The 62,379-nt window shown below is 45.7% G+C and overlaps 2 protein-coding genes and 1 non-coding gene across 4 annotated transcripts; 1 reads left to right on the plus strand and 2 right to left on the minus strand.

Annotated features, from left to right (window-relative positions):
• The first annotated feature begins 32,839 nt into the window (after window positions 1-32,839).
• On the plus strand, window positions 32,840-36,483 carry LOC129581080 (uncharacterized). 2 transcript variants are annotated; one of them, XR_008689442.1, is made up of 4 exons: window positions 32,840-33,575; window positions 33,745-34,500; window positions 34,762-34,993; window positions 36,354-36,483. XR_008689442.1 is itself a non-coding variant. In XM_055471963.1 (3 exons), exons 1-3 carry the CDS (start codon window positions 32,940-32,942, stop codon window positions 34,933-34,935), a joined length of 1,566 nt encoding a protein of 521 aa, XP_055327938.1. In that variant the 5' UTR covers window positions 32,840-32,939; the 3' UTR covers window positions 34,936-35,049. The 2 variants fall into 2 exon arrangements, 1 of the variants encoding a protein (XP_055327938.1); XM_055471963.1 differs by lacking the exon at window positions 36,354-36,483 and having other exon boundaries at window positions 34,762-35,049.
• Window positions 36,484-48,040: 11,557 nt separating this feature from the next.
• Window positions 48,041-48,151, minus strand: LOC129581828 (U5 spliceosomal RNA). Its single transcript, XR_008689546.1, has one exon. It is a non-coding gene; the product is annotated as a U5 spliceosomal RNA (small nuclear RNA).
• A 544-nt stretch (window positions 48,152-48,695) lies between these two features.
• On the minus strand, window positions 48,696-49,730 carry LOC129590128 (proteinase-activated receptor 3-like). The gene has a single exon (XM_055485197.1). The coding sequence runs from the start codon at window positions 49,728-49,730 to the stop codon at window positions 48,696-48,698; it is 1,035 nt and encodes a 344-aa protein (XP_055341172.1).
• Window positions 49,731-62,379: the final 12,649 nt, after the last annotated feature.

Below are 62,379 nucleotides of genomic sequence, written 5' to 3' on the forward strand. Positions count from 1 at the left end.
CCGCAGACATTTTGCCGCGAGGATATGTCGCCGCGCGACATTTCGTCGCGGGACATTTAGCCGGCAGGACATTACTCCGCGAGACATTTCGTCGCAAGTCCGTTTCGACGCTGAGACAATTCGCCGCGAGACTGTCTCGACGAAAACTCCTTTTTACCATACAAAGTTTCCTTAGGATCATTGAAACTGTCAGGAACACATGAGAAAAACTTCAGGAACACACAAGAAACAAAGAAAAAATTTGGTAAACCATAAAAGAACGAATCCTACGAACCACAAGAACAACCTAAGAAACCTAAGAAACCTAAGATAACCTAAGAAAATCTTCTTAGAAACCTGGGAAAACCGCGAAAATTTAGCATGTCGAATTCTTTTGCGGCGAATTGTCCGCGACCAGACGTCTTGCGTCAAAATGTCGCAAAGTCATAATGTCTCAATGCAAATTGTCCCAAACCGAGTTATCCCAGCGTCCAAATGTCCCGCGGCGGAATGTCTTTGCGGCGAGAAGTCGTGCGTCGAATTTAATTGCGGCGAAATGTCACACTCCCAAATGTCCGGGTGCGAATGCGATAATGTGATTAGACCGTAAAGCGGAATCCTTACTAACGTCCCTGCTCTGAGTGGTATTGATGGCGGAAGATGTGTTGTCAGTACCAGATATTGCGCTGTCTGCAGAAAACATTTCATATAGGGGGCAAAACTAAGCGTGTTCCACGGTTCCCCTGTATTGCTGCCGTCACCCGGCTGGAGTGTGACGTTACGGCAATACATATGGTTAAATCTGGCGCGGTACATAAGCGCCATGTTTAGCCACAACGTAAAACTCCAGGCGGGTGACGGCAGCAATACAGGGGAACCGTGGAACACGTTTAGTTTTGCCCCTTATATTCATAAGACTATAAACTGATTTGTCCTGGACCGCACATTTATGCTGATAATTAGGTACTGCATCAGATTCTGGCAAGCTGGCACGGCGAGTCATACTGTCTTCATTAACGCAATATTACGTATATCCGAATGGCACTTCTGAGATCTAACAATGTTGCATGTTTTTTCCCGCAAGTAATAAACGATGACGCTCGATTCCGGCATCGCTGCTCTTAAGTATTAACGATGTATTAACCCTAGAACTAATTACGAGCCGCTCAGGTCGGCCGGACCGGATGCTGCCCCCGGGCGCGAGATAGCGTAATTCGGACACAAAAACAGCCAGGAAACCGGCAACCTCCGCAACCACTCATTCCCACTTTATGGTTCCATCATCAAACACGATTCCGCCTCCATTCGCGGGTCGCATAACAGTATATAGGGCGCTGGCGCTCGTCAATGAAACATTCCCGTTGCATACCGGCGTATTCTGACGGAGCACTTTCAGATTCACACGATACATGGGCAGTGTTTTCAGTACGAGTTTTCCATCCCTAAAGCCTATTCTGCTGTCCTGCTTCGCCTTTAGAGAGGCTTGCCAAATCGGAGCTGGTGCTGGAATGGGATCCCATGTTGCAGTTGCAACCATCGCGCGTGTAGCCGGCAGGAAGGGGGACGGGTGGATGGTGGATCTTCAATGAAAGTCATCCACCTTTCTGCAAAGGTCATCCACCTTTCTCATCCACCTTTTTGTAAAGGTCATCCACCTTTCTCATCCACCTTTTTGTAAAGGTTATCCACAGTCAGAGGCTGCCATAAAGACGGCTGTCCGTGGGTATCTCAGCGAAGGGAGGGCGGTCAGATGAGTCCGAAAGAATTTCCTGTTGAGGAAATTCTGAAAAATGGCGACGGAGCGGAATCGAACCGCTGGCTACCGAGTGTGTGATCCACGTAGCACAGCCACTGTGCCATCGCCGTTGTTGGCTGAGATCAAGATATTTGTGCTTGAGCTTGAGCCAACCAGGTAGACGGGCGGATGGGGCGGCTGTCCTGAGTGCAGAGCCCTCTGCTCTGACACCACCTTTCTGCAAAGTCATCCGCCTTTCTGTCGATTGTCGAACTTATCTACATTTTTTCAGCTTATTCAGTACAACAATTTTTTAGTAATTGCTACACTTTTTGGTAAACAACTCTCGTATCAATATGATTAAATTATTCTAGCAGTCGTACACACCATTTCTGCCAAGCTGTTTCTGGTAGTCACTAATCTACCGTCGGCGTCCTGGTGTGTCTAAGAAGATATGAAATTTGGAATACCATTTCCGGTCACAATGCGTGCGCAGACTGGCCGTGGCCATAGTGTATGGTCTGTCTTGTACCATGTGCTGAGCTGCACCTATCAGGAAAATGGCAAATGCATCTCATTGCGCATTGGCAGAACGGAGCGTAGCTCTTCGAGATGAAGGCGAAAATACAGCAAAGTCCTCGTACTGGTTGCCGTGTTCGCGCGATTACGTATAGCAAAGGTTTTTGCAAACTTTTTTTGCACAGGACTCATTGCATCGCGAACAATTCAATTCTGGACCACGGACAGCAAGGCAAACTAAAGTGGGGACACTGCAGCACTTTAAGTGAGTGTTGACAACACTCACTTAAAGTGCTGCAGTATCCACCTTTCTATAAAGGTCATACACCTTTCTGCTAAGGTTGCTAAGGTCATCCACCTTTCTCTAAAGGTCATCATTATTTCTGTCTTGGGTTATTTACGTTCGAAGCAGTTGCATCCAGTTTTATCTTCGACCATATATCGGTAAATGTGGAGAAATGCTTGTAATGCAATCATGAAACGCTTTTGTAAGCCATTCATTTACTGATGACAGAAGATCTGATATTCGTTAATAACGGCGCCAAATATTTTGAAAAATGTCTGTTAATTTCGCAAGACTGAAGTGCTCTGTACAGGAAGTCCAGCAGGACTTGTTCGCGGTGGAAAGCTACATGCAAGCTTTGCAAAGCTGAAAAATAATGATACTCTCCTAAGTGATTTTGCTGTTCGAAGTGACTGATGATTGTCAATTCCGTTTTCTTTGTGCCTGCTCTTTCTTCTGTGACCTCTGTAACCATTTTTCTAGTATAGAAAAAGTTTCGGTGCCATTTTAACGAATATGCCTGGTTCAGTGCAGAGTCTAATAATTTTTAAAAAATAATCAGTATCTTGTTCTGGATTTCGTCAATTATTGAACGACTTTCAACAGCGTTAGATGACTCCAACATCCATTTTTCTGTACATGTATCGGTTGCTGAACGAAAGGAAAAGTAAATACAGTTTTATCGAACAAAAATAACCTTAGACAGAAAGGTTGATGACCTTTACAGAAAGGTGGATGACCTTTGCAGAAAGGTGGATGACCTTTGCAGAAAGGTGGATGAACTTTGCAGAATGGTGAATGAACTCTGAAGAAAGGATCATTAGCATGACAACACTTGGTGTTAGTTGCTCAACTTCCGCACATGAGTCTGCTTTGCTGTTTGTGCTCCAGAACCGCACTGTTCGTGATACTAGTAGAATCAATCCTAGTGCACAAAAAGTAGCAAAACTGTTACTGACAAACTGTATAAGCTGCGCGAACACGGCAATCCAAACGAAGAAGTTGCCGTTTTTTCACCTTCAACTCGAAAAGCTGCGCTCCGTTTTTCTAGTGCTCAATTACGTGCATGTTCTTGATGGTTGGAACAGCAATAATAGCATATGGTAACTACAATATAAGTCACACCCTACAGTATGGCTACGGCTGCTCCCAGCATATTATGGCGGGAACTGGTATTGATATGGCAGAATAAGTCCAAATACACACCATGAAGCCGACTTTGGATAAGTCAATAGCGGATTCCATTAACCGCTTGGCAGAAAAGGTGTATACGAGCGATAGAAAGATTAAATCATATTGGTACGAGAGTTACAAGTATTTACCACATTAGGTGGAAATGACTGAAAAATCAATTGCGCTAATTAATCTTTATACAGAATATAAGAAAGTTAAAATAGTCGACTAACAGGTGGGTTACCTTCGGCAGAACGGTAATGACTTTGCAGAAAGGTGGATAACCTTTGCAAAAAGGTGGATGACCTTTAAAAAAGGTGGACGAGAAAGGTGGATGACCTTTGCAGAAAGGTGGATGACCTTTAAAAAAGGTGGACGAGAAAGGTGGATGACCTTCATTGAAGATCCACCATCCACCCGTCCACCTTCCTGCCCGCTACACGCGCGCACCCAAACACGCTGGCTGCTGAGGACGTCCTCCAAGCTGCGCACTTTTACATCGGCCCGATCAGTCGGAATAAATCGAAAATTAAACCGAAAACGGCCCATTTTACCAAGAAGCTCTGTAGGGACAACGCGGCAGGCTCCATTCTGTGGTATATTGCTGACATAAAACTAACGGGACAAACATCAACGTTTTGCGTTTGTATACAGCGGCTAATTGAACGCATCTGGCCTATTTAGGATTGAAATTCTGATTACCTTAAGGTTAATAACAGCGCGTATGTGTCGGTAATAGTCCAAAATCTAATAGCACATAGCATAATGGTGCGGTTCCCTGACCAAGCATAAACGTGATGTTATAACTTAAACTGCGCTTCAAGGGTTTTGTGGTGGCTGTTGTTGATCAATTATAATATAATATTTGAGTTCCGCAACTGCACGCCAAGTATTAAATCCAATTCTGGCAGGCTGGCAGGACGAGTCATGCTGTCGTCTGACTCGTTACCAACGGCTGTTTTCATCAGGACTACAATCAACATATTTCCGTATCGAGCTTCTTAGAATGCTTAGAGAACTGGCGTGATTTGCACCGCAAGCAAAACACAGTCACCGCCGATTCCGGCACTGCTGCAGTTAACGTTAAGTTGACTGTAATTGATTACGAGCACATACAGTGATCTGGATGATGGCGCCTATGTGTCAGTAGTATTCGCAAATTTAGTTCCGCATCCTGCTTGCTATGCACAATTGTAGGATATGAAGGTATTGTACTGTAGCGTATGATATGGACTCGTATCGTAGCACCCGTATCGTATAACGCGGGGCCGTATGGGCGCCACGCGTATCCTCGACAGCGAACAGCGGAGAACCCGGATGAGGCTTTATTGCCGAATCTAATGCGCACCGTGGCGCAGCAACACCAGACTAACAAGGAAGGATTCTGCAGCCAGTGCAACTGTGCTGCAGATCCGTCAAAACTGCGCAGCAATGTGCGGGGTGGAAATCCCCAGAAACAGCGAATAGCCACTCAGGAGGGCGGAGCGTCCCTCCGTTACATTGCTATGCACAATTGTAGGATATGAAGGTATTGTACTGTAGCGTATGATATGGACTCGTATCGTAGCACTTTAATGTGTATCGCAACTGAGCAGAGAACTGACTGACTGACATGGGAAGAACCGTAACCAGAGAACAGAAGAAGCACAGAAAGTTGCTAGGACGAAGGACAGAGAACAGAAATATAGAAAGTTCAAGAAGGTCAAGAAACACGCGAATCTAGATACATCACAACAATCGTGATACAGTATTACTAGTATGTAATAACATGCTTCAGGGGTTGTGCGGCGGTCGTTGCTGATTGATAATATGTATACAGAATTTTAGCTCCGCAGCCGCACGTTTCTGCTAGATATGGAATCCGATTCTTGCAAGCCTGGAGGACGAGTCATGCTGTCGTTGCCAGCGGCTATTTGCACCAGCACAAATATCAACATCTATCTCTATGGCACTTCTCAAAATGTCTGACGAGCTTGCTCGTTTTTCACCGCACTCAAAAAGCAGTCAAATCCATCTCCGGCATTGTTGTTGTTTACAATGCATTTATCGTAATTAATTGCGAGAACTTCCTGAAGAGGTAGTCAGAAAGGACGGTGTCCGCTCACTGGTAGACAGGCGAATGCTGGCCCAACTGTATGCCGACCCAACACTTCGCCAAGCGTCACAAGCTTCGACCCCACAACATTGACCGTCACGGGAACGACGACTATTGAAGATTAAGACACCTAAGAAGTCTACGACAACAAAAGATTTTTCAACAAAATCGCTAGCTCGGATTCGGAACGGGGCGACATCATGTCTGGTCAGCGAATTTGCGTCGACGAAATGGCGCGTCACCGATATGCTTCGTATATCGGTGACGCGCTAGCACGTCACCGATATGCGCTTCCTTTGATTGATTACCGCATTTTCACTGTTTTCTTGACCCGAGGGAAGGTCGATGAGGTGCACATTGAGAAACGTGGAAGCCTCATCTGCAATGCAAAACGCCGTCTTTGGTTGGCGCATTGCTGGGTCTTCGGATGATACCTTTTAACATACAAGTCTATGAGAGAAAATTTTTGTTTTGAGCAAACTGCTAACGCTAACCGTTCCAGTCTGGACATCACTGGATCCGCAAAAAAGTTGTACTAGCAAAAATAAAAATAAACAACGCCTGTATCGACCTGAAATGAGTGATCAAAGCGGCTATCTGAGTGAATAAAAAATATATACTGTACAGCACTTGGTGATGTTCAAGACGATCCAAGTGCAGCTGCCGTGAGTGAATTCTAAACTTCTATCATTGCCGTTTTTTTTTGGTAAGGAAAAAATACTCGCTAATCTTAGTTGTTTCCGTATTTCCCTCAGATTTTTTCTTCCATACGATTGGCAGTGTTACCGAATACATGAATAAATGAACTTATATCTTGGACTTTTGCTTCTTAGCGAGTAAATACTACTGACAAAGATGCACCTGTACGAAAATGATGAACGATCGATGTACGCGTGGAACGCCGTGCATGTGAAGATTAACGGTCAACTGCAGCACGGGCATGTCATCGGCCTGGAAGAGAACGACAACGCTCCGTCGCACCTGATCGTGGATTTCGGGTGCCCGTCACAGCAAGCGGTGCGGGTGCCATACGGAACGATCTGGGATTGCTCCATCGACCGTTCTGGCAGAGTCAGCGTGGGGGACACCGTGAAGGTGCTGGTGTACGACGGAGCGGATGGTACCTGGAAGTGGTATCGTGGGAAAATGCTGATCGCCAGCTTTAAGAACTTGAAGGATATGGCGCTAGTGAAGGTGACGATGGGCAACTCGGTTCGTCGCGAACTGCTTCCCCGCAGACAAATTCGCAGCTTGGTCAAATCACAACTGCTAACAGCGGGACACTTTGTCGTGTGGACCTGTAGCGTGCCTAACGGTTACTGGGCTTTACAACCGTCGGTCGCGGCGTTGCTGCTCCGACAAGTTGGGAAACGATTGAAGATGCGATTTATCACGGTGCTCGGTCAGACGATGCTGTACGTGACACAGAGCCACATGACAAGTTCAAGCGACGAAAGCGGACTGATTGTAAGTCTCGCTGTTTACTGACGTCTTTTTTTAGGAAAGTATTGTGATGGGTTGCATGTTCTTACTACAGGGAATTATTTTTGAGAGAGAAAGAGTTGCGCGTGCCTTTAGTCAACAACCATGCGAGAGACACGAGAGTAAGCCAACACTTCTGAAGTATATGAGCAATTCATGTTTACCCCGCAAGCTTTTTCATTTATCAAAACTGATTGCAGTCTCCGATTGCGAGGATTGTAAACCGAAGGAGAAAAAGCCTCTGAGTGTCGGTGAGCGTGGTTTGGTGTTGCCTGTGGAAGTGTTGAAGGAAATCTGCCTGTCACTGGACACCTTCGAGCGGCAGCGCTGCCGACGTACTTGTTCGCTGTGGGAAGCCATTCTCACCTCGCCGGAGTTGGTCCAAGAGGTGCGTGTGTCCCGTCAGCTTCCCAGCCCTTCACTCCGCTGCAAGTGGGAGGATAACTACGCCATGTACGCTTGCATCTTTAAACGGCTACCGATCACTTCGGCCGTTTTCATTTCGGCCGCGCTCATTTCGGCCAAAGTTTTTCGGCCGCCATTCATTTCGGCCGAGACTCACTTCGGCCTGCGGTCAAATCGGCCGCCATTCAATTCGGCCGCCGCTTACTTCGGCCGCAATACTTTTCTGGATTGTTTCTGCCAGTACAATCTTTTAATAAACAAATTGCTAACAGTGAAGTTGTTTGGAAACCAAATCTATCATGAGGAAACATTTGCAGCTTGAACGATAATCAGAAACAAAATACCTAACAAACACGTTCTGGTGGCTTACGAGATCACCTTACACGAGTAAAAATACAGTCAGGCGAAAGGAAAAAAATAGAAACAGTTATGCTTCCGAATTACTACATTCACCACCAGTTCACAGCATCATCTACTCAGTAACTTCCACATGTTTTGGCTTTTGAATATCGGCACGTTTCTTCAGCAAAATTTCCAGATTTTTTGCAATCGATTCTAGGTATTCCATACTCGTCATATTTTCGTAGTTTCCTGCCACGTTCTTCAGTCGTTTCGTCACCTCAACATATTTTTTGCGTGGTTTTGGGACTGACTCCCCTGCCATACGGTTGGAAATCTCAGTTTCTTGGTGCGATTTTTCTCGGCATAAAAGATTAAAAAATCCATAGATCTCCGGGTGGTCCTTGTCCACTGTATCCGCAAACGTTTTATGCCATCCTTCTAATCGGTTAGTTGTTCGGTGAACATCTTGCAAGAGCCGCTCGTAACAATTCCACATTCCAATCGGGTATAACGGTGCTTTATTAACGCACCCAGCCGCGGTAAGCACAGTTTTGCCGACATATGACGTTCGAATGTATTGGACGAATAAATCCGTAGGATGGAATGGAAAACCCGGCTTCTGCAGTAGCTCATTAAATACACGTTCCATATCGCTTGGCGGCACAAACGCAAGAGCCAGCACCATCCGGCAGGTTCAGGCTGAATTCTGCATCGTTTGCGTAAGCCAGTTTGTGACCAAGGTCAACTAATTTCCGATGTACCGTATGCTCTGACCCAAGTGGAAGTTGCACCCTTAGAAAAAGTATAAACTTAAGAACACCAATGAGAAAATTATGAAATCATTAAAAAGCACAAGAAACCTAAAAACCTCAGAAAAATAAGAAACCTAAAAAAAGAAACGTCAGAAATCTGAGAAAACAAAGAAATAAAAAAACTAAGAAAACTAAGAAACCTAAGAAACCTAAGAAACCTAAGAAACCTAAGAGACCCAAGAAAACTAAGAAACCTAAGAAAACTAAGAAACCTAAGTAACCTAAGGAACCTAGAAAACTAAGAAAACTGAGAAAAACTAGAAAAACTAAGTAGCCTAAAGAAATCAAGAAAACTAAGAAAACATGCGAAAACATATGAAAAAACCAGAAAATCCGTAATTTCAAGAGAAAACGTACAACAGCCTAAATGATAGAAAATTTAATATTGAATATTTACCGCCAATTGCTGATTCCGGAAAAACAGTTCGAAACGCTTTAATTGCGCTTTGTTCAAAGTCCATAATCATATACTTCGACCGACGTTGCCCTGTCTGGCTACTCGAACGATAGCGTCGTGGACAATGTGGAACAACCGTGTGTAGAACATTTCGCATTTTCCTGGGAGCAAGGCACATATTAGCGGCGTCGTGCCACCATACACGTCACCATGTATCGTATATAACTGCCGGAACACTGGAGGACTAACGCTGAAGGTTCCATCGCTTAACCAAACAGGTGACCGCATTAAATGTTTAATGTTCGCTTCAGTGGCAAACACAATGATTCAGTTTTGATCATGCGCGCCTGTATCTTCCAAAAACACATTATTGCCGCGAGCGTTGCCGTTCTTGAAAAACTGCACATCAATGTCCGCTAGGTCACGCACTCGTGTCGCTGGAACACCCGCCTCTTTTCGCTCCCGTCGAACAACCTGAGCAAGTGCTCCGTAACTGGACATCTGCGCGGTGGTAGTTAGTGAAACTGTATTCCTCACTTCCTCAATAAGTTGACGGGGTCTCTCCACAGTTGCCTTTGCACGAGCCTTTAATTCCTGTCTTACAACATTTCCAGTAGCTTTAGCGATATCCGGTGCATGAGAGTGATGACCGCGTTCCGCTGGTTTGCCTCCAACATAATGCAGACGCGCTTTGCAATAATCTTTCTCTCGGCACCGCCACTGTTCACAAGCTTCGGTTTTCGCTTCTCCTCTTTCTCGAGCCTCGATGTATTCGTAACCATTGAAAATCAAAACTTTGCCTTTGCGATTTGTACAAGAAAACGTCACTTCAGACATTGTGAAACTGATCAGCGTAACTTCATTAGCATAGAAAACTGAATGACCTTTGCTACGTCATAGCTTTCCATTGAAGGCGATAAAGATGATCACAGAAATATAACTTATCATGGACGATAAAATCTGAACTTTAATTTAAAGAATGAAAACGAAACTGCAAACTCGGACGTTAACTTATTTTCCGTAGTTCAAACGTGCATCTTATCGTCTGGCTATGACATCTTTGCCGCAGTATAGCAATAGGGGCGTTAACAGCTCTAAAGCCATTTCCCGCTCAGTTTGACGAAAACAACAAGTCCACCATTTTGCATATACAAGCGATGACATTCTATTGGCCATCTGCATTCACAGTGCCCTAAGAAGCTGGCTGTTACTTGAAAATAGGGTGCGGCTAAATAACCCACATGCCCTTTGACCAACGCGAATGCCGCAAAATGGCCGACAAGGCGTTTCTGCTAATTTTGTTGCGAAAACTGCGGCGAAACAGCAATTTCAGATAACTTGTCTTAGCCGTAATGCAGGCAACAAAATCAATAAGATTAGCATTTAAACAATGGTCTTTTGAAGCCCATTTAATGTTTTTATTTGTTTCAGTTTGGTGACACGGCGTATACGCAGGTCTTTCATTTGAATTAATAACATCTTGCTCTCACTACATGGCAAATAAACAAAAATTTAACAACGCGCAGAAAAATCTAAGAAATCCTAAGAAACTTAACTTATCCCTAAAACTTCCTGAGTAAAACTAAGAAATTATGAAAAATCTAGATAATCTAAACAAAAAAATGTAATTATAAAAATTTGCATTTCGCACGGAACACTGCAATGCCACAACAATATTATGGCCGAAATGAACGGCGGCCGAATTGAGCACTGGCCGAAGTGAGCCTCGGCCGAAGTGAGCGGCGGCTGATGTGAGCGCGTGCGGCCGAAATGTAACGCGGCCGAAGTGATCGGACGCGAAGAAACTTAACAAATCCCTAAAACCTCCTAAGTAAATCTAAGAAATTATGAAAAATCTAGATAATCTAAACAAAAAAATGTAATTATAAAAATTTGCATTTCGCACGGAACACGGCAATGCCACAACAATATTATGGCCGAAATGAACGGCGGCCGAATTGAGCACTGGCCGAAGTGAGCCTCGACCGAAGTGAGCAGCAGCCCAAGTGAGCGGCGGCCGAAGTGAGCGCGTGCGGCCGAAACGTAACGCGGCCGAAGTGATCGGACGCGGCTTTGAGCTGCATCGTTTTTTTTGATTTTATTATAACTGGTAAGCCTGTCTCGTGGTTTCGCTGTTTAGACTGCGTCGCTGTCTTATCCAGTTTTGTTCAATTTCCGGCATTTTTCGTGTGGTTCATGATGAACGTTTATTCCCAGTTATTTCGTCGTAGCGTAATAAACAATGTAATCGTAAGGCACGTCCTTCTTATAGAATCCGCCTTTGCATTACGTGGACGACACTCCAGCTCCGATTAGATTGTCAACTTTCATCCAATGGTTCCGTTAACTGTTGATGAAGACGGAGTTGGCGCGAAACGAATGCGCTATCGAATCACTGGTCCTGGTGCTTCGCGACGGATAGCGGGATTACGAAATTGCAAAACTGCGAAATCGCAGTTATTAACTCCACCTTTGGACGGTCAATGGCTCATTAACGTTTACGATATGCGGTAACTGTAACCAAGCTGTTCAGCCCAAAGAAAGCGGGATTCGTATTACGCCAGTTATGCCAGCATCTTCAAGCACATCATGCCTGTTATGCGAACGATTAGCATTTACGATATCCGAACTCCCTATCGTTTCTGACGTTTGGTGATAAACCGTTGAACCTTGTTACGAAGACGCCGAACGAAGCCGGAATCCGCATCGAGCGTTTGATCGTGTGCCGGCAAGCCAGAAGGTTCTACAAGGGAGTGGATGTTGAGCGCCATGTCCGCCTCGGTGTCCACCGAGGTGTCCAAACTGTTGCCTTGCTGCAATTGTGTAATTTGGAAGGGTTGTTTCCTCGGGCCCGTGAAAGAAGCCTTCCGGGTCGGCCAAGATTACCTTTGCCTCCCCTTTGCCTTTGCCTTTTCACTTTGCCTTTTTCAACTTAACCTTTACCTTTGCCTTTGCCGCCGCGAACACCTTACCGTCCGAATTAGCCTTCCCAAAAAACCGTTCTAAATGACCTTTACCGTTGGCTCTAGCCTTTGCATAACAGACTAGCGTCAGACAAATTACCGTTTTTTTTAATAATTGACATCAAGCAACAAAATAATGTAAACATAACTGGACCGGCGACTAACGTTTTAGATCAGATCCTGTTCGATTATTAACAGTGGCGTCGACGCACACTGTGGTAGTCATAAAGTAGAAGCCGACTTAATAAGAGATAGGCTAGGATACATTCAGGATATCTCTGACCGACTGCTGACATTCAAGCGGATAGATGCTTATATGGAACTCATATTTGAAGATGGATTCAGATTGTTTTAGTATAAACAGTAAAAGACGCTTGCCTTATTAAGTATTAAAAATTCTACAAAACCCTTAAAATACTGATACTGTATCGGCAAAATTTATCTAATCGAAGGCTAAGTGAGTAAAATTTACCGTTCTGCGCTATCAGCGACAGCAAATAATGAGTGCTCACAAAGTCACAATGTAGGTAACCCATTGAAAGCTAAGATCGAATCTAGCGTGGGAATTTAAACCTGGCTATTATGCGGTGAAAAGGCGATAAGACGTACAGTATGTACTATCAACTATGTACAATAAAAAATGTACAATAAAAAGATCAGTTTATTTCTCAATATGTACAAAAGCGAACCTCGCCTTTGTACATATTGCGAAATAAACTGATCACAATAATAAAAAAAATATAAATAAAAAATGGTTACGATGGTATAATTTAATACGAGTATACTGTATAAAGCAAAAATTTCATAATTTTCCATGTCGAAGATACCACGGCGCTAAAAAATTTCGGAAATGGTAAAGTGTTTGACGGCATTCTGTCATGCATCGGCTAAAGCCAACGGTAAAGGTAATTTAGGACGGTTTTTTGGAAAGGCTAACTCCGACGGTAAGGTGTTCGCGGCGGCAAAGGCAAAGGTAAAGGTAAAGTTGAAAAAGGCAAAGTGAAAAGGTAAAGGTAAAGTTGAAAAAGGCAAAGTGAAAAGGCAAAGGCAAAGGGGAGGCAAAGGTAATCTTGGCCGACCCAAGCCTTCCACATGCCGTTTGCCCTGTTCACGCCCGGAAATGTTCGTGCGGATCCATCACCTGGCCACGAATCAGGTGCCGTAAAACCTCCCTGGCCACGTATCAGGGAGCAGCTATTCACCTGGCCACGCATCAGGTGTCCCACTCCACGCATACGCTCCTTCCGGTGGTCGAGCATGTTCTGACGTTTCCACGAGACTCCGCGGCCGAGCTGAGGCTGGCCACATGCCCCAACACAATCGCCGGCGTTTCTCTTATTATGTCGTTAATGGAAGTTTGCGCCGGGGCGCTAACTTTGTTTAACGCGGTAAGAGAAACGCCGGCCAGCCTGATTTCTCGTTAAAGCAGGGCATTGATGGACAATTGCTTGGACTTCGCACGGACCTGATGACTGCCTCCTCTCTATCTCCGTGGAATGCGGAATCGTCCTGTTTACCAGCGGATCGTCTGCCTGCCCTTTGTCGTTGCAGTGGATCCCGCGCTCGCCTGTCCATCGCCAGTTATGCCTGTCCAGTCCTCTGATTGCCTCTCCGTCCCTTTCACTGGCAGCGGGAGTTAACTTATTTACCTGATAGCATTTCGCGAAAAGATTGTTCATGTGCGTTGGGTGATGGCTGTCATTTCATTCGGTTTGCACGCGTGTCGGATTGAATAATTTCTGCAACAGTTAGCGCTTGAATGTGACCTTTCAACTACTTGGAGTTAAACTACTGGAAGTTATCTCATCCATTGCGTGGGATTGATCGCGAGTTCATCTGATATTCAACATCACAATGTCGGGAAGACGGGGCAGAAGAACCAACGCCAACGCTCCCCAACCACCGGCAAAGCGACCAGCAAGGGGACGTCCACGGGCGCAGATGATCCTCAACTCTGGCGAATTTCCTGCTAACAGCAACGCCACGGTAAGCACGGGAAGCACAGTCAGCATCGATGCCCAGGTTACCGCGGCCAGACAGCATTTGGAGTCACTGCTGGCACAGAGGAACCCGGAGGTACAGCTTTTACCGGGTACTCCCACGCCTCCAACGGCCGTCCAGTCCCAGCCAACGGAAACCGCCATGCTTATTCAGTTGATGCTCTCCCAGCAGAATCATCTCACCCAGCTAACACAAAAGGTCAACGATCTCTCCCCATCGACGTCCGCGGGCACAAGCGCAGGAGCCACAAACAGTAAGAAACCACCACCGTTGCCGGCTGGGTTTCCTCTTGTTAGTGATAAATGTCTGGAAGAACTGTATGACCTTACGGTTAATGTCGATTTAGACAAGCTGCTGCGGGCGAATAGCATTATGTCACCAATCCAGGGCGAAGCTAAGATCGAGATTAGAGATAGTAATTTCGTACTATCTGATTCTAAACCGCGAAAGGTCACGATTACATCATTTACATTGTGGTGCGAAGCGTTCATTGTTTTTCGTCGTGTACGTAGTCATTATCATCCTGAGCTTAGAGATCCGTTAGATTCATACCAGGCTACCATCACCGACCTGGCGGGCACGTACACGGCTGCGGTGTGGCTAGAGTACGATAAAACCTTCCGTGCCGGCCGCACCCGCGACACAAGCCATGACGACTGGTACCGGCTTGACCGAAACCTACTGGACCGCTGCGTCGCTCGCCTCCCACATCGCGCACATCTCCAGCTATGCCGCGAGTGCGTGATCGCGGACCATACCGAGCAGGACTGTGCCAAGAAGCTCCAATTCCCAGCACAAGGTCGACAGGACATCAAGGCGGATCGGCCCTTTCGACACATCCCGCCAGACCTGTAGAAGCTGGAATAACGGGAGATGCACCAGAGGAGCTAACTGTCTCTACAGCCACAAGTGCGCAGTATGCCGCGCCACCGACCACCCCGTCGCCGAACACGATGCAGCTCAGCATAAGCATGGCAACGGTCACAATGCCAAACCCGGAAGTGACCACACCGGTCTCCGTCGAGAGACTCGCTGAGTTATTGGTACACAATACTGATCGCGAAACTGTTTGTTTCCTCTTGCAGGGCTTTAGGTTTGGTTTCGCGGTCGGCTACTTGGGCCCGCAGTTTCGCCGTTTTACTAGCAATGCCCGTTCAGCATTAGATGATCCGCAGGCTATAGCGTCGATGATTGCCAAAGAAGTGCAGGCAAACCATGCGAGAGGCCCGTTTCCTACTGAGCCCTTTCTGCAATTTGTGACCAACCCACTAGGACTGCGCCCGAAGCGGCCTTTAGGACACCGCGTCATTATGGATCTGTCACAACCGTTTGGATGCAGTGTCAACGACTACATCCAAAAAGATAAGTACTCATTAAAATATGTGGGTGTAGACGATGCGGTAGAACTGGTAATGCGGCAGGCAAGGGGATCGCTTATGGCAAAAATCGACGTTGAAAGTGCCTTCAGAATTTTACCGGTTAGGCAAGAGGATTGGTATTTGCTAGGATATCAGTGGGAGGGGAAGTTTTACTACGATATAGTCATTTCATTCGGTCTTCGGTCGGGTCCATACCTTTTCGATAAATTTGCTGGTGTACTTGAGTGGATTTTTAAGACGTGTACAGGCAGTGATGCGTTCCTACATTTCCTCGATGATTTTTTCATGTGTGGGAAACCAGCAAGCACAGCGTGCGAGCGGATGGTAAAGCAAGTGCAAGCAGTCTGTACGTATCTAGGTGTGCCGATAAACGATAAAAAGTTAGTTGGACCGGCTACGGTGGTTGAGTTTCTTGGCATAATCATCGACAGTAACAACTTTACATTGTCAGTATCGCATGACAGGCTGCAAGAGTTAACAGCACTCCTCAATAACTTTGCAGCTTGTAAGCAGTGCACAAAGCGGGAACTTTTGAGTCTGATTGGAAAGCTGTCGTTTGTTACAAAGTGTATTCCAGCAAGCCGGATATTTCTGAGGCGCATGATTGAGCTAAGTTGCAAAGTTGATCGGCTGCACTATAAAATCACATTAACAGACGGGTTCCGACGTGACATTGCATGGTGGAGAGAATTCCTGCCCGTATGGAATGGTACCGCTGGGTTTGTACAGCCGCAACGGGAGCCGGCAAGTACACTGCATTTGTATACCGACGCAGCGGGTTCGATTGGTTATGGGGGAGTTTTGGAAAATGAGTGGTTTCAGGGACTTTGGCCAGCTTGGGTGACTGAATTAAAACTCTCGATAACATTCCTTGAGATGTATCCTATATATATTGCTTGTGCCATATGGGGTCATCAGTTGTACGGTAAACGCATATTAATTCACAGTGTCAATAGCGGCACGGTGCAAGCATGGTCAGCAAGTAAATGTCGAAACCCAGCCGTAATGGAAATTTTGCGCAGAATTCATTTTATTACAGCTCAGTGCAATTTTGTCATCAAAGTCACGCATATCGCCGGTGTTAATAACAACATTGCAGATGCGTTGTCTCGGTTTCAGACACAACGTTTTCGGGAGCTGCAACCGACAGCCAACAGAAATGGCATAACACCACCGGATCTGCTTACCCGATTGCGGCCGTTTCTAACGGGGCAAGAACCGCCCATACCGCTGTCAGTGCCGGTGACCTCTTCGCAGCCGGAGTGGCACCTTCTACCCGAAGAGCTTACGCTAATGGAGAGCACAGTTTCGAGCAGTTCTGCAGAATGACCAGGAAAGATCCATGGCCAGCCACCCCCCAGACAGTAGAAGAATATGTAGCGCACCTGTTCAACCGGAAGTGTTCACCATCAACAATCACAGTGTACCTGTCAGCAGTAGCAAGGCGTCACCTGTCGCAGCAGCTAACCGATCCAACTACCAATCCCAGGCTGAAGCATATCGTGGAGGGTGCCCGTCGCTTGAGCAGCAGAAAGTCAGATCAACGGTTGCCGGTAACGCCTGACCTCCTGCAACGCTTATCCACTCGACTGCATTTAGCTGCCCTACCTGCTACGATCAACACATGGTTTGGGCCGCTTTTACGATGGCGCAGCATTTCCTCCTCCGTGCTTCGGAACTGACATCACCATCGCCAACCACATTCGAAGCATCCGCTACACTCCTTCTGCAGGATGTGCGTTGGGACACGATCACACTACAGCTGACGATTAAGCGGTCCAAAACGGATCAGCACCAAAACGGGATCACCTTGTCTCTGACGTCCAACGCCGCGCCGGCAGTACACAGCGCCTGCGTCACTTACGGGCGACAGCGCCAGCAGCAGCGGCCGCCTAATCTACCGTTCTTCATTTTCGGCAGCGGCCGATATTTGACCCGGACAGACCTGTCACAAGCGCTTAAGAGAACTCTCCCGGAAGGAGAGGACCCTCGGCGCTATTCATCGCACAGTTTCCGCATCGGCGGAGCTACAGCAGCCGCCACCGGCGGCTGTTCGCCGGAAGCCATACGCGAACTTGGACGATGGAAATCGTCCGCGTTCAAGCGTTACATCCGCCCGCAAAGTCTGCGCGTACCATCATGTTTGGGGCACTTCCTCACTCGCGCAGCTCTCTCGCAATGGTACGCACAGAACCGCACCGGAAGGTGCACTCATACATCGTGACCACGAATCAGGATCCATCACCTGGCCACGAATCAGGTGCCGTAAAACCTCCCTGGCCACGTATCAGGGAGCAGCTATTCACCTGGCCACGCATCAGGTGTCCCACTCCACGCATACGCTCCTTCCGGTGGTCGAGCATGTTCTGACGTTTCCACGAGACTCCGCGGCCGAGCTGAGGCTGGCCACATGCCCCAACACAATCGCCGGCGTTTCTCTTATTATGTCGTTAATGGAAGTTTGCGCCGGGGCGCTAACTTTGTTTAACGCGGTAAGAGAAACGCCGGCCAGCCTGATTTCTCGTTAAAGCAGGGCATTGATGGACAATTGCTTGGACTTCGCACGGACCTGATGACTGCCTCCTCTCTATCTCCGTGGAATGCGGAATCGTCCTGTTTACCAGCGGATCGTCTGCCTGCCCTTTGTCGTTGCAGTGGATCCCGCGCTCGCCTGTCCATCGCCAGTTATGCCTGTCCAGTCCTCTGATTGCCTCTCCGTCCCTTTCACTGGCAGCGGGAGTTAACCTATTTAGCTGATAGCATTTCGCGAAAAGATTGTTCATGTGCGTTGGGTGATGGCTGTCATTTCATTCGGTTTGCACGCGTGTCGGATTGAATAATTTCTGCAACAGTTAGCGCTTGAATGTGACCTTTCAACTACTTGGAGTTACCCGCCTTCCCACCCTTTTTTAGCATCATGGTTCTACTGTTTAAACTTTCGCATTGGTACTTTGTAAAATTTTGAATAAAGGCCAGTTCTCACTTCCTCACTCGCGCAGCTCTCTCGCAATGGTACGCACAGAACCGCACCGGAAGGTGCACTCATACATCCTGACCACGAATCAGGATCCATCACCTGGCCACGAATAAGGTGCCGTAAAACCTCCCTGGCCACGTATCAGGGAGCAGCTATTCACCTGGCCACGCATCAGGTGTCCCACTCCACGCATACGCTCCTTCCGGTGGTCGAGCATGTTCTGACGTTTCCACGAGACTCCGCGGCCGAGCTGAGGCTGGCCACATGCCCCAACACAATCGCCGGCGTTTCTCTTATTATGTCGTTAATGTTTCAACAGGAAGCAGTGATTGAAATTAAAATTCGGTGCGTGAAAAAACGCCACCATTGTGGGTCGATCTATTTTAAACTGTGACACAGAAGAACACGGAAGTGTAAGGAAAGTACCGTACTGTTTCATATCCAACTCGATCTCCATCCTTCCTGCAATCGTACTGTAGAACGAATGTTTCCTGATTCATAATTATTCTGTGTTACTTGCTGTTTACATTTGCAATTCTCCGGGACTATCAATCTTGCGATCCGCGTTCCTCGGCGGATTATCGAAATCAAAAGTGGACGCTGGACGGTTTATCAAAAGTGGACGTGAGCAAACTGAACCGATTCTGCCTGCGGGCCATGTCGCACCACATGCATGCCTCTTCCGCCGACTTACAGATATATCGACTTTTAAGCTGAGTGAGCCAGTGAATCCATTTGTGGATCACTGGAACACAACAGTTATCAGCTCTCGGAAGACGGATTATGAACTTCTGCGGACTTGGCAACTTTTTAATGCAAAATTGCATCGAGATTTTGTTTTTCTTTCTTGGTTTTGTTTCTTAGTTTTTGCTTTTCTTCTCAGTTTCTGTTTTTTTTCTTGGTTTCTCGTCAAAGTTTTCTTAAAATACAAAGACCTTTCTGCTTGATATACCGCTTACAGTTTACCGACGCCACTCTGTATGGGCTGAAGCCAAATAGAAGTTGATCGTAAGGTGAGAATAGCTAAACGTGGTGCGCGAAATATTTTTTTAAAATGTGGTGTGAGTAGCCAAAACGTGTGAAAGGTGATATTAGACTGTCATGATGGCCGCTCCCTAATAAACTAATCTTGAACTGTTGATAGCTTCTGACTAAATCGGGTTACGCAAGTGTAGCATAGAAACCAGAGAGAGTACAGCTCCCCGACGCGACTACTGCTCAGTAATCACAGCGGCAGTTTAATGGGATGAATGATTTATCCGGATAAAAAAAGTTCAGTAGTTGGCGAGGATGGTGACTGGTCGCTAAAATTGTTTAAATTCATTAGTAGAAATGACCGGCTGCTCAGGACTGCTGAAGTGCAGATGAATTGGTTATCCGAATACTTTTACATAGCAAAAGGAGTTGCGAGTGCTTTTTAGCGAATTTTTCTCAAAACGAGCAGACTTTCTTCTCCGGCATCGGTTGGCAGCGTTACCTATTAGTGACTCAGGTTTACAGACAACAATGCACCTGTACGAAAATGCTGAACGATCGGTGTACGCGTGGAACGCTGTGGATGTGGAGACTAACGGGCAGCTGTATCACGGGCACGTCATCGGCATGGAAGAGAACGGCAGCGCTCCGTCGCGCCCGATCGTGGATTTTGGATGCCCGTCACATCAAGCGGTGACGGTGCCATACGTAACGACTTGGGACTGCTCCGTCGATCGTTCTAACAGCGTTCGCGTGGGGGACACAGTGCAGGTGCTGCTATGCGACGGAGCAGCTGGCACTTGGAAATGGCATTCCGGGAAAATGCTGATTGACTCCTTCAAACACCTGAAGGATATGGCGCTGGTGGAGGTGACGGAAGGAGAGCTGTCTCGGCGCGAACTGGTTCCTCGCCGACAGATTCGCATAACCTTCAAGTCACGACGGTTGACAGTGGGAGATTTTGTCATGCGGACTTGCAGTGTGCCTAACGGTTACTGGGCTTTACAACCGTCGCTCGCGTCATTGCTGCTTCGACAAGTTGAGAAGAATTTGCAGCTGCGATTTGTCACGGTGCTCAGCCAGACGATGAAGTATGTGTCACGGAGTCCCAGCTCAAGTTCGCGCGATGAAAACGCACAAATTGTAAGTAGCGGTTAGAGACGGCTGTTGGTTCGACGCCTTTTGAAAAATGTTTTGATGAATTTAGGCTTTTTTATGATAGGGGATTGTGTTCGAGAGGGAAAGAGTTGTGTGTGAACGTGGCGATTATCGTGGGCATGGGCTTGGTAAGCATATTAACAAGTTATGTTTGCTTCTCAATGTTTCTTACTTTCTTTATTTGCCAAAACTGGTTGCAGTTTCGAATGTCCACAATTGTGACCTGAAGCGGAAAAAGCTGTTGGGTGTCGGTGAGCGCGGTTTGGCGTTGCCCGTGGACGTGTTGAAGGAGATCTTCCGGTCCCTGGACACCATCGGTCGCCAGCGCTGCCGACGCACTTGTTCGCTGTGGGAAGCCGTTTTCACTTCGCCGGAGTTGTGCCAAGACCTGTGTGAATCGCGCCAGCAGCCCAGTCCTTCATCTCGCGTCAAGTGGGAGTTTAATTACGCCATATACGCCTGCATCTTCAAGCACCTCACGCCCGCCACCCGCACTATCTGCATTCGCGACCCCAAAGCTGCCAACCTGTGGGACTGTAGCATCCAGCCAGATACCGAGGAAGCTCTCGACCTTATGAAGAAGCACCTAAACCAACCCAGCCTCCGCATCCACAGTTTCATCCTCCATCAACGATCAATCAGGCTTTCTGAACGGAATTTAAGCATTCTTGCTACCCAGATCGTCGCACAGCTGTCAAAGTCGCTCTCGTACTGCGATCATATGATCTGGAAGGATTGCGAGCTTAAACTGGTAGACAACCACAACTGGACTTTAATGCAGTTCTGCATTCCCGTTGCCGTGTTTACCCGAGGACAGCTCGATGCAGCGCACATTGTGGACCTGTTGGAAAGCCACATCCGCTGGGATGGGCAGCCGTTGGATCAACAGCGCATTGTCCAGTTCATGGCTGACCCGATCGAGAACAAAAAATGGGCCAAGAAAGTGCAAAAGGTACACGGCACATGATTTAGAAGCTTAGTTTTATTGTTTGTTTAGTTTAGTAGTTTACTTTGTTTGTGCTGACACATGCTTTGTGGAACTGATTTTACTTTTTCAGCTCAATCACAACCGTAGTGTGTGCCATTCCTTGCAGTAGTTTTTGCAGTAGGCAACGATAGTCCTAATCAGAGTTTAACTTAGCCATCATTTCCGCAGGATCTTGGTTTAAACTCTACTTGTATCCTGAAGCAGTAATGTGTCTAACGTTCTGGATAATTTTGCAGATTCTTCATGACTATCAATCTTGCGATCCGCGCCCGTCCCATTATCGGGATCATCAGTGGACGCTGAACAATCTGGCCAGTGTGGATGTGGGCAAGCTGAACCGTTGTGTTTGTACGCCTTATGGAGCCACATCAACGACTGGCCAGAATCCGCGGATGACAGCGCCGCTGATGAGCCATCCAGCAGCGACGCCAGCGATTCCGAGTTCGACGACGGTGGATTTGAGGATGTGGAGAAGTGAAGAGCGTAAACTGTAGTGTTTTACGAGCTTAGCGTTTCGAGAATACTTTTTTTCGACAGATCGGTGTGTGCACTGTTTTTAGTTCGCACTTCGTCCTTCATGATGGACCGCGTTTAACAGCATCATTCCTGATAATTTTGTAACTATTGAGCCTATCTAGCGGCTTCAGTGTTTAGGCTGCTTCGCTGTCCTATCTAGTTTGATCGAGTTTCCGGTATTTTCGTGTGGTAAATGATGAACGTTTATTCCCAGTTATTTCGTCGTTGCGCAACAAACTGAGTAATCGTAAGGCACAGCCTTCTTCTAGAATCCGCTTGCATTATGCGGAAGATACATTAGCTTCGATTATATTGTCAACTTCCAACCTGTGTGTGGACTTCCGCAAGGAGGGAGTTCTTGCGTCTGTGGACAAATTAGAGAACAAAACTTCGGAGATAAGACCTAAGTAGTACTATATACAGTACCCGTACTTCGTCGCCGAAGGCGATTTTCAAGCTCTTTCCGGCCGTGTTCTAACTTGGCTGTCATTAACTGATGTGGCTAAAGCATTCGTGCTAAATGTAACTCAGGCTAGTTTCATTTCTGGCTGTCTCACAATCAGTGCAGTACAGTCATAGGAAGTACATACTTGTACTCTTCTGACCTTCCCTTTTTCAACGTTATTGAGCAGAAAATTGTCGCAGTTTTGTGTGAGTTAATGTTTTAATTTTGGTGGTTTGATTGGTGGAAGCACAAAGCCGATGGATCATGGCAGCCATGATAGCGAAGACTGGCGTTTTCTTGTGTGATGGTTGTAGACGATGGTTCGATCGGTGACCTAGTACAAGCTTGTCCGGTAATTTCTGTCGTAAAGGTACAGCTAGCGTGAAATTTGCGCTTGAAACGGTGGCCACGTCACTACTCTTATCGGACTGCCTAAATCCGCTCCGCAGTTAGATTGTCCATTACTACACTGACCGTTTTTTAGCCACCTTCCGCCAGGCAGTTACTGTGATTCTCATTAAATTATCTGGCGTGCACCAAGCCACCAGCCAGCCAGATGCGTGTTACGTATTTAAGCAGTGTGGCGTGGCGCGCCGTAGCATTGAGTTTGGCGTAATACGCAAATTTGTGTTTTTCGCTGCATTGAACCGGCAGAAATTACCGGACAAGCTTGTACAGTAATATCTTCCTAAATCTGTCATACAACTCTGTCCTGGACATCTTGTCAATAAATTATTCGTTGTGAAATTTCCCGCTACATTTTCTCATACTGTTTCCTCCAAGGAGTCAGTAGAATCACCCTGCTTAATTAACTTTCTATCTGTAGTCAAAGAGACAATCAACATCAATTTTGTAACGCGGAAGAGCGGTCTTCTACAGCATTACCAGCAAAGTCAGACGCGCAGCACCAGAATGCACATTTACAAGAAAACCAAGCGCTCGCTTTACGCCTGGAACGCTGTTAATGTGGAAGTGGATGGTCAGCTGCAGCATGGCCGCGTCATCGGCCTGGAAGAGAAACCAGAAAACGACAGCACCCCGCCGCGTCTGGTCGTTGATTTCGGATGCCCGACACAGCAAGTGGTGCTGGTGGATGACGGAAAGATCTGGGATTGCTCCAAATATCGATCCCTGAATGCACCCGCGGGATCCGATGTGGAGGTGCTGCTGCACGACGGCTGGAATGGCCCTTGGAAATGGTTCCCCGGAATAATCGTAATTCCAGAATTCGCGTTGGTACATGGTGTGGCGTTGGTGCAGGTGATGATGGGCGGGCAGCGTCGTCGCGAACTGCTTCCCTTTGTACAGATACGCGATCCGCTTCAGCGAGAGCTGCTTCCAGTGCGCCACTTCGTCATACAGAAATGCCGTATGCCTAACTGCTACTGGACTATGCATCGGGATGCATCGGCGCGGCTGCTACGACAAATTGAGGAAAAGTTTCGTCTACGGTTTTTCAAGGTTCTCACCCATGAAATGCACTATGTGCGCCGACCCCAGAAAAAGCCGTTGACGGATGAAAATCTAGTAAGTCTTTTCTGCTGACTGCAGCGTAACTAGAGCTACAAGTTACACGTGTGGCCATTCTTTTACATAGGTGATCGAGTTCGAGAGAGGCAAAGAAAACAACTTGCCTGTGTCTTCTCGCAAATTATGCGAAGAATCTGATGATCGGAATAGTGAACTAAAGCGGAGAAAGACGTACCGTGTCGATGAAAGCGTCATGGCGCTGCCTTTGGAACTGCTGAAGGAGACATTCCACTCACTGGACACCGTCGACCGGCAGCGCTGCCGCCGCACTTGTCAACTGTGGGAAGAGAAGCTGACTTCGCCAGATTTGTGCCTAGAACTTCGTCTGCCTCTCGGGAAACTTGCAGCGATGTGCGATTCCAATTACTTCACTTATGTCTGCATCTGCCAGCACATCACGCTCCTCACCCGCACGATCTGCATCTACGGTAGCGAAACGAATAGCCGTGAGCCGTGGCACTTGGCTGGTGCCCGCGAAGCGATGGACCTGATTACGATGATCCTGAGCGCTGACAACAACCGCATCGATCGCTTGATCGTGCAGCGGAAAGCCATAAGGACTTTAAAGCCAACTTATCTGGCGAAGTTGAGCGCACTGACCTCCGCATTGTCCGCGTTCCTGTCCAAGCTGATGTCTTGCTGCAAGCGTGTCATTTGGAAGGATTGTGCCCTGACATACGGTGCACATAATCTTTTGCGGGAGACTCGTATCCCGTTTGTCGGAGTCACGCGCGGAAATATCGGTCTGTTCGACATTGTGGACATGATCGAGAATGAAATCCGCTACGAGCTGGCGCCGTGGGAGGTGCAGCGCATCGCCCAGCAGCTGCCCATTTGGATCGCCGACAATGAGAGGACCTGGGATGTGATGCAGGTACACCTACAGAAATTGTGTCAGCGTGGTGGCTTTCTAGAATAGAAAACTTGTAATGCATAGGTAATTCGAGTCCAGTTACAAGACAAAATGTGAAATTGTGCGGGAAAAGCGTTACTGCGGATCATTAGTTTCATTGCCAATTAGTTTTATTGCCAATTAGTTTCGTTGCCAATTAGTTCATTGCCATTAGTTGCATTGCCAAGGAGTTTGCCACTTGCGTGACGCGTTACTTCCTCGCGCGCGGTTGGTTTGCTGATGTACATTTTTGTGCAATATGCTGAAAAATTTTGCAGATTCTGGAGGACTTCCAGTCATGTGATCTGCGTCCATCGGCGCATTATCGAAATCACCAGTGGACGCTGGACAACGTGGCCAGCGTGGATGTGGGCAAACTGAACCAGTTCTGTCTGTTCGCCTTGTGGCAGTACATGCATGGATGGAATCCAGTATTCGCAGATGATTACAACGCGCAAGACGAGCCATCCAGCGAAGCCAACATTCACGAGTTGGAGGAGTAGACAGCGTAGCATTTTGGTGACTGTTGATAGGTTTAATGTGCAATACGGCTGAGAGAACATTTTCTCCTTTGTTCATCTGTTCTGATCATAAGGAGGCCTAAAGTCTAGTGTATTAAGTATTAACTTTTTAGCTGGTTGCAAGAGCCACGCGCAATGTTTGCCAGCTTCTCTTGTTTCTCAGTTTCATAAAACTGCGGGTTTCAACTTTTTTAATTTTGGTTTTAGTTTCTCTGTACGGCATCCATGAACTGGTAGATGTACAACTGATAGATGTAGTGACTACATCTGATGTACACTGAAATTGACTGAATATCTTACGTTTACCATTAAATATCACTCGTTTTTGCCTCTTTAATCCAGATCGACAAGAGTACACGGGTACGAAGATAGTAGTCAATCCGTGCTCGCTTTAAAAGCTGTGGATATAGACATTGACGGTCTGATTCATCACGGACACGTCGTCGGCCTGGAAGAGAACGACACCACTCGGCCACGTTTGGTCGCTGATTTCGGTTGTCGTTAGCAGTAGGCGGTGCTATTGATCGTTTGCGCCTGTGCTGCGTTTTTTTTAAAATTGTTGATACAAAATTTACAAAAATTGCGAATAAATTTGTGAATTAAATTTGCTGTGTGCTAGTCGCTCTTTGACTCACACTGACCGCCACATACAGCGGGCAGTGACTCGGTCATCATCCTGCTAATCCAGCTATTGATGCTCTTATTATTTTATCAAAAATGATTTTATGTTTTTAATAAAATGTTTGCTGAATAAAGATCAGTACATAGTGCGTTCCCCTCGAATTTACAGTGGACTGTCAGCGCCATAGTCCCTGCTCTTACAAGATTCCAGAATTTCGCATAGAGCTAACAGAAGAACTACGCATGTGACCGGCAAAAATGTCCCCCCTGTCCCCCCGGACATTTTTGCCGTGTCCCCCCTGCCACCACCTCCAAAATGGTAACCCTTTGGTCAGAATGGTAACTTGGGGGACCTACAACGGAAACCTGATTTTGAGCTCCAACGGTGACCTTTGAAAAACTGCCACCAGCGTTACCACAGCGTTACCGGTCCGGAACAGATGAGGGACATCAAAAACCGTATAGACATTATTGCAAAAACGAAATTGCAGGTGTCCGGCATGGGGGACATTATTGCCGGAACGAAACTACTAGTGTCCGGCATGGGGGACATTATTGCCGGAATGAAATTACAGGTGTCAGGCATGGGGGACATTATTACCGGAATGAAATTACAGGTGTCCGGCATGGGGGACATTATTGCCGGAATGAAATTACTAGTGTTCGGCATGGGGGACATTATTGCCGGAACGAAATTACAGATGACCGGCATGGGGGACATTATTGCCGGAACGAAAGTACTGGTGTCCGGCATGGGGGACATTATTGCCGGAATGAATTATTACTGGTGTCCGGCATGAGGGACATTATTGCCGGAACGAAATTACTAGTGTCCGGCATTGGGGACATTATTGCCGGAATGAAATTACTGGTGTCCGGCATGAGGGACATTATTGCCGGAATGGTAAAAACGTGGTAAAAAAATCTTATAAAGAACGGTTGCCTGCGGTATTCGGCGACTGTACAGTGAGCTCGAAGAGAAGGCCACCCTCCACTTTGGCAGTGCCCTCAGTAAAATTGAAAAGGTCACGCTGGCTTGATTGAAATTCATGCATGTTAGGCATGATTCACAAGAAGTTAGGATGACAAACAATCCAGACTTATCACCATTAGACTACGGCCTCAAATAAACGGTTAAAAAATTTTCGCATGGGAGGAAGGCTTGCGCTGTCCCCGGGGTTGAGCAGTATTTCTATGCATGCCAGCTCAAGTTTTGACCTCACTGGAACTCGAAACACGCCCTTAGTGTAAAAAATTTTAGTGCAAAAGATGCTGGAGACATCGGGCAACTATGTAAAAAATAAATAATTATTTAATTGTTGACGGCTTGCTTGTGGTAATTTTGTGAGAAAACGGCCCCAACTTGGCTGAGCAGGGCTGTGGTTGATATCGCGTTAATACCGTATATCACGTAAATTTCTTACCATTGTTTTATGAACAAACAATGCCTTTGCTACAAAGGCAGTGTTTTGGCTATAGTTAGAATCTGCAATTTGTTGCTAGTGCTACAGCCTGTCGGGCTACACAAAATTGTAACTAAATATGCAAAATCAATAACGATTAGAACCCCGGCAGGTCTTTTAAAAAGCGGCGCATACACCCTATCTCAGCACTTTATTCTGTGGTTAAAAGTGATCTGAAAATAATTAAACATTTTACTCAACTACGCTACAGGATTCCAAGGTTTTTGAGCCGACAAAAATCACCATCGCTCAAATCTACGTGGCGCAAGCGCATACGAACTCAGCTTCGTTTTATAAGGAAACGAACGTTACACTGGTTTCTGCAGCTAATAAAATTGTACAGTACCGTAAAATAGGAATCCATCCAACGAATTTGAGCTGCTTATGGTTTTCCAGAAAACAAACCGAAATAAGGCCCGCCATTTAGGCGTATTTTTACGCCATATCTGAATTAAGACAAAGACAGCCAAATTTCTAAGGACACTTGTATCGTAATATGAAAACAGTTAACCTAATATAGGTGCAGCCCGGCAATTGTGTTAACTAACTTACAAAATATTGTTTCCTGCCATTTGTATTTTTGTTTTACATATACCTATGGTTACGGAAAATTTTAATGGGGAATGGGCCAGCTTAAAAAAACCGGCATTATTCAATATATCGGTAATAAGCCGAGAGGTGATCAAGGGTTGGGGGTGGTGGTCACTTTTTTATCGCTTATTACCTCCTTCCAAAGTATTCAGCAACCGATATCTTTAAGGGATTGTTTTTGGAAACTGTAGAGTGGCCAAAAACTCAAGGCGCCTTCAAAACAAATTCTCTCTCTCATAGACTTGTACCTACAGAGCTGTATGTTACAAGGTGCCCGCTAAAATATTATTATGTCTTTGCCTAGCGCACAATTCAGAGTAACCGCCAATTGATATTTTTCTTGAATGAAGAACTGAATGCCTTGACCAACTTTAATGTCAACAGGGATGTCTATTGCATAGACGGGAAGATAGAAGTGCCAGACTAAAGAAAAGAAGCCTTACAAAGCTATGGCAAAAAAAGTTATGCTTGCCTTTAAATTTTGTTGGAGCATAACATCAGGGGTTTATTCTGTAAATAAACAAGCTAGAGTTAGCATCCGGTACACTTTGAGTTTGTGTCACAAACGAAAATTTCTAATGTTTCGTCGCTGCTTGGCGGGAGTGCAAGTGAGGTAACCGTAAAATTATTCGACAGTGCGAAATTCAAATTTTAAAGGTCACACAAGAGTTGGGCGCATGGTGTGTTGTCAGGTGTATTACGTTGCACGCCTAGTTGGGACAGTCTTATCACTTTTGGGTTAGAGTGACCACGGAATTTTTGTCAAATTTTAAGTGGAAGGAAGGATTTTACGGTAGATGGGTCGTGCTGCATTTTTAAAAAGGTCTGCTCTGATTGTGATCTCACTGCAATTTGAAACATGGTCTCACCCTCGAATATTTAAGTGCAAATGTGCAATAGGTGCTGGACACATACTCTGTAGGACAAACAAGTAAAAGTTAAATAATTATTTATTTGTTGACGACTGGCCTACAGTAATTTATTGTAAAAACGGCACCAACCTGGCTGCATATTGTACTAATTTAAAAAGTCCGGGGGCCTTTTAAATTAGTACAATATCAAATAGATTCAATGTTTTCAAATTACAATTCATGTTTATTTAGATAATGTAGCAGTATAATCATTTTTTCGGGCGTCGATTTAAGTACATCAGGCTTTCCAGCCGGTAGTGCTCGACGTGACCGATCAGTGCTCGCTGTGAAATCGGAGTCTAGGGTGCTTCGAACAAACCTTAGGTTCGAAAGTTGCAGATTCGTAAATTAAAGAAGTGCCGCTACCTCAAATATGATCGTGTTAGGCAAGAGGTAAAATTCTCCTCTCCAATTTCCACTTATTAACGAATAAGGAAATCTCCTGCCAGGTACCTGACGTCAAACTTTGTCAATAATGTCCCCATGCCGGACACCTGTAATTTTGTTCCGGCAATAATGTCCCCCATGCCGGACACCTGTAATTTTGTTCCGGCAATAATGTCCCCCATGCCGGACACCTGTAATTTTGTTCCGGCAATAATGTCCCCCATGCCGGATACCTGTAATTTCGTTCCGGCAATAATGTCCCCCATGCCGGACAGTAGTAATTCCGTTCCGGCAATAATGTCCCCCATGCCGGACACTAGTAATTTCGTTCCGGCAATAATGTCCCCCATGCCGGACACTAGTAATTCCGTTCCGGCAATAATTTCCCCCATGCCGGACACCTGTAATTTCATTCCGGCAATAATGTCCCCCATGCCGGACACTAGTAATTTCGTTACGGCAATAATGTCCCCCATGCCGGACACTAGTAATTTCGTTTTTGCAATAATGTCTATACGGTTTTTGATGTCCCTCATCTGTTCCGGACTGGTAACGCTGTGGTAACGCTGGTGGCAGTTTTTCAAAGGTCACCGTTCGAGCTGAAAATCAGGTTTCCGTTTTAGGTCCCCCAAGTTACCATTCTGACCAAAGGGTTACCATTTTGGAGGTGGTGGCAGGGGGGACACGGCAAAAATGTCCGGGGGGACAGGGGGGACATACGCATCCGCTACGTAACTCGTGAAGATCCGTGCACATTAGGCGTCTTGTACTGTAATTCGGTATCTCGTGGCTGCCTCCGCGCCGCAGAGTTTACGGAACAAATTGTTTTAATACGCAGGTATCAGTAGTGATGGAAAAACTAAAATTATCCGACTAATTAGTCGGTTAACTACGGTTAACCTGGCTAAAACTAAAACAATTAGTTTAACAATTTTAGGTAACTAAAAAAAATAGTCAAGAACTGTTAGCTGACTAAATGTTTTAACCGAGTCAGTTTTAGCTACCAAAACTTGATGGTTAACCGAGGTTAACCAGTTTTATTTATTGGTCTTTTTTTCAATGAAATTATGGCAAAATTACCGTATTTTGCTCAAGTACGGAACTGCATTCAACCTCCACCTGGTCGGACGGGTCTTTCGCAGTTGCAGAGGGCATATAGCAAGCGGCTGTATGCGTATACGGGCCGGGGCGGTTGACAGTGCGGCATTCAGCCTAACCGGCCTTCACAAGCTACCATTAACCACCGTCGTTACGGCCTGTTTTTATTAATTTTACTGTCGCAATTTATTTCCATAACATTAACGGGTAATTGTACGGGTAATGCTGTGAAATTTGTGACTTTATTGACTTGACTTCTGACTTTAAGCTCCAGCTTGTGTTTTACGGAAGGTTGGTAAATGCCGATACTTGAGTAGGCAACATTAGTATCGTGATCTGGGTACATAAAACCGTATGAATATAAAATCATATATGAAAAACACTTCAAATTATAGTTGTCAGTTTCGGTTAACTTTGGTTAACCGACTAAGAATTTTAACCAAGCCACTTTTAGTTGCTATAAGTTTTAGCCAAGAAATAATAATTTGGTTGACTAAAAGTTTTAACCAAGCCGATTTAGACGGCTAAAGCTTTTAACCAAGTTTTTAGTTAACCGAAATTAGTTTAGTTTTTCCATCACTAGGTATCAGTGCTCTTCATTGGTATGTGTAACGTGTCGTTTCATTTGTAAAGGTCAGTTATTTGTTAATTTTTGCGTGTTTTTGTTGTTAATGTACTTGCGTTCGAAATGTACGTACCATTTGCGAACGCGAGTTGTTTAAAAAGCACCGGAAGAAGCACATCGAGAGCATAGTATTTACAGAGCAGCGTCCATTCTGTTTTCTTGAATTTATTACTGATTTTGCTTGCCTTCCGTCGAGGGAACCACTCTCGCCAGGACGCCTTGCTCCGGGCGATTTCGTCTTTCAAACGTGCCGGAGCAGTGCGCCCTGCTACTACTGGGCTAAGTTGTAGTTGGGGACGCCTGGTGTGCTCCATTAAGCTGAGCAGGAGTTGCAGCCCTGTGTTATCAAGGTACTCGGTTAGGAGATGCACTATCTTCGACGACGCCAGGAGTTACCTTTGACCGAAGCAGATATCGTAAGTGAAATTCTTTGCAAAAGCGTCCTCGAGGATTTTAAGCTAGGCTGGAGTGCATATCAATTTCGTTCGGGGTGTTCGCTTCTCGCCAAGTCCGGCGTTACGGCTTTTAAAGGAATTGGTCTCGTGCCCGGTCCGCACCCGGACAACTGGGAATGTGACATTTCGCCGCACTCAAACTCGACGCGCGACTCTTCGCCGCGAACACATTTCGCCCCCGGACATTCAGTCGCTGGGACACTTCGGTTTGGAACACTATCCTTCGAGACATTTTACATTTGCGACATTTGACGCAAGACGTTGGCGGACAATTCGCCTTGGGAATTTTCGAACGATGCGACTAATCGCCGCAAAATAATTCACCGCGCTTAATTAATCCTTACTAGATTTTCAGTTTTTTAGACTTGTTCTTAGTTTTTTCTGGGTTTTCTTAGTCTTTCTTCGAATTTCTTTGGTCTTCTTAAGCTTTCTTAAATTTTCTTAGATTTCTTAGGTTTCTTGCTACGAAATTTCCTTGCGTCGAAGCGGATGTGAGGAGAGAAGCGGCTCACGTACAGCGACAAAATCTTTCAAATCATTTCAACGTATTGCGCCGTGGTGCAGTGGTACTGCCTACGCGGATCTAACGACGTAGCCGGGGTTCGATTCCCCAATCAGCGCCTTTTTCAGGCGTTTCTCGGTTTCCCTCGGATTACGCCCTGCTGATTCGGCCATGCGACGGAAAGTCGCGCGGCGTTAATTCCTACGGACGGAATGCCCTGCGACGAAACGTCGGGCGGCGAGATGGCCTTGCAGTGAAATGTCTGCGACCAAACGGCTTGCGACCAGTTGTCCGCGGTGAAATGTCGCGGTGCCCTGCCCGGTCACCTTGAAACTGTTGCAAGCAGCACGAGCCGTTTCGTTAACACGTTTCGCCGCAGCATCGTTGTAAACGTCCAACTGACCAATCTTAAGAACGCTACAAATAAGCAACGGTACGAGACTAGTGAGTACGCTGGCTGCAGCGTAACGAAGACGCGCCTTCCAGAAGCGGTTACGTTAGACTCAGTTAGAGTGCAAAGTAGTGTGAGCTGCTAGAGCTACGAGTATAGTTCTAACCGCAGACAAAAATTCTCATTTCACTCCATTATTTTAAATTTTCCGCAGCTTTCTGTTTACTTTGCTGTTTTTCCACTCTCTTTGCAGTGTTTAATATTGAAAACCTTGCCGTTGTCCATACCCCCAGCATAGTGTGTGTCTTTCTGGACAGATTGATGAGAAATGCACTTGTACGAGAATGCTGAGCGTGCGATGTACGCATGGAACGCTGTGGATGTAGAGGTTAGTGGTCTGCTGCAGCACAGCCACATCATCGGCCTGGAAGAGAAGCCAGAGAACGACAACACTCCGTCGCACCTGATCGTCGACTTTGGTGGCCCGGTTGAACATTTCATGCTGGTGGAATCCGGGACAGTTCTTGATTGCTCAAACTATCGAGGGAAGGAGCCACGCGAGGTCGTCACTGTGTGGGTGCTGCTGCACGATAGCCTGAATCGCTCCTGGAAGTGGTATCCCGGGAAACTCTTGACATACCGCTTCAAGCAGCTGCACAATATGGCGCTGGTTGAAGTGATGATAGGCGGACAGTGTCGTCTCGAGCTGCTTCCCCACCGACAGATTCGAGAATCCTCAGGAGACGTTGTCAAGCCAGAACTCCTTCCAGTGGCTCATTTCGCAAGGCAGGCTCTCGATGTGCCTAACGGGAACTGGCCACTGCTGTCGTCTGCAGACTCTGCATCGGAGTGGCTGATGGGCCAAGTTGAGCAGAAGCTGCACCTGCGCGTTCTCACAGTTCCCTGTCAAACAAAGCACTATTTTCGACGACGACAGGTGCTACTTTTGACGAACTACGTTACGGTAAGAGTCATACCCTAGTGATTGCAGCTCTCTGTCCAAATATTTTGTTTGGCCAAATTTTTATCTGTGTCGAATACTCGCATGGTCATTCACTCTAACCGTAGACCTTTTATTCGAACGAAAAGAAAATTTCTACCTCAAATTACTGATGATAAGCTTCCGATTTCAGAAAAACAACGAGTTGCGGGCTGAGACAATTCGCAAGAAGCTGCGGAGTGTTGGCGAAGACTGTTTGGCTTTGCCACTGGAAGTTCTGAGGGAAGTCTTCCACTCCCTGGACACCATCGATCGACAGCGATGCCGTCGCACCTGCCAGCTGTGGGACGCCCTCCTCACGTCGCCGGAGCTGTGCCGAGAAGTGCATTTAACGGAGACACTGGCCAGTTCTTCGCTGCCCGCGCAGTGGAGTTCAGAATTTGTCCTGTACGCCTGTATCTTCAAACTCATCGGGCCCGTCACTCGCACCATGTGCTTCCGCGGCACAAGCTCTCAGAAGCTTCCCTGGAGGCTGCACGGCGAGGCGCTGGATCTTATTAGCAAAGCGTTGGCCGCCGCCGGCACACGACTCGATCGGTTCATTGTGTTCCAGCGCTCGATTCATGTCTCTTCATCCGGTATTTCTTCTGATCGATGGAATTTGAGCGTGTTTTGCACCAAGATCGCCGCGAGCGTGTCCAAGCTGTTGCCTAGCTGTGATCGTGTGATTTGGAAGGATTGTATCCTCACCGACAAGGAAGTTGCTCTCTTGATGAAGTTCCGCATTCCCGCTGCCGTCTTCACGCCGGGGCATGCCGATGCCGCCCACATTGCGGACCTGTTGGAGCAGCACCTGTATTGCGAAGGACAACCGTTGAAGGTGCGGCACATCACTCGCTTCTTTGCCGGTCATGTCGACGGCGCAACAACGGCCAGGAGAGTGATGCAGGTATGCATTGATGTGGCACTGAGTAGCATTTTGATCAATACTGTACTAGTATTGAGAAACAATCGCAATGTTTCTCACCTTTTTCCAATTTGAGGGTAGCAACACTTGAACAAGTCTCGAAATTTTGTTTGAAAATTTTTGTATATTATGACACTTTGAATTACTGCAACAATGTTTGGTGGTGTAGTGTTGAAACCGTCTTTAAATTTGTACGCGCTTTAACAAAGTGTGGTGTTGTTAACCGGATGAATCAACCTACAGATTCTGGAAGACTTCCAACACTGCGATCCACCTCCGTCGGCACATTACCGGGGGCGCCAGTGGAGTGCGGACCACGTGAACGAAGTTGATCTGACCAAAGTGAACCGGTTCTGCTTATACGCCTTGTCGCAGCACATGTCCAGCATCCAGAATGGCAGCCCACCCGCTGAGTAATCCAGCCACCACAGCAGTGTTTCCAGTAACGGCGAGTCTGAGCAGGAAGTGTGAAATGGTAATGACTTAACAAAGATATAAATTTAGGTACACCCTTGAATTTAGTACACTAAGTTCTCCAGTGATGCATTATTGGTTAAGGAAGTTTTCATGCTATGCCTCTGTTATGATTCACATTGACGCCAAGTTGTAAGTGTCTGTTGCCACGTGCACGACACACGAGGCCCTTCGCTTAATTAATTTCTCATAGTAAGCCTGACTGTCTTCCACCGGTTTGAATCAATGTACTATTTTCTTAAATTTGAATGATATGACCCAGACAAATACGATTAAATACTGTACCATGGTATAATTATCATCAGACTTCGGTTATTTCATAAAGTTGTTTATTATATGGGAGGCAGACTGGTCCGCTCTTTACACGTGCAGTTTTTATAAAATCGCCAGCAATTGCTAACCAGAATAATTATGTCTGATTTTATTCTTGTGATTTAATAAACCAAGTACATATCTCTACGTCTACGGTATATAGATAGAGGTGCCTATAAGTACGTCTACGGCATACCCGATGAAACTGTACCTTCGTTATAATTTGCATTGGTATGTGTTAAATTGTGGTAGAGGTGAATTCTTACCTTTGACGTTGCTTTGTTAAAGGATTTGGCCCGGTACATAGCACTAAATTCGGGTACGTTGACGGGAATATTCGCTTGCGCGCACTTCCGAACACTATTTGGGTTGATTTTTGACATTGTGTACTGCGTCACTGACGTACGGACAACGGTACTCGTACTAGTACCATCCGTATTACCAGTGGTAGCCATTATTCCAGATTAAAAACTTTTCAAAATTGCTATCATCCTTCACGCCAATGTGAAGTATCTAATAATACTTTATTAGATGTGTACAGTAAGACGACTGATGATAGACTAAATATAAAAGTGAGTAAACATACAGACGATCTCTCAGAGATATTGCAACGTTGTTAGGCTCATATTAAGTACTACAGTACTTAAAAGTACATACACTACAGTTGGTCACGGCGAGTTCGAGGGGTAGGGCTGAGGACAAGACTAGTGGATTTCCTACTTATTTATGGGCATTGAGAAATCTATGGGTAAAAAATTCTAAAAAATTGTGGACCTTACCGAAATCCATGGGGTGTACTAACGGATGAAAATAAACGTTAATTATTTATTCGTATTTAAATAAATTTTGACGATTGTTGTTGGAACCACTTGCCAGATTGTAGATTGTAACTTCGTACTGCGTGCTTAAATTAAATCAGTTAAAATTTAAAATAGTAGTAGGCCAAAGCCAGTGGACACTTTGGCTGTTCTTAAATCTGTGTTTCAAATGAAGAATGATTAAGACTTGTCATCATTGAAATCCCGCATAATGTTACGGTCCTACCATAGGTTCGTGTCTTTGAAAGAAAAGCAAATCATCCAGCAATTCAACCTGAGTTTCTCAAGGAAAACGAAAAGCTGCAGCGGAACGAGCAGCTGGGTATCGGGGAACGCGGTTTGGCGATGCCGTTTGAAGTGCTGAAGGAGATCGTCCACTCACTGGACACCGTGGAGCGACAGCGCTGCCGCCGCACCTGTCAGCTGTGGGAAGCCCTTCTCACGTCGGCGGAACTGTGCAGCGAGGTGCGAGCTTCGCGCGCGCGTCCTTCACGCCACAGACAGTGGGATGGTGATTACCTCATGTACGCCTGATTCTTCAAGCACATCACGCTCTCCACCCGCACCATCAGTATTCGCAATGCTCCTGGGCCGGATGGCGTTAAGGGGAACATGGGCGGACTCGATGTAGTGCTGGAGGAACTGACGACGATGGTCTGCAAGGACAACGGCGTCCCTGCTGCACCAGCCGAAGCGAACGATCGTCATCCGGCACTCGAGAACGGAGCCATGGAAACTGAATACGCTGGCGATAGCGATTGCTGCACTCCTGGCCCACTTGGAGTCGTGTTGGGATCAGCTGATTTTGACAGTGAAGCAGTAGGTCCTCCGATCAGTCCTAATCCTCGTTTTACTAGGTACACACTCTTTCCAGCACGGAAACAGGTCTTTGCTTTGTTCGTTACTGTACACATTTCTTCTGATTATAAGATATTGCAGTTATGTGCTGCTGCTGTTTCGGTTTTTCCTCTTATAGGATTCTGTTACTTTTCTTCACTGCTTTATTCCATGAAATCGTAAAAGCCGAAATTGCAAATAAATAAATTTTCACCTGAGTCTTGCGGCGCTGGCAGCAATTACGACCGCCCCGATCTGCGGGAACGTAATCTAGTTTTGATCATGCAGCGAAAATCGAACGTGTACTGGTCGGCGTGGACGTGCGACAGTTGAAAAAGTTCTGCCTGTATGCCTTAGCGCGTTGCATGCGGTATTGGAATAAAGCGGCCGCGGATGACAGCGATTTGCTATCCAGTAATTCCGGCAGCGAGTCCAGCAACGACGCATTTTCGAAATTCGATTCCGATTCCGAAAAGTAACTGGCGCCCGAATTATGTTTATTGTTGAATGATTTATGAGTGAAATGAGGTGTTCAGGTTTGGTTTTGTCTGATGGTGTGAGAAGACAAAAACAAAATGGAGGGCAGGCGATGGTACTGGTGTCCATGCATAAAACCAAAAACCCGCTGAACAAAAATCTTATTTATTTAACAATTTTCAAAAAGCCTTTCAAATATTATGCGGGAAAAAGTGGAAAGCACGGACACTTACGTAAACCATCGCCTGTGCATAAAATTATAAAAAAAAGAGCAAGTTACATTCATGTAAAATCAGTGCATATGCAGAAACTTTTTCGACCAGTTCAGTTCTTTCCATTTAACGCTTTCCAACGCTTTGGAAAACGTTCGGACAGATTTGTAGGAGGATGGTGGAAAGGAGAGTTCATTCCAGAGAGACGTCAGTCTGTCGCTGAAGGAGCCGGTAACGGGGGTTAAGGTCGTAACTTCAAACTTTCCACTTGATTTTCGCGCTGAGATTAGTGAAAGTTGCAAGAAAATTAGAGAATCATCAATTATTCCGCTGGAAGAATTATCGCAAACTAAGTTCGAGGGCGGAGTTCTGCAGTGCACCGCACAGGAAGAATGGGAAGCGCAATAGACTGAATTCTAAACCTCGGCTTTTTCAGCATCAGTTACGGCGACTGTACCGTTGTCAGTTTTTAGGGGAGGGATACATTGAACGCCGTTCCTGGATTTCATGAAGCGCCAAAATTTTATTGGATTATTTCGATAACTTTTTTGCAATATCCGTTATGCGGTGGCTTTCAAACTGTCTTACGACATCTTCAGCTTTTTTCGACAACTGAAGCCATTTGTCTTTCCTTAACGAACACAAAGACGAAACTGTAAAACGGTAGCGCTTGAAAGCTTTGTCACGCGCACTAATCACTTTCTTTACGGCTAGTGGGTACACAGGCGCACCGGCTTTTACATTAACAGTTTTGTAAGAAAACACTGACTTTGCAACATTCAAAAATTTTTGTTCAAAAATTTCAGCTCGATCGTTAGCAGAAATACCATTAAATTCTGTTATCCAGTCAATATTACTAATGTTTTGTTTAAAAGCGAAAAATTTATCAGGCGTTATTATCCATTTATTAACTTTTCGCGCTCTGGTCATCTGTCTTTTCGATCTCATGTCCATTTGCAGGCCCACATGATCGTTCGAAATAGAGGGGGAGCGATGGCGCACACGTTTTTGCACGATGTTTTCGTCGAGACCAGACAGAGATCGAGACAATTGCGTTTTCTCGTGGGAAAGTTAATCAGTTGTTAGAAATCAAAGACGTTAAAGCAGCAAGATAAGAAGTACCGACCACCAGCTGTAGCAGCGTCAACAAATGCTGCGCGCGTTATTTTGAAAAAAATTTCATAAGTTCTCGTAAATGCTGTTACCATAAGCGTTTTCTGTGTTGGGATGTAGCAACGGTCAGTGAACAACCATGGCGTCATCTTGTATGAAGGATGAGTTGCATACTGACCCGATAGTGAAAATTTGAGCTGATAGTACTGTTGCGTACCAGTGAGGGTGCAAATGCGGCCGCCGGCGTCGTCCAGGACCGTTTGATGATGCTTCATCGTCAAGGACAGCGCCGCGAAAGCAAAAGATACGAGTGGCGGGTGTGACGTCCTTGAAGAAGAAGCTGTGCAGAGTGCAGTTACGATCCCACTTGACGCGAGGGAAGAACTGGACTGCTGCCGTAACACTCGCACCTCGCAGCATAGTTCCCTCGACGTGAGACGGGCGTTTCTAGTGGACGCGGCGACAGCGTAGGCGGTCTACAGTGTACAAGCCGATCCGGATGATGAGCATGATAGAGAACTGCCAAAAAAGTGTATTCATGAGTTACGCTAGACAACATAGTACGCCACGCCACACTGTTTAAACAACATGCGTTTCGCTGGCTGGTGGCCTGGTGCACGCAATATATTTATTGAGTATAATTGTAAATGCCTGGCGGAAGATGACTAGCAAACGGTCGGTGTAATGGCCAATCTAACCGCGTAGCGCATTTACACATTGCGACAAACGTAGTGTAGTGGCCATCGTGCTAACAATATAATCGCTAGCATCGGGCTCAGTATTATTAGTGCATTAGCGCTGCAACTTGTAGGTGTACAAATTAAGCATGCATACATACAACTAACGTTAGAACCGCCTAAAACTGGCTTGTATGTATGGGTAAAAACATGTTTGAACGCGCTGGTGTGCGGCATGGCTAGCCAGTAGCCACCCCACATGCACACATAAAAGTAGCCGATCCAGCTGCCAGTCGATCTCGAAATTTCAAACGCTCGTGTTTCGTTTGCTTCTCAACGGGTCTTCCCAATCGACATATCAGAAGATGTAGAATTAAATTTCAAACTTTTTGATACCTAACAAGTGGATATTTATGGCGAATCAAGAAAGTTATGACTGTTTCGGTTTCTCGTAGACATAGCATAGGCTCGTGCAAGGAGGCGTTGCTTGCATCCTGTGTTAAGTTTACGAGAAACAAAACAGTCATAACTTTCTTGATTCGCCATAAATATCCACTTGTTAGGTATCAAAAAGTTTGAAATTTAATTCTACATCTTCTGATATGTCGATTGGAAAGATCCGTTGAGAGATATACGAAAGACGAGTGTTTGAAATTTCGAGGATGACTGGCAGCTGGATCGGCTACTTGGATGTATGCATGCAAAGGGGTGGAGTTACAGGCATACACGTAAGGGTCTTACGTGGATGGATTTTTGGCACCGCCTTCACACACGCGCATACATCTAATTTTCGCGGCAGCGAATCGCCGCGTTGTGGGTTCGGTCATGACGGAACTTGTATAGATGATTTTTACTTGTCGGCCATACAACTAACCAACGCACACGGCCTATTATGCCTTAGCGTACCTTTAAGTGCTCATCATCCGGACCGGCTTGTACGAGTGATCATCGTAGGGACTAGTTTTCTGACGCTTTACAGTATGGCTCCGTAAGCCAAGCGGCTATTTCACTGGATGGACATTCATTTGTTGAGGTTGGTGACTGGTCGCTAAAAATGTACAGTATGCAGTGCGACTGGTACTGTACGATTGTACGAGTACTGAAGTAGTATGAAGTAGTAGAAGTGGTGAATATGACCGTTTGCTCAGGACCATCGAAATACAGCTAGCTGCCTTTAGTGCTTTCGATCATTGCCCGATTAATTTTGATTTGCAAAAGTACTTTCCACTGCTGGTTTCTGCTTTTGGCGAAAAAGGAGCAGATTTTCTTTTCCCGTACTGTTGGCAGTGTACCCGATTATAAGGACTCCCATTCTTGACTTCTGCCTCTTAGTGCTCAAGCTTACAAACAACTATGCACCTATACGAAAATGCCGAACGATCGGTATACGCCTGGAACGCCGTGGATGTGGAGGTTAACGGTCAACTGCAGCATGGGCACGTCATCGGCCTGGAAGAGAACGACAGCGCACCGTCGCGTCTGATCGTGGATTTCGGATGCCCATCAAAGCGAGCGGTACAGGTGCCTTACGGAATGATCTGGGATTGCTCCGACGAACGTTCTAGCAGCGACACCGTGGGGGCCCCCGTGGAGGTGCTGTTGCACAACGGAGCGGATGAAGCGTGGAAATGGTGTCCCGGGAAAATACTGATTGGCTGCCTCAATCACCTGAAGGACATGGCGCTGGTGGAGGTGACGATGGGAGAGTCGTCTCGTCGCGAACTGCTTCCCCGCCGACAGATTCGGGAATCTCCAGGAGATGCCGTCAAGTCACAACTGCTAACAGCGGGACACTTTGTCGTGCGGACCTGTAGCGTGCCTAACGGTTACTGGGCTTTACAACCGTCGATCGCGGCGTTTCTGCTCCGACAAGTTGAGAAGAATTTGAAGCTGCGATTTGTTACGGTGCTCAGTCAGACGATGCTGTATGTGTCACGGAGCCACGGGTCACGTTCGCGCGATGAAAACGGACTAATTGTAAGTCGCGGTTAGGGAATCGCTGTTTAATCGACGTCTTTTTTAGGATGTTAGGTATATAATTATGTTTTCATTGCTTAGGGAATTGTCTTCGAGAGAGAAAGAGTTGTGCGTGCATTTGACGAAAAATTACGCGAGAGACACGAAGAGTTGGAAAATGATTGCGAGAAGGGACTTAGTAAGTGTATAACTGTGTATTACCAAGTCTCATAACCGTTTCCTTATTTTCTCAAAACTGTTTTCAGTCTCGGAAGTCCAGGATTGCGAGCTAAAGCATAAAAAGCCGTTGGTTGTCGATGAGCGCGGCTTGGCGTTGCATTTGGGAGTGTTGAAGGAGATCTTCCTGTCCCTGGACACCATCGATCGACAGCGCTGCCGACGCACATGTTCGCTGTGGGAAGCCATTCTCACCTCGCCGGAGTTGGTCCAAGAGTTGCGTGCATTGCACCAGCAGCCCAGTCCATCTTCCCGCGTCAAGTTGGAGTCTAATTACGCCTTGTACGCCTGCATCTTCAAACACCTCACGCCCGCCACCCGCACCATCTGCATTCGCGACACCGAAACTGTCTTCCTGTGGGACGACATCATCTCGCCCGGTGCCAAGGAAGCTATCGACTTTATGAAGAAGCACTTAAACCAACCCGGTCTCCGCATCCGCCGCTTCATTCTGCAGCAGCAATCGATTAAGTTTCCTGAACGGAAATTAAGCGTGCTTGCTACTCAGATCATCGCCCATCTGTCCAAACAGCTGTCGTACTCCGATCGTGTGATCTGGAAGGACTGCGAGTTCAAACTGTTAGACAAGTACCGTTGCCCCTTAATGCAGTCCCGCATTCCGGCTGCCGTGTTTACCCGGGGACATTTCGATGCGGCGCGCATTGTGGACCTGTTGGAAACGCATCTGCGATGGAACGGGCAACGGTTGGAGGAGCAGCGCGTTACCCATTTCATGGCGAATCCGATCGGCAGTACACAAAGGGCCCAGGAAGTGCAGAAGGTAACGCTATTGGCATGAGAAGGAATGGCTGCGCGTTAACAGCTTTCTTAGTACGTAGTTGGTTGAATTTTTTGGTACTAATTGAAGTGAGCTGGACTCCCGCTCCGTCTATGTTTGCAGTGGGCGGTGTAGGCTCCTGTCCGCCAGATAGAATTCTAGCTCAGCGATTATGTTCGCAAGGTGTTGTTTGAACCCTACTGGATTTTTGGAACACAATGTGTCTGACATTCTGAATAATTGTGCAGATTCTTCATGAGTATCAGTCCTGCGATCCGCGCCCTTCGCAGTATCGGAATCACCAGTGGACGCGGGACAACCTGGCCAGCGTGGATGTGGGCAAGCTGAACCGGTTGTGCCGGTACGCCTTGTGGCGCCACATAGACGACTGGCCCGGATGACAACGCCGCTGATGAGCAATCCTCCAGCAGCGATTCCGAGTTCGAGGATGGCGAATCCGACGACGGCGAGGAGTGAAGAGTTCAAAATTTTTTTTACATAAAAATTTAGCGTTTCGTTGCGTTTGGTTATACACTGTTTTTGTGAGAACTGCGAGCGAACGGTTTTCAATTCGTCACTTGCGCTTATCTGCGCATTTTTTTTATTAATTTTGTGCGTATAGCCTCTTTCGCAGTTTTAATGTTTCGGGCGACATTTTTTCTGATGTCCATTATGAACGCTTATTCAGAGTTATTTCGAAACATAAACAAAGTAATTGTAATTTGTAAGGCACGGTCTTCTTCTCGAATTCGCTTTCGTCAAAGCTCTTACCCATATAAACGGTATCTGATTTTCGACTTTCAGCCAACGACACCGTTTAATTCCGTAAGCCAGCTCGAAATGAAGACACTACCGACTCGACTGGTCGTCTTGCGTCATGACAGATAGTGAGATTGCAAAACCGCAGTGATAATGCTGTTATTAATTCCACCTTTGCACGTTCGTGATTGATAAAAGCTCTGGATGTTATAATTATCCGGATATTTGTGTATTCAAGTAGTACGCCAACACACATCACGCCACGTCATCCCAACGCCAAATGAGTTTAGATGGGTAATCGTCAAATCTTGAATTAATACTTAAAGGGAAGAGTGATCGTTGCCGCATGTCAGCAATCAGTCAAGAAATATTTTGTAACTGGTCATTGTACTTGGATCTAATTGTTGCATTTATTTTGTCGTACTGCTGTGATCAAATTTATTAATTCTGTTCTACATAGGAGAAAGCATTCCGGGCGTTATTTGCAAAAGGTGTAGGCGCCAATAACTGATGCATGCAAAACAGGAATGCGTTTGTCGAAAGACAGCACGCTTTCATACGCACGCAACACTAAAGATATTGGACACCATCATACGCGCACCAACACAGTCCCTATTTCTTTTTACGCAACGGCTGCAGTAGCCCTTTAACATTTCTTTGCAGGGTTTTTGCTGTACTCTAGTTTCATAGTTGTTTAAGTTTTACCTGTCTATAGATTTCCGCAAGGAGTGATTTCTTGCGTCTGCGGACAATTAGAGACTGACACCTTGAAAATAAGAACTACAGTGGACGCCATAAGGCATAAATGTGGTTACACTCGTGTCACTGGACAATCGGTCTGAGGACCAATATTTTAACGGCAAGGCCAACAACAGACCAAAATAACTCGGTCATGTCCATTGCGCGTAGACTTGTATGCTAACTCAAAGCACGTGGAAGTTGGAAATTGCACATTTCGAAACTAAACTACCCAAGCGATATCTCAAAAGAAAACGAAAATTTTTTTAAGAATTTTGGCGAGGACCAGAGCAATGGAGTGGGGAACACCACAAAATTAATACAAGCTGAAAACAGCATGTAGCACGCACATCTTTTTGGTACAGTTAGCCTTCATTTAACAATTAACACTACAATGTAGTACTAGTATATAAGAACTGCTCTACTTGTCAGAAATCTGCATCATATTATTTAATTGTTGTGTAAGGTTCCGCTCGCGGATCACCGAAGTAGCTGATGTTTCTAAACTTCCACAACTTCAACAAATATAGTTTCATGTATCTTTTCTTTAGGTTTAGTTAACTCACTCTAATACACCCACTCTAATACTGGAAAGTGTCAAGAGAGTTAATAAAAGGAAGTAAAGGAGAGCTAACAACAGTTAACCAATGAAGCGCGAAGCTGACGAAATTTTCGTTTCGAAGATGCGTGAAATTCAATAAAAATTAATTATTGCTATTTATTTAATTACCGATTATTTGGAATCTTGATTTCACCCGAATCCGATCCGGTCAGATACACATAAACTCCGAAACCACTCCGAATCCGAATTTTCCAGACTGGAATCCGTCAAATCCAATCCGAAATTCGGAGTGGGTTCGGAGCGGATAGGATTTCCCAGTCCGTTGATGGGCTCTAAATTATACCAATTGCGCGTATGCGCATCCGGGACATACTTACACCGATTTTCACCGTGCGCATATTGTAGCCGTACAAATGAGATTTGTAGATCCATTTTAAAGAGCAACGAAGGATACAGGAACTGCAATAAATTAAAATAACCAACTTTATTTTATCGACTAATCAACTTCCACTCAGCCTTCCAGTACATAACTATTCTTGTGCTTTCTTATTTTGATTCCGCTTCCGTTTCTCTTTCCTCTTCCGGTGTCTTGTATTCATACAGCCGTTCATCATCACCCTCTATGCAATCGCTTTCCATGTCGCTATTCCACTCGCCCGCCGAGATATATTGTGACCAAGTGACCAAGTGAAGTATATTGTGACCTCCGACGCCAGGAGTTGCCTTTGGCCGATGCAGATATCGTAAGTGCCAGAGTTTTTTCGGACTGCTGATTATGTTGATCAGAATTCTTAACGGTAATTTAGTTAGTTAAAAACGTAAGGGATATGATGCGATGCAGTGATTGCATCCCTTGGTGCTTTGATGGCTGTTCTTCTATTTTGAACATATTCCCCTTCGTTAAAATCACGCAACCTGTCGATCCTACCATAGGTGAGGTTCTTTGAACGGAAAGCACAGCTTCTAGCAATTCACCTTGAATTATACAAAGAAAACGAAGAGCCACAGTGGAAAGAGCAGGTGGATGTCGGGGAGCGCGGCTTGGTTCTGCCGTTTCCGGTGCTGAAGGAGGTCTTCCAGTCCCTGGACACCGTGGGTCGACAGCGCTGCCGACGCACCTGTCAACTGTGGGAGGCCCTTCTCACGTCGGCGGAACTGTGCACGGAGGTGCGATTATCGCGGCATCAGCCTTCACGACGCATCCAGTGGGATGGTGATTACCTGTTGTACGCTTGTCACTTCAAACTCATCACGCCCGTCACCCGCATCCTCAGCATGCGCAATATCCCCGGTACGGACGGCGTGAAGGGGAACATGGATGAGTTCGGTGCAGTGCTGCGGGAGCTTGTCACGGAGGTCTCCAAGGTCTTGGGGTCCCTCATCGAGCATTTCTTGCTGCATCAGCCGCAGCGAACTATCGTCATTCGGCACTCGGAGTCGGGAACGAACCGATGGGCGCTTAATTTTACAATGGCGGCCGGGATCGCTGCGCTCCTGACCAACCTGGAGTCGTGCTGGGATCGGATGATTCTGAAGGGATAGGACCTCGAAGGCTCGAACCCTGATCACTGTATTATCAGGTCCATACTCTCGCAACACAGATACAGTCCTGTTATGTATTTTCTGTACACATTACTTCTGGTAATAAAATGTGTTGATGCTCTTCTTCGGTTTTCTTTTATAGAATTTAATTTGCTTTTTAACTTCCTTACTGCATTATTCCACGAAATGGTGCTGCAAAAAAATCGTCGTGTCAGAGCGGGACTCTCCGCCCACCTGACTTGCTATTCGCTGTTTCTGGGGATTTTCACCCCGTACATTTCTCCGCTGTTTTGACGGATCTTTGATCGTTTTGACGGGGCGTTTTATGCAAAACTTCATGAAGATCGGTTTATAATGAGATTTTGGACTCCTTTGTGCGTTTACACACAGCCAACAGCGCCTAAAACAGAAGCCGCATTTCCACGCTAAATTACTGTAGAAGGTGATCGGTCAAATGAGATTTTTGGGTACACCAATTTGCCAATAAGTGCTGCTGCTTGTAAGATTTTCATTGCAGGAAATAGCCATGATCACAAAAACTTGTTCGGTTGGAAGCCATCAATTGTGCACTGACCGCAGCATTTAGGAAACTCTGCAACACCCAAAGTTGCACAGCAAAACATTTTTTCTGGAAAGATTATTTAGGGATTACCATGTAATTATTACATCTGCAGATGCAGAAACCACAGCAATAAGAATGATACTAACAAAACAAACTCTGCACAACGCTCGCAAGAATACCTCGGGTAGACTAATGAGTTAAATGACATACTATGTACTACAAACAGCAGTATGTACGTGTGGGTCGGCCAACTTCGCCTTTGCCGTTTCAGTTTGCCATTTTCAGTTTTACCTTTGCCTTTGCTGCCAAAAAAAAGGTTAGCATACTACCTTGCCGTTTCGAAATGCCACGAGGTCAACGAGCAGTGTCAACGAGTAAGTTGTCAGTTTGGTGCGATAATTAAATAACTAGGACGACCATGTTAGCGAATGATTAACCGCCCTTTTCAGTTTAGTGTTGTGTGTCACGACCCTCCAGTACTCATGGACTAGCGGTGTGGATCATTTCTCCAGAATGCAACACTCGCAGACGGTTTCAATGGGTTTACGCACTGGGTGCCTTTTGCAAGGTCATATGTTTCGTTAATAGAATCTTCTTCGTTGCGAGTATCGTTTGGCGCACTGGATACCGGCGTATGCGAAGGTTCATCAAGCAACCCTCCATTACAGTTAGTCCCGTTGCTGCGGCCATGGCACATGCACAGGAAATATCCCGTTAGACTGAACAGCAGTGTTGGGAGTAGGAGACACCCAGGCAAAAGGAATCCCGTCAACAGGAAAGGGATAAACAGCCAGCAGGCCACACAGCGGAGTATCTCCAGGCTGTCCAACAGGACGTTGCACAACTGGTAGCAAGCACCAGGTATTCAACACTGATAATTACTGGAGCGTTTATTGGCTTGTGTTGTGATCGTCTGCATGGGCTCGGGGAAAGTTCGCATTCGGCACGCGAACTCTAAAGAGCCCTTCCAATCCAAAAAAGCAGTAGAACAAAAGTCATTTACTTTTTTCTGAACTGAGGGAAGTGTTCGGCACGATGCCCCCAATGCGTCTACATGCTCAGCAACTTCAAAAATTTTTTTCCATTGCTGTGTTTTTTCTTTCTGTAGCCGAATGACTTGTGCAAATTTGAGCGAAAACCGTTTGTCCGCGCAGCTTCCGGTCGGGAGTTATGGTAAAATAAAACTCCTAAGGTCTGAATGCAAACACTTGCAGCAAAAGTGCTCGTACCACTATGGACCGCTATTTTTCAAGTTAATTTTGCACTTTCTGGTATGCGGCTTTTGTTGGTTAAATGTGAACCTGCTTTACACCGAACCAAAGCTTCTACTTCAGTTTTTGAAACAAATTTTAACATTTTTGAAAGAATGTTTCGTATATGCGAAAGAAAGCCAAAATCATGGTTCGGTGTAAAAACGATCTTACATAAGTGGCGATAAAGCGTGTTTATGCGCACTATTAAAAGAGAAATTTTAAACAAGGAGACGAAAAGTTTTATACGGCTCATAGCGGCCCCTCCTCACGGCTTTCTTTAGTAAAAGGCGAACGAAAATTACGATATGTGAGAAATAATAAAACAAAAACTCATCTCTTTGCATTTAAACCCTTTTGGAATAGCATATTATCAATAATTTCCCTGTTTTTGGCACATGTACACGAAATTGTTGCTGGTATACTTTCTTTAGAGGATGCTAGGCCAGAAGCAATCCAATGTGTGCGCCACCGCAACATTCCGCCTAGCACAACCGGTCGCAGGACTTTTAGTCGCAGAGATTTCGCCGCACGGTCATCTCGCCGTGCGACGTTTCGTCGCGGAACATTGTCGACATGACAGCACGCCGCGAGACATTTCGTGGCCAGGCCGTTTCGACGCCGAGATATTTCGCCGCGATGCTGTTTCGACGAAAAGTTCTTACTAGCAGACAAACTTTTTATCAGAGTTATTGAAACTGTCAGGAGCACCTAAGAAAAAATTTAGTAACCCAAAAGAAACTGCCTAAAGAAAAAACGAGGAAACCAAGAAAGTACGAAGGCGACGAGCCCCAAGAAAAACCTAAAAATACCAGGGAACAGTAATTGACCACATTTCACTGATCCACATGGACAAGCGGGGGCAGAACACGTCTACGATTGGCGGCGCCGGCTTTTCTGTCCAGAATTGCTGACTTGGTTATTAGCCCTTGTTTTGAAAAGCTGGGGCGAACATTTCCATATGTTGCCGAGGGCCAGGCAGAAAATCAGCGGATCCAGGAAAGCTTGGATGATGTAGAGAGTGGACGAGAGTCGATACAGGGTGGGGTCCAGTTTGGTATTTGGACTGTAGGTGAGAATAACAGAGTAGCACATAATCGGCCACCAACAAACCAAGGTACTGCCGGTGTAAAACGTCAGCAGGATAAAGGGACGCTGGGAACCTTCCTGCCTGCCTTCCGGTCGAGCATGGGCCGGTACAGCGGGATTAGCCACCGGGCTGGCTCGTCGTCGCGACAACATCTTCCACAGTAAGAAGGGGAAGACGACCACAATGCCCACTTTGGGTACGTCATAAATCAGAATGGACGTCAACTCAACAAGAGCGAGCTGGCGGCCGTTATTGAGCCGGCAGCCGTCCTCCAACGGCAAACGATAGAAGAGACGATCGCGAATCAGCAGCGGCAGCATGAAGCTATGCACGTAGACCATTACGGCACCGCAGAGAAGGACGGCCGTTTTGCGATTATGGCGGGCACGGTAGGAGATGGGTACGAAGAGTGCCCAGGCGCGATTGAGCGTGATCAGCCAGTGGAAGTTGTATATGAGAGGGGATATGACGTATAGGGAATACAGGCGTAAGGTGCACAGGGAAGGACCCAGCCACACAGACCCGTACGCATGCGCGACGATGTCCAGCACACGGTCCAGACATCCGAAGGCCACATTACTGCACATTATGGCGACGATGTACAGGTTGAAGGGTGTCCACAGGGATGCTTTGTTGAGAGTTACCAGCAGTGCCAGGCCGTTGAACGCTACGGCCAGTATTCCGGTGCTCGTGGCTCCGGCATCGAAGGAGACGTTGACCGGCGGGGAGAAAGGCCTTGGATCCGAATGGTTGATGTGAGGTATCAAAAAGGCAGATAGGTTATGAGTTACTGTCGCGTTCCAATCCATTTCGGACATGTCTAAAACCCGGAAGATAAAGATTATACGCCTGGGGGATCAAAGAAGAATGCGGGACATGCGCCACGCAATCCGACTGGGACAAATCAGTGTGGTTGACAAATCAGAAAGGCTGGCCAGTGCTGAGAAAGCCTTTTATACGTCTACAGTAGGGATAGAAACGGGGTCCCATGAACATGTCCTTCATACAACATAATAATTTCCGGTTGATGGATAAACAAGAGAACCCACCCAGTGTTTCACTAAAGGTTGAATGAGGCAGCCGAAAGAACTGTAACCGTTTCCAGTGGCATTTATAATTACTGACGGATTCATATTCCCGCAATAGTAATTACAAGAAACGGCTTCGGCTTTGCCTCCGCGATTCTTGTGGTCTGCGGTCGGTTTCCGAATGATTTAGATTAATTTAGTGTGTACTATATGCGATCACTGTATGCACTAACCAGTGGTGTTACTTCAGTTCTTTACCCCCTATCACGATTTGCGCTGATAAAAATAACGGTAATTTGGTAACTCACTCTCGCAGTCGGCTCTGCGCATTGGAGAGTAGAGGTCATTCACTATGTGAAGTGAACAGTAGTGGTACTTAATTACTCACCACCACTCGTTTCGTTACGTACCACCTAGCAAGCGGTTCGCAATGGTTTTGTTTTTAGTAGGTCGGTCACCCGCTAGCCTACCGGCCTCTGCACACGAGAATAGTGGTACTTCGGTCACTCACTATGTGCAATTCCAGTAGAGGTAGCTCAGTTACTCGTACGTCACCACTTGTTCGGTTACTCACTCACCTAGCGAGCTCTGTAAACTGGAGAGTAGCGGTAGTGCGGTTACTCACCCATCTATGGGGCTAGTAATTTCATCACTCTATTTGTTCCCTAAATTATAGTGATAGTTCGGTATCTCGTTGATCCGAACCCCTGTGACCGTACCCCAGTGACCGTAGTCCCCAAATTCATACCCATTTTTTTAGGAATGACAGTTTTTTGTGAAGAAATTTTTATTTTTATAACTGTTCTTTGAGTCGATGTACGTGGCAGGGGTAACACTTCGTAATTTATGTAATTAATAATTTTTTTTGTACGTACGGTTATTTTCAATGTGAACAGCCCTTTTTGCATTGATTGTGATCATTAATACTCGTATTATAAAATTAGCTTTTATAATTCATTGCCGACGAGGATGCCGTTTTTTTGTTCAATCGGTTTGGCATTTGCTGATATAAAGACATGCACTGAATTACTCCGTATTATACGGAATAATTTACGGACCGTGTATGCTGAATGATCGCTGTCTTCAGTTTTGTTCGGACTGTAATGAAAGGTCAGTCCGTCTGAACGATTACTATGGTCTATGGTCAGTTTCTTTTATATTTTAACGAGCGTTCTTATTCCGAATCTCATGTTTTCAGCGCTTTAAACTGTTAACGATTTATTGAACTAGCAGCATCGTTCGTGTTACTGCTAACTGGCTTTGTTATGTGGTTGTGGAAGTAAAAGTTTAAACCTTTTTAAAATCCTAATCTTTTACTAGTTTAAATTTACTGATTTTTTGCTCTATGCAACCGGACCCTCAAACTGTTTCAAGGTGACCTTGAGCTTTCAGCTCTACCGGCACCGGTGTCTGTGCAGCTCTACCGGCACCGGCGTCTGTGCACGCGAGCCGGGGCGCTAATTACAAAAACAAAATGCATGCGACACAGTTTCCAGACATGCTGAATTGAATGGCGTTAGCAGTTTTCTGATTAATTTTCATGTTTCTTCTGAACAGATTGTACGGGTTTTCCGTTGTAATATAGATCTTTTCCTTGAAACAGTTACACAAATTACTGCCGCTTTTGTCTTGTGAGGAGAGAAGCGGCTGACGTAAAGCGACAAAATCTTTCAAATGATTTCAACGTATTGCGCCGTGGTGCAGTGGTACTGCCTACGCGGATCTAACGACGTAGCCGGGGTTCGATTCCCCCATCGGCGCCTTTTTCAGCCGTATCTCGGTTTCCAGTGGATAGCGCCCTGGTTTTAGTCTGCTGCCATGTAATCGATTGATTAGTTCCGGCAGAGCAAGATTATTCTACTTAATTTCCTGTGGAAAGCGGATAGAACATTCATGTGTGATCCCTCTGCACAACGCGGTATTACTTACAATTACAGCAAGCAGGGATTTGGACGTATTAGAATTATGACATATTGATCAATTTTCGGCATGGCACAAATGTTAACCTAAGTTAACTTTATTTTGCTCCTAAGCCACACACTAGTCATACAAATTGTTCGGCTAACAAAAGGGACAGTAGAAAAACATAAGAGTAAACATCAGCAAATCGTAACTTGACTGAAAAGCCGTCAAAATGAGCCACTGATAATAACATCCACTCACTCAGTTCCACTGTATGACAAAATTAATATCCTGGTACCGACCGCATCTGTAAACGGCGATTTCTTCCGTTTCTGCACAATTGATATCGACTTCACGCCAGCTGCAGCAACACCGCCACACTGAGCACACGCCTGTAGCCGGCAGAAAGGTGGACGGGTGGATGTTCAATGAAATCGCATCCACCAATCTGCCGATCTTCGGCAGATTGGTGGATGCGATTTCATTGAACATCCACCCGTCCACCTTTCTGCCGGCTACACGCGCCCTCAACTGTTAACCTCCCGAATATATTTTCCTTGCCACTCTCGGGCGGGCGGATAATACAGCGCATAATTGGAAATAACTATGTTGATTGCCGGGTCCGAATGAATGATCTGTGCGATAGCAGCGGTCAGTTTACAACATTCGACCGGCTTTTGATGCCACACGGATCATGCCGCCCGAGCAATATTGGCATTTGGCAGGCGAGATTAACAAACTAAGGCATCAACTTACATCTACAGCAGATGCGCCCTTTCAAAAGGGACGGTACACTTCCGGCACACCAGTCCGGAAGCATATGGCTCCTTGTGAATAGCTCGTCAGAGCTTTGAGCTCGGAGCTTTTAAAGAGCTTTGCAAAACTCGTCAAGCTTCTTCTGAGACCCAACGGCGTTGTTCCGGTGGTGTGTTTCGATGCATAATAGCAGATGTGTGCATGCAGTACGAGTACAATTGATGTGGCGGATATGCCGACATGAATGATTGGAGAAGCTGGAAATATTCTTTTGACTCTCAGCTTGACCGCCGTTCTTTGCGATATTACGTACTTAATCTGTTAAAATTTAATGCTTGGAAAACGGCTTAGTTTGCGCAATTCATTCGTCAGATGACAGAAGGAGAGTGCAGTTAGCTAGCGGTAAGCAGTGCAGAATGACAAGCACCATAAAATGGAGACCATATAACCCCACAGAGGAAACAGAAGGCAAATACAAAGCTGGATTTTAATATTTTGAGATTCTAAGATACCATACGCAAACCTCCATTTCAGAACACAAAAACACACCTCCAGTATCGCATCCTTCCATCGACCTTAAAATTTAAAGGTATGGTGCCGCACTGTCGATTATAAAAGTACGAACACGGCTACAACTACTGTATTTTCACAAGTTTAAGGAACAGGGTGGGGGCGTGGCCAGCGTAGCCGGACCGTCGGTCGGCTTTGATCTCAAAGGGGCCGACAACTCGTGTGCGCGGCCCGGCCCCTGGAGCGTTCCTTAAACTTGTGAAAATACAGTATTAAGTGAAGTACAGACTCTAGCTGGGCCGTCAGGACAATGACCACAAATACGGTCGCTTGAATTTTGTATTACTTCAAACTGCAATTTAATTTCAATAGTTATTACTAAGGAGGACAAATCCACGGGCGCGAGCCCTTGGAAAGGATTTGGAAAGGAAATTGCCATGGAATTCCATGGAATCCGTGGATTTACGGAAATCCAAATGGATTTCCGCAAATCCAAGGATTTCGTTTTTTTCGTTGGAATACCATTAATTAGCCATCTATTTACATAACTTTTAAGAAAACACCACTTCAGTTATCGCCCGCTGCTTAATTACCGCGCATTCATCACTTGTAAATGCATTCAAAGCTCTAAACATAGTGAAGGTACACAGAAGTGACAGAACCAGACCTGGGCAGTTATGGAAAAGGCACCCACCGTTAGAGTTATGAGTTACAGGTAGCGTGCGAGTTACGCTACGAGTTACGCTATTTATGCAAGTAAAACCGAGTTTCGAGTTATACCTCGAGTTACGCTACCATAGACAATGTATACAAATTTCAGGCGAGTTACGTTAGAGTTAAGTTTTTTGGGTAGCGAGCTACGCTACAGAGTTACGTTAAAACTCGATAACTCGCAAATAACTCGCGTTAAGTTATAGAGTTAAGTTATAACTGCCCAGGTCTGGACAGAACTATCTGCATTTCATAAACAGAGGCAGTAGTACATGTTATTATAGCATAACTAGTACAGATGCCGCCGGTCTACAGTATGTTAGAGATACAGTAGAGTGCAGATTCGACAACTGCAGATAGTTAGCTACTGAACGCGGTCACTGGATATTTTCCCAGTACGCATGATCTTGTTCAGAGGACAATGTATTGAAGTAATCTTTTTAAAAACTACGTACATGTATTGTCGTCTGTCACATAGATCAAAACGACTTCTTGACATATTCCACAAAAAAAGAAATAAACGAAAAGGGTAGTTTTGGCTGCTACGCTAAAACCACGTATGAAGTAATAAATTTGGATATGCATGTCTGTTTCTCCTTAGTTTTAAAATAGCAAAACAATACTATACTACCATCTCCCAAGTACTAGTACTCCATTATCACTGATATAGTGCGTTAAACGGACACAGTAACTTGTCTTTGATACTGTACGAGTCATGCAGGCGTACTCATGTTGCAACCTGACGTTATCTGATATCTCTGGCGCGTTTTTTTCTTTACCGGGCAGTCTCAGAATAGAGACGGCCATTTTTTAAATAATAAATTTGTAGCTACTCGTTGAAAAATGTTCGGTTTTTAATTTTTTATTCGACATTTCTGTGCGTTTGGAATTCCAAATACAGGGAATCTGGAATTCCAAGCAAAAACTGGAATTCCATGGATTTCCTATTTTCCATTTTCCAAATCCGAGCCGCTCGCATGGAGCGCGGATTTGGAAATTAGATTCCATCCGTGGAATTCCATTTTCCGTGGACGGTCGTTCCTTAGTTATTACATAGCAGCCACAACTACAGGAACTGCATTACAGTACTTACTAAGCAAGTACTGTGTATTTTGTACTGTGTATTTTTGTTATTGGTACTTGTGTAATACGGATCCATACAAAATAAATGCCCATCAGCGCGTACTAAGCAATACTTCTTACTTAGCGCATGACTGTGTCAAGTGTTGAAGAACGAACTGAGTGATTTGACTTCAAAGAATGATAATAGCTGCAGTCCGCAGACTGAGCATTTGCTTAACAATTTCGCTATGGAAGATAGCAACGACAGCACTGGCGGAGTGTCATACCTGACCATTATTCTTATGTTAAGCACAAGCACCCATTTTGCATTTCAGAATCGCAACAAGAAATACACTTTCAAAATTATTATGGTGTGCGAGATATTATCTCCTTTTGTCGTGGATACATCGTCAAATAACGGATGCATCGTAACAATAAACACTTTTAAATTAAACACGATTTAAACAACCTGGATCTGGCCAACCTGAACAGCTTCTGTCTGCGAGGCTTGTTGCACTACATGTCCTCCCTGCGCGGATGACGGCCGAGCACAAGCAACACCGAGTGCGTACAGTCGTGGACAGCTGCGCTCTTTCCTACTTAGCCGTAATATTTTCAGCCGGCTTTCTGTAGTCGGCTTAGGATCAGCTGCTTAGGGTCAGTGGCCATTTGTTCATGTTATAACTGGTAGTAGCTATCATTCACTGTAGCAGAATACGTGGACAGTTTTCCCTCTCCCTTAGTTCTTTGGTAGAGGCATGGAAGAATTCTATTCTTACCATTAAACATTGCTTGTTTTCGGCCACGTCAAATTAGATCGACAAAAATGATCCTGTACAACTATGATAGACGATCCCTGTTCGCATGGAACGCTGTGGATGTTGAGATCGACGGTCTGCTACAGCATGGGCACGTTATCGGCCTAGAAGAGAAATCAGAGAACGACAGCACTCCGGCACGTCTGGTCGTTGATTTCGGTTGCCCTTCGCAGCGCGCGGTGTTGGTGGAATACGGGAAGATTTGGGACTGTTCCACCTACCGACCCAGCCATCTGTGCGTGGATCAAGGCGTAGAGGTGCTGCTGCACGACGGCCCGAACACACCGTGGAGATGGTGTCCCGGGAGAATCCTGCTTCCACATTTCTCACAGCTATACAATATGGCGCTAGTGGAGGTGATAACGGCCGAGCAGTCTCGTCGCGAACTGCTTTACCATCGGCAAATTCGTGACCCATCGGGAAAACTGCTCCAGCGAGGAATCCTTTCAGCAGACCATTTCGTCATGCAGCCGTGCAGTGTGCCAAAAGGTTACTGGATTCTGCCCTCTGCTGAATCGACGCGGATGCTCGGGAAAGTTGAACGAAAATTCAATGTGCGACTCATCAAGGTTCTTAGTCAGAAGATCCTCTTTGTGCGAAGGCGCCAAGATAAGCCTTTGCAAGATGAAGATATAGTAAGCCGTTATCGCCGATCGTTTTTCTCTTAAGACTAATGTTCCTGCCGTATTTTATTAGATTGCTCATGATCATATTCTCACCGTAGGAAAAGGTTTTCGAAAAAGGTAGAAGGAAGTCTGCCCTGGACGATCAGTTACCCGAGAACACCGAGGAGACTCGTGACGAAGAACCAAAGCGGAAAAAGCCGCTGACTGAAGACTGTTTGACGTTACCTTTGGAAGTGCTGACAGAGATCTTCCACTCACTGGACACCGTCGACCGTCTGCGTTGCCGCCGCACCTGTTCACTGTGGGATGCCATTCTGACATCGGCGAACCTGTGCAGCGAGATGCGAATCCCAGGGGATTTGTGCAACCCTCTGCGCACCGCCACGTGGGACCCCGATTATGCCATGTATGCATGCATCTTAAAGCACGTCACGCCCGCCACCCGCACCATCAGCATTTCCAATACGTGGTACAAGCTCCGCTCCGAGGACCCGACTCTTGCTGAAGAATCATTAGACTTGGTAAAGAAGGTCTTGGACGGCGCTGGCACGCGCATTGACCGCTTCATCTTGCACCAGCGATCAGTGCAGATCGTGGCGCCAGGATTCAAAGGTCAATCGACGCTGAGCATGATGTCTGCCCAGTTCGCCGTACCCCTGTCCCAGCTCGAGTCCTGCTGTGATCGCTTCATCTTTAAAGACTGTGCTTTAACTCTTGTCAACCTAAACGTGCGGCACTTCATGAGGTTCCGCATTCCCGCTGCCGTCTTCACGCCGGGACCTGTCGATGAGGGGCACATCCTGGATCTACTGGAACAGCATCTGTTCTTTAAGGGGCCACCGCTGGACGTACAGCGCATTGTACAGCGTTGGAGTAGTGGATTAGAAAGTGAGCAGCACTGGAAAACCAAGCAGGTACTGCTTATTGAGTTTAAATGTCAAGCGGGTACTGCTTATTGAGTTTAAATGCAAACCAGCGTGTTAAAATCCTCCACGGACAATTTGGGCCGATCTTCAATGAATTTTATAATGTCAGATTCCACTGGGACACAAGACCTTCCTTAAACCGTTCCGACCATTTCTAAGCATTTTCTGAAACTTTTTTCTGGTTTAGCGCTGTAGGCAACCTAACCAATTGAATGGTTTTGCAGATTTTAGAAGACTACCAGTTCTGTGATCCGCGTCCATCGGTGCGTTATCGTGGCGGAAGACTGAGTGCGGACGATGTGGGCACACTGAACAGATTCTGTCTGTGGGCCTTGTCGCACCACATGGAGAAGTGGGATCCGTCCTCACAGGATTAAGAAACGCACTCAAGCGATTCCAGCAGGGACTCCAACGAGCGGTTGATTCCGACGGCGCCAATTGTTAGCAGTAGAAAACTGTTTCTTTTAATGGCTGTGGATCGATGATCGATTTGTAGACTGTTAACGGTTTCGTGCTCTCCCTTTTATGCTTACAAAGTGGAGTCTATCTTAACGTTTTCTTGCTTTTTTAGCAGATTGATTTTACTGTTACGTGAGTAATGCTTAGACAGTTTTTAATCTTATGCAGTTGAAGGAAATCCAGTTCGTACACCTTTGGTTTTTCTGTATGTTCCGGAAATCCCGTACCGAAATCATCAAGATTTTGAACCGCAATACGCTACATAATGTGCATACTCTCGTCAAAAATAAAGAATTGCTGCAACGTACATAAACCAGTTTTTCCCGTAATAAACGCGACTGAATGATGAAATGCCAATAATGGAATTTCCGACAGAAATTAGAGAAACATAACCCCGGCTATTTTTTCGTTTCGCCTTGTCAGTGTGCCGCCGCCGACCGAACACTTGTGCGGCTTTAACTGGCATCCCGCAGCAGTACCTACTACTAGGGAATTTTAGATTTCACATGGTTCAGGCTCCGTCCACTAGATACTACTGCGTTACATAAACAGTACGTTACCAGATTGAACAGCGTTTAAAATGCTTGTACGGATGCACACTTGCAGTGACGTACAGCTGAAAAATAAATCGAGTCGAGAGTGCCGAGAGCGTGACCAACCTGCTCTCGGGGAGGCGGTTAGAGCACATAAAAAAGATCCACAGGCAGCATGCGCTGGCTTGTCGCTCAGCCATACGTCTGAGCCGTTGCACAGATCCACGCAAGGCAGATAGTTTTTACGCGTCAGCCAACGACGTTAGGTTACGGCGCCTTACGTCGCGAACGGACGTAAATCGACCCGTAACGCCAACTTCTACCCGCAAGTCGAACTGGACGGAACTTGTTTTGTGAAATCTAAAATTCGCTACTGTATGCTTGGTTCCGTACTGTAGATAGAAGTATCTATAAAGTACAGTCATGCTGTAAGGCGCTCGTGTGTGAAGTGAAGTACTGTTTAGATCGACTTTGGCCGATGTGTGACGGAATCGATCACATGCTATGTAGCCATAATCTGCTGGATCCATTTCAATTTCTGTCAATGACGCTTCTTTATGTTTCTGGCTTTTGATTGACAGCGATGATTCTCGCTTCTCGGTAACGATCTGCACGAACTACGTGTCGCCTCCTAGAGTAGAAAATTGAAATAGCCAGACGACGATATTCATGTGCTGTATTTGATTAATCAGTATTGCGGGAATACTTGTTTTTGTTAGCTTTTCATAAGGCGTCAGGTCGTGGTTGTCCAAAGGATGTAGTGGCCTTTGTAAAAGCGGCGACGTAAAGGGGGTCATTAATGTTACAATACGATATACTGTTCCTGGTGAAGAAATGTGTTCAAATTGATGATCCATTCGGCAAATTCCAAGGGACTACCAAGCCTGCAATCACGTCCAGCGACGCATTACCGACACTTTTAGCGGACGCTGTCCACTGTGGCAGTGTTGGACGTGCGCCTGCTGAACAAGTTCTGTCTGAATGCCATAGCGCGCAGCATGCTGGGCTGGAGTCAAGTATCCGCTGCTGCTCAAGGTAAGCATTGCAACAGCCGGGTTTGTTGAGCGCTGCATGACTGCGAAGTAGACATTACGTTTTAGTATGCATTACATTTTACGCTAGTATTACGTTTATTGACTTTATGAGTGAATCAGGTTGATGACTGTGAACTACGTAGGTTTACAATTTGAACTAGCATTACTTTCTACTAGTGTTACGTATAACTACGTATATTTCGTATATAAGTATATTACGTATATTACGTATATTACGTATATATATAGGATTACGTATAACTATAACTAGCATTACGTATATACGTATAACGTATAACTACGTATAACTACGTATATCTATATAGGGGGCAAAAGTAAACGTGTTCCAGCGTTCCCCTGTACTGCTGTCGTCACCCGACTGGAGTTTGACGTTGTGGCAGAACATGGCTTTTACGTACCGCGCCAGATTTAACCATATGTAGCGCCGTAACGTCACACTCCAGGCGGGTGACGGCAGCAGTACAGGGGAACGGTGGAACGCGTTTACTTTTGCCCCTTATATACTACGTATATGTACTACCTACGTATATATACTACTACGTATATATATAGTACGTATATATACTACGTATATATATACGTATATATACTACGTATATACTACGTATATGTACTACGTATATATATTACGTATATACTACTACTACGTATATATAACTGGGTATATATATAGCATTACGTATTATATATATACAAAGCTAACTGAGCCGTTTTTTTGTCCAACATCTCCTCCTACGCCGTTCGACGGAAATTTTTGTACGATAGCTCAAAAAATCCCTAAAATCATGTAGTTTGCGGCAACGACTTTAGTTTTTCAATCTTTTCATCCTCCGATTTACGAAACGGCTCAAAAACGAATTTCGCTGATTGGTCGATTATTAGAAAGTAACAGAGGATTGGCGGAAATGCGTAATTTTCGAACCTAAACCGCTGACACATGGCAATGTACGAACATATGCTTATTGTTAAGCCACATACTCAGTTTGTCCACTCGGCTGGTTCATTTTACGGGAATGCAAATTTTATCGTTAAGAGAATACTCCTCCTACACCGTTCGCAACTAACTGAGCCGTTTTTTTGTCAAACATCTCCTCCTACACCGTTCGCCACCATTTTTCGCACGATAGCTCAAAAAATGCCTAAAATCATGTAGTTTGCGTCAACGACTTTCGTTTTTTGATCTTTTCGTCCTCCGATTTACGAAACGCGTTCGAAACGAATTTTGCTGATTGGTTTACCTTTAGAAATTAAAACTGGATTGGCGGAAATGCGAATCGTTTCGAACGAAAACTGCTGACTAACTTATGAGCCAAAGAGCACTGTACCGTTAGTTAATACTGTTAATATTGTGGATAAAGTGGAGATATAAAAGTAGGGAACGGCATAACGTAAAACGGACTAATTATTGTAACAGTAAATAACGTGGTTGGTAGCCTGCTTCTGTACATGCATATGTTTTTATAATTACTATTATTGATAGCTTGAAAAACGCTTAATTATGTTATCTGTCCTTTACGATTTTGGTTTTTCGATCTTCTCGTAATCCGAATTACAAAGCATGACCAAAACGAATTTCGCTGATTGGCTTAACATAAGGTAACTAATAGATGATTGGCGGAAATGTATAACTTTTCGAACAAAACTACTAACACTTAGCATAATATTATGTGAGCGACATTTCATTTCGTTGGCGGAAAGAAGAAAAGGATAACTGTACTTTAACGGGCAAGGTACATACAAAAACTAACATAAGTACGTATTAATAAAAAGAAGGGAATACGATGATGCACAATAAATGTCCCCGTGATGCGCAGATTCCCGACTAAAAGATATAATTTCCGATAGTATTCTTGCCGGTGAGACAGAGGGGAAGGATTGTTGCCGGTCAGATAGAAGTACAGGATTTTCGCCGGTCAGATAGAAGTACAGGGATTTTTGCCGGTCAGATAGAAGTACAGGATTTTCGCCGGTCAGACAAAAGTACAGAAATTTTTTGCCCGTTAGATAGAAGTACAGGGGTTTTTGCCGGTTAGATAACAGTACAGAGATTTTCGCCGATCAGATAGAAGTACAGCGGGGTTCGCCGGTCAGATAGAAGTACAGGAATTTTCGCCGGACAGATAGAAGTACAGGATTTTCGCCGGTCAGACAAAAGTACAAGAATTTTTGCCCGTTAGATAGAAGTACAGGGGTTTTTGCCGGTTAGATAACAGTACAGAGATTTTCGCCGATCAGATAGAAGTACAGCGGGGTTCGCAAGTCAGATAGAAGTAGAGGGATGTTCGCCGGTTATACGGAGGTACAATGATTTTCGTCGGTAACACAGAAGTCAGGGATTTTCGCCGGTTTGATAGGAGCACAGGGATTTTCGCCGGTTAGATCGAATTACAGGATTTTCGACGGTCAGATAGAAGTACAGGATTTTCGCCTGTTAGAACAGAGGAGTAGGGATTTTCGCCGGTCAGACACAGGGGCAGGGATTTTTGGCGGTTAGACGGAGGTAGAATGATTTTTGCCGATTATACAAAAAAAATTTTTTTTTGTCAGATGGACGAGGAGGTGTTTGGCTGATACGTTATTAATAACATTTTCGGCTGATATGTTATTTGGCTCAACCTTCTTTGTTGACGACGATTTTAACGATGGCACCTCAATAAACTGAAGTATATGTATACACGTTCCGTTTTTTTTTGCTGGTCGCCTTTTAGTCGGTTTTTTACATAAGTATACATTCGCGAAACAGAAAATCACTTCAGTACGTAATACATTTCGTCCAACCTCTTACCGATACACGTTCCGTTAATTATAACGGAACCTGTATACATATACCGTTTGTGTAATCCAAAACAAACCGCTTTTGCGATCCAATTACATTCCGTTTCCTAAATCTTTATAAAACTACTGTAGCCGCCCGCACAAGTTGCTCCATTGGCAGATCCGGCCGCTGCCTTCTCCCTGCACACACTGCGCTGAACAGCGAGCAATGTGAGGCCAAATATCCGTATACCTCACTCTGTGGGGCAACTTGTGCGGGCGGCTACAGTACCACATTACTTTCTTCAGTTCTAAAAGTTCTCAACC

Source organism: Paramacrobiotus metropolitanus, unplaced genomic scaffold (genome assembly GCF_019649055.1).
Source record: "Paramacrobiotus metropolitanus isolate TYO unplaced genomic scaffold, Prichtersi_v1.0 Parri_scaffold0000001, whole genome shotgun sequence".
NCBI classification, from domain to species: Eukaryota; Metazoa; Tardigrada; class Eutardigrada; order Parachela; family Macrobiotidae; genus Paramacrobiotus; species Paramacrobiotus metropolitanus.

What these genes read in the sequence shown, in the direction of transcription:
- LOC129581080 (XM_055471963.1), top strand. Translation starts at nt 32,940, where the DNA reads ATGCACTTGTACGAGAATGCTGAGCGTGCGATGTACGCATGGAACGCT. An exon ending in TTTTGACGAACTACGTTACG is followed by an intron (nt 33,576 to 33,744) that starts GTAAGAGTCATA and finishes TTCCGATTTCAG; the next exon opens with AAAAACAACGAGTTGCGGGC. An exon ending in CGGCCAGGAGAGTGATGCAG is followed by an intron (nt 34,501 to 34,761) that starts GTATGCATTGAT and finishes ATCAACCTACAG; the next exon opens with ATTCTGGAAGACTTCCAACA.
- LOC129590128 (XM_055485197.1), bottom strand. Translation starts at nt 49,730, where the DNA reads ATGTCCGAAATGGATTGGAACGCGACAGTAACTCATAACCTATCTGCC.